General features: G+C 39.8%; 1 protein-coding gene across 2 annotated transcripts; it reads right to left on the reverse strand.

The window, feature by feature from the left end:
* Positions 1-5,221: 5,221 nt before the first annotated feature.
* On the reverse strand, positions 5,222-48,239 carry LOC306880335 (very-long-chain (3R)-3-hydroxyacyl-CoA dehydratase 1-like). 2 transcript variants are annotated; one of them, XM_079433814.1, is made up of 7 exons: positions 47,974-48,139; positions 46,613-46,730; positions 39,595-39,613; positions 39,419-39,507; positions 39,181-39,302; positions 12,791-12,969; positions 5,222-6,602 (listed from the first exon to the last, which is right to left on the reverse strand). In XM_079433814.1, exons 1-7 carry the CDS (start codon positions 48,090-48,092, stop codon positions 6,520-6,522), a joined length of 729 nt encoding a protein of 242 aa, XP_079289940.1. In that variant the 5' UTR covers positions 48,093-48,139; the 3' UTR covers positions 5,222-6,519. The 2 variants fall into 2 exon arrangements, with proteins under 2 accessions (XP_079289940.1, XP_079289941.1); XM_079433815.1 differs by lacking the exons at positions 5,222-6,602; positions 12,791-12,969; positions 39,181-39,302; positions 39,419-39,507 and adding exons at positions 23,416-23,828; positions 23,934-24,074; positions 24,399-24,659 and having other exon boundaries at positions 47,974-48,239.
* Positions 48,240-72,089: the final 23,850 nt, after the last annotated feature.

Below are 72,089 nucleotides of genomic sequence, written 5' to 3' on the forward strand. Positions count from 1 at the left end.
ATTTGGTAATACTATTAAGAAAGGTTTTACATTTATCCAAATCTACAGTATTATCAGAAGTGTATAAGCTTGTAAAAAATCATAAAATACCTGATTCATTTGTTTGGGTTCCATTACAGTATCACCCTCATTATTTCTTATGACATTTATAGAGCATTTTACCTCATTTTATTTCAATTTACATGCCACTAACTGACAAGGTCTGTCTCCCTGAAAATAATATTTTTGTCTGGCTCTATGCACAATAAACTCCGCTTTGTGCGAAGACAAAGAATTATATTCCCCCTTAAAGCTGATATAATATTATGTCTTTGCTCAGCGAACTATGGTTTTTGTTTCCAGGTGCAGTCTCCACCTCTTGTTCAATCCCTGACAGTCTCCTCATTCCTGATGCTTTAAATTTCGAAGAGAAAACTATGCAAAATCCTCTTATAAACACTTGCAAGTCTCCCATAATAGCTGTGGATTTTTACAATGGGATCTATTAATCTCCAAGAACGTCTTAATCTGTTGATTAAGTTGCGCCATAAATTCTGAATTTGTCAACAGACTGTCATTAAATCACCACCTATAAAACTTAGGAGTGAAGGTAGCGGGGATAATATTGCAAAGTATCGAAGAGCGATCAGAAATGAGAATGGGCAACATTGTTATATATAGAATACTGTTAATCAGAGAAGGTGAAACACATATGTATTCGATCCTAGAATATGCGTGATGCAGAGCTGAATAAAAAGAGAAATCTTTAAAATAGTTTTTTCTAAAGTGTCATAAACCAACTTAGTTTAAATTGGATTATAAAATTTTTGAATGTGAGCGATGAAACTGAGGGAGAGCATTGTCTCCCAAATGAGCGGTCTATCACTGGGTCTAGATAAGAGTTGAAGTCACCTCCTATAATAAGGGGCGTATCAGGAAAATTTGCTTAAACTTTTTTCCAGTGACACAAAAAATTATGGTTCAAATGTTTTTGGGGCGTAGACAGAGGCCAAGAGCAGATTAGTATTATTAATATTTGTTTAACAAGAGCACATACACATCTTCCATTTATCATATTCTCTGAATAGTCTTGATATCTGTAATTTCCTACATACTAAAATTAAAACTCCCTTTGTTTTACTGTCAACACAGGAGTGCACCACCACTTTGAATTGTCTGTCTTGAAAACGATGGGCATCGGCAGATTTTAAATGTGACTCTTGAATTAATGCTATGGATACAGATTTACGGTGAAAAAAATCCAAGCATCTACTACACTTGATAAGAGAGTTCAGCCTAATACAGTGCCCTCTGCTAATATTGGCACCCTTGGTAAATATGAACAAAGGCGGTTGGGAAAATAAATCTGCATTGCTTATCCTTTTTATCTTTCATAAAAATAAAAAAAAAAGACAAAATTCCAACCTATCATTGAAGTAAAACAATTCAAAGTGGGAGGAAAATCTCTTGTGAAATAAATGCTTTCTCTAGTTCATGTTGGCCGCATTTATTATTACAACATCCTTTTCCCAGGGTAACAGCTCTGAGTTTTCTCATAATGCCTGAAGAGTTTGGAGAACACCTGATAAAAGTTCAGAGACCATTTTCTTCATACAGAATCTCTCCAGATCCTTCAGATTCACAGCTCCATGTTAGTAGTACTTCTCTTCAGTTCACCCCACTCATTTTCTGTAGGCTTCAGGTCAAAGGACAGGGACAGCCATGGTAAAAGATTCATTTTGTGCTCAGTGACCCATTTTTGTGTTTATTTTGATGTTTGTTTTGGATTGTTGCCCTGGTGGAAGATCCAAACACGGCCCATTATAAGATTTCTAACAGAGGCAGTTAGGTTTTGATTTTATATCTGTTGGTATTTGATAGAATCCATGATGCCATGCATCTGAACAAGATATTCAGGGCATATGGAAGAAAAACAGGCCCACAACATTAAAGATCCAGCAGAATATTTAACCGTGGACATTAGGAATTTTTTTTATCCCTGTTTGTACTAAACTCATCTGGTGGGGTTTGCTGCCAAAAAGCTATTTCTTTCAGTTTCATCTGATCATAGACGCCAGTGCCATTTGAAGTTCCAGTCGTGACTGACAACTGAATTTGCTGGAGTTTGTTTTTGGATGAGTGAGGAGAATTTTCCTTGAAATCCTCCCGAACCACATGTGGTGATGTAGGGGATGTTTGATATATACGTTTTTTAGGTTTCTGACCCCAAGACTCAACTAATCTCTACAATTCTATAGCTGTGATCCTTGGAGAGTCTTTGGCCACTCAAACTCTCCTCCTCACCATGCATTAGGACGATATAGACACGTCCTCTTTCAGGCAGATTTTTAACATCTTTAGTTGATTGGAACCTCTTAATTATTACCCTGATGTTGGAAATGGGGATTTTCAATGCTTTAATTCTTTTCTTACTGCCACTTTCTATTTTGCTCAACAATCTTGTTCTGCACATCAGAACTCTATTCTTAGGTTTTACTCCTTGTGATGGATGATTAAGGGAATTTGGCCTTTGTGTTCCTCATATTTATAATTCTGTGGAACAGGAAGTCATGGCTGGAAAATTTCATGCTCCTAGTCACCCTGGTGTGCTAAAAAATGTATACTTCAGAGATAGAGTCAATGCAGATTTATTTTCACAGCTGCCTTTGCTCATATTTATCAATTTATCAATAGTGAATAAGTGTTCCCTATTCTAAAGTGTTACCGAAAAAAGAAAATAAACAATCACGAGCTGTGAATCTTTTAGATGACAATGCAATTAACCTAACTTCCTCATTCTCCAGAATTTCTCTGCTTCTTGTGGTGTTTTAAAGATGAAAGATTGACCTCGGTGTATCAATTTGAGCTCAGCTGGGTAAATGAGGAATGGCCTGAGACCAAGGGCGATAATCTTCTTTCGAACTTGGCTGAATTCCATCCACTTCCTCACCATCTTTTTACTGAAATCCGCATAGAAGGACAGGGTCCGTTCATTGTGTCTTACATGGTAAGCCTCCCTCGCACCTTTCAGAATTGCCTGACGATAAGCGTAATCCAAAACTTGAAAATCAAAGTACGAGAACACAAGGATTCAGTTTCCCTCCTGTTGTAAAGGCACTGTGCTCTCTCAATTTTGATCTCACAACCAGTTAGGGAGGGTATCCACAATGGTAAAAACTTCTTGAGAAACCCAATCAGGTCCGATCTCTCTTCGGATTCTGGTAAGCCCACTAACCTCAAATTCGAATGGCGGTTCCTGTCTTGGTTAGTTTTGCGGAGAGTGATACAATCTGTCGATCTTGGTCGCTAATATCTTGATTTTGAGCTCGTACAGTGGCTTGGAGGTAATCGAGAGTTCACTTTTTGGAAGAATTTACCCAAGTTTTCAACATCGCGTGCGAGACCACTGACAGATTAATTTGCCTGCTTGACTTGACATTTAAAATCTGTTAGTTGTGGTATTACCAAGTTGTCCACAGCCCCGTTGACTGATGCCTGAGCTGCCTTATCCAAGTGTTATTGTTGCTTTGTCAGGGCCTGTTTAACAGCTCTCAGGATGGCATCTTCGATTTCCTCAGTTGATATGCTTATATATTTCTTTCATTCTTTTCTTAACCGGAGAATTTGTACAATCCCTTTTTGTGGCAGATTTGCTAGACGACATTAGTAATCAAATGTGTAAGATTCTTAACATGGAATTCCTCAATATATTAACTTTATTTGGGGACGAGCCTAAAAACAGCCACATCGCTGGTCGAGGTTAGGCGACTCCATTTTGGAATCCATTGTAATAGAGGACACATCTTATAGGCTCGTTGTTAACCCACAGAAAGTCTGTTCATCCTCCAGTCGACTATGTGCCAAAAAGTCCTCAGGCCCTGATGGTGTTTCTGCTTATTGTTAAAATCTTGTTAAAATATTTTTTATATTTTGCATTTTTAGGGATTTTATGGTATTACGTTATGTTTATAGAGTAGTTATGATTAATTTATTACCTGTTAACCACATTTTGAGAATTAACCTGAAATGTAATTTCCAATTTAAAAGTTGGGTCTTTTTTTAAAGAAGACACATTACTGAAATGGAAAAAAAGTGTAAACTGTGTGTAAATCAAAGCCATGTCTAAACAAGATGTGTTCCAAACTCAACCTCATATCTCAAATATTAGCTTTCAGTAAGATTTTGTTTGGGCGCAGTACCAACCGTTTCCACTAAATGAAATTAGCTTCCCATTCATTTCCAATGTACAGAGAACAGTACAAGTGTGACATTTTTTTTCAGGACCCTTTATCCTTTTTGAATTATGTTCCCTCTGCTTTCATTTATGAAATGTCAATCAAGCAGGTGTGTTCCTACAAGTACCTGTATTCACATGGCTAATACACTTAACTGGGGGACTCAGTTTGTTCCCATTTGTTCCTGTGGGCAGCATACTTTTTTTTCCTGTGTAAACTTAGGATTTATGAAGTGGAACAGAAACTTGTTTTATTTTATTGGGCAATTACAGAGAGCATAATTAGATATTGCATTACGGAATGGTTTGAAAACCCTACAGTTCAAACAAAGTCTAAACTTGCAGCAAAGACCATGAGAAAAAAGAGAACATCAGTCCAGTGAGTCATTATATGAAGAGTAAGTTCTTAGGGAAGTACATACTATTTTAGATGACCCATTGCACATATTGCACACAGAGTATGAATTGTTGCCCTCTGGAATATGGATTACCAGTGTGCGGATACAATCGTTTAAAAAAAAACACACAAAAAAACACTTGCTACGTGTACTGCTAACCAAGACTTGTTAAAGCTCTTGAATATTGTTGCTCTTTTGTTGGTTTTGATTGCTTCTATTGTTCTCATTTTTAAGTCGCTTTGGACAAAAGCGTCTGCTAAATAACTAAATGTAAATAAAAATCAAATGTTACACAACAAATGAACGTTTACGAACGAAGTGCAGGTATAGGGACTATTTATTATTATGCATTGTTGTATTTATTGTTTTTGGATTCAACACATTGTTATTGTAAATGCTCTTTGAGTCCAAGACAAATTTCCTTTTCGGAATAATAACATTTATTTTCAATGCCTGACATTTTTATTCATTTAATATATGCTTTCAATATTATGAGCTTAACAAAAAAAAAAAAAAAAACTCTATTCTTTGAGAGTGCTTACAGTCTAAACATTTATCAATGAGAACAATGCCCAAGTTCATACAGTCAATTTTTTTTATTTGTTTCTTTCACTTTCTTTCTTACATTCATTTTTTTTTCACAAGATCTTTATTCATTCAGTTCAGTTTCCAGGTATTAAATTACATAACATGAAAACGTTGGTTTGAAGACTTCAAAATTCTATTTAATGATATCAATTCCTCCACTTCTCACTCCAAATTCTGTCCTTTTCTCTACTCAGCTGCACGGAAGAATTAAATATTGTAGCACCGTAGAGAGATAATCTACTCAAAAACAGAGCATGTGAACAAGTTTCTTACAAAAAAAAAAAAAATTATATATACATGTATTCTACAACACAGTAGGTCTGATAGTTAAGGTTAAGGCAACAAATATCTAACCAGTCTAAGATTATTGTTTCTCTAGTTTGGATTGTAAACACTGAAGCAACAAATATATTCATAGTGCATACTGAAATGTAAAAAATATATCCCAACAAAGAAAGTTACAAGCAATTTTCTGTCCAAACTTCTGTGAAACTTCTTCATGTTGGGACAAAGTCACATCCATATTTGATGTGTATTATGTAGGAGGAGTGGGATTTTGAACTAATGAGACGTCACGGTGGGTGGGGATACCCAGATTGACATCCCAAAACTAGAAACTGATCAATGGTCAAACTTTTCTGTTGCTTTTCACAGTCTCAGCTGGTTTGGACAAAAAATATATATTATCACTTGTTGCTTTATCACGTTTCACGTAGTTACATGTCTCCATAGCTAGTTTGCAATTTTGCTGTCAATTGTAACATGATCTTAGCCATTCAGATGGAGAAGGTAAAATATAGTAATATAAATCACTTAATCCCCAATCAGTCAAAGAATATAAATGAGAGAAAAAAAAAGTGAAGACCTAGAATTTGCAGAATGGTTTACCATAGTATCTCTGTAATTACACAAATCACAATTTAGTCCAAATCACCCTAGGTATAGTTGTTTGTAAAGCCAGATCCCAGTCGATGACTCTTTTTCAAAACAGATGGGGTATCTCCACTTGGTGTGAAAATTGTTATGGTGTGCAGACCTATGATTTCCTATAACACTGGGGTGTCCATTGGTTCATATCTCCTTTGATTATTGTAATCATTCCAACCCTTTGAAAAAAAAGACGGCTGGAAAGGGTAGTGAACCTTAAGAAACGTTCTACTAAGAACATATACTGCAACTAATAATTGTAGAATTGATTTGTATTGAATGTTTTCAGCTTCTTATTTTGACCATAAACTGATGCAGAAACTTTTCTTAAATAACTGATGGCTTCCTGTTTTTTTTTTTCTGTTGTTTTTTTTTTTTTTTAGTGTTGTCTTTCTACTCATCTTTCTCTACTACGATTTCTCCATGAAGTACCCTCCTCCTCTGACGTAGCATGTGGAAGTACAGCTGAGGAAACACTAAAAGAGAAAAAGACAAAAAATTAAGTAAAATATCTTTATCATACAATTGTAATCAGAGTTTCATCAGCCTCAATTTCCAAAGCTTTAACACCATCCCACAAGTTATTATACACTAAAATTAAACTATTGCAAAAAGCAATAATGACAGAAAAAAATTACATAGGAATTTACATCATCAGGGTTGAAAATTAATCTGGGCTTGGGGCAAAAAATCCAGAGAAAATGTATTTTGCAGTGCAGAAAGTTTCTTTGATTATAATAGGAGTTTTGTGTGTGTGTGTGTGTGTGTGTGAAACCAACTACGTTGGTCACTGGCCACTTTAAAGTGATAGGGAATGCTCGCTTTCTGTACAGTATATAATTTATTTTCAGGTCACTTAAAACAAGGTTCATAGGACTCTAAATTGGGGTAACTTTTAGATGACCTTTCAGATTTAATTAATTCTAAAAATCTTTATAATCTACAACAACATTAAACTTATTTCATGTTTGCTCTATACAATATGCTTTGTAGGTATCAAGCTCAAAGGCAACCTTTGTAATTATATTTATAAACTTTTCATTTGTTTTCTTTTTTAATTATAACAACACATTCAATTTGGAATAATAAAGCACAATTAGGATTTTGTTGATATTGATTTAATTTGATTGGCAAATTATGACCAATCAAATTAAATCAATATCAACAAAATTAATCTTTGCACTACAGTAATGAAATTAATGTTTTAAATATAAAGCATTGAATGTACAAATGTGACCCTTGACAACAAAACCAGTCATAAGGGTCAATTTTTAAAAATTAAGATTTATACATAAATCTTAAGATAAATAGCTGAATAAATAAGCTTTCCAGTGATGTATAGTTTATTAGGATAGGACAATATTTGGCTGAGATTGAAAACCTATTTGAAAACCTAGAATCTGAGGGTGCAAAAAAAATCCAAATATTGAGAAAATCGACTTCGGCTGTCTAAATGTGTCAGGTGTGAGTGAATGGATAGAGCGAGGACTCAATTGAGCTTGAGTGGAGCCGGCAGGGCAAGGAGCTTGAGCTTGGGTGGAGCCGACAGAGCAAGGAGCTTGAGCGGAGCCGATAGGGCAAGGAGCTTGGGTGGCGCTGGCATCATGGCAAGGAGCATGAGCTGGGGCGAGGAGCTTGAGCGGAGCCGGCAGGGCAAGGAGTTTGGACGGTGCCGGTATCAGGGCAAGGAGCTTGGGCGGCGCCGATAGGGCAAGGAGCTTGGGAGGCTCAGAGACAGCCTCATGGCCAGCAGAGGGCTCTGGAATAGCCTCCAGGCCTTGAAGGTTGGAAGAAGCCTTCCTCCTGTTCCTCCTCCTCCTCCTCCGTCTCAGAGAGTGGGGCACTGCAGCACCATCAGCCACCACTGGGGGCACTGCAGCTTCGTCAGCCGCCGTTGGGGGAGTTGCAGCTTCATCGGCCACCACCTGAGGCACACCAGCCTCCTTAGCCGGGGAACGTGCCAGGAACTCCACAAATCCTCCAAATGTCAGGTGGTCCAGCCCCCTCATCCTCCACCAGTTGAGGGGCTCATCAAGGTCACTATTGAAGAGGTCCTTGAGGGCCGCATCATTGAACCCCAACCCCTCTGTTGCACCACCGAACTCCAGGGCAAACCTACTGACATCTGTCCCCCACTGACGGAGGGAGCTCAGGGCCTTGAATTGGAGGATGCGTTGGTAGAGGGGGCTGGAGAGAGAGGAGGGTGGCGGACGGCGCAAGCCCTTCCTCCGCTGGGTCCTCATATTTGGCCAGTTCATTCTGTCAGGTGTGGGTGAAGGGATAGAACGAGGACTCAGTTGCAGGAGGCAAAAAGGGCTTTATTAATACAAAAAAATGAAATAAATAACAAAAACTACCCCGTAGGGGAAAACAGACTGGCAAGGCAGGACAAGGCTTGGCAAGGCAAGGCAAGGCTGGACAGGACTTCGAACAGGATAACATCGATGACGAACTGGCACAGGACTGCAAACACAAGGAGATTATAAAGGGAGCAAATGAGGAGGGTAACGAGAAAACACAGGTGGGGTAAATTAACCAATAATCAGGAAACAAAGTGGGTGGGATCAAGACAATTGACATGAGAGCACATGGCACATAGATCCAAACAAGACAAGCCATGTGCTCACACAAAACAAAAACACAAGCACATGGCCAGCAAAACAAAATCACTAGCCATGTGCAAAACAGGACACGAACATGCAGCTAATGAGGAGACTCATAAGCTGCGTGTTCACAAAACATGACAAACATGAAAGCACGCAGCCAGTGAAAAAAAACACAAGCTGTGTGCAACATTGAACAAGACAAAACAAGAGAAAGCATGCAGCCGTAGAACGAGCTGCATGCAACAACACAACGAAAAAGCAAAAAGGCAGAAACTGAACCGCATGCTGAACAAAACACACACACACTCACAGAGGAGCGCACGGCCTGAGCGAGACCTCGAGACCGCACACTCCTAAAACAAGAACAAACCTGGAGCCGACAGGAAATGCCAGGATCCGAACACCACGCCACAACATGAAACCAGGCACGCAGACGAGAGAGAGCAAAGACAAGAAGGGAGTGTCAGGGCTCGATCACAAAACCATGAATAAACTTGACCGAAGTGACAGAACCCTGACAAAATGAAGTCTTTAGCAGTGCATATTACTAATCAAAAATTAAGTTTTGATATATTTATGGTAGGAAATTTACAAAATATCTTCATGGAACATGATCTTTACTTAAAGGTGCCATAGAATGGAAAACTGTAAACTTACCTTGGCATAGTTGAATAATAAGAGTTCTGTACATGGAAATGACATACCGTGAGCCTCAAACACCATTGTTTCCTCCTCATGTAAATCTCGTGAATAAAAAATTAATTATAAATTGTTTTGTAAATTATGTTTTATTAACAAGGTTCGGGAGGAGCATGATCAGATAATCAGTCTGGCCCAGGTGGAGCTCGTCAGCTAATCACCTTAACAAGGTGTATATATATATATATATATATATATATATATATATATATATATATATATATATATATATATATATACACAGTATACAACCAACTCACCTCTGTTCTATGACAGTTTTCCAGCATTCAGTTTTGCTCCTTTGACTATTATATCACAGACACATCTTTTTTTAGACAATGACGAGACCTGGACTGGGGTTTTTTTCTTATCCTCCGTCGCAATCTGCCAGCCCTAGGCTCCTTCCTTTTCCACCAGTCTCCGCCGCCGAGCACCAGGCTACATGGCAGGCGGCGCTCTGCTCGACCAGCCACACGCTCTCCACAACGCCGAGGCTTAACCTCGCCTCCACCGGCGAGACTTCCAATTTCTTCCCCGACATCCTTGTATCATTCGGCCATGCCAATATATCCTCCAGTCGGAAGTGGACAGTATTTAAGCCTGAAGCAAACGCTGATTTTTTCCGAAGAACCATTCTCGCGGAGGGTAAACAAAGCGGATCTGTGCAATACATTCGTTACACTGCAAATTAGCCAACCTCACTCCTAAATCCACTCCAGCAGTCAAGGCGGCCAATAGATCGAGCAAAGCCCTGAACTCGCCTCGCTCGTCACCATCATCGTCCCACACAAGTAATTACACATTACTCAGATAGACAGATAAGATGAAAAGATTGATTTTTGAAAAAATAAACGGTGTACCTAAATAATTAACAATTATAGGTGCAAACTAACAACTAAGGTTTATCATAAAGAAACTATTAATATTATTGAACAAATGCAACTTGCAACCCAATTTGCATGTGTTGTGCATACTGCTAGGCACCCTTCTTCAAGTCTCTACCAGCCGATGTGCTGCTTTCAATACTTTCTTCTTTTTGTGTGGTTAAGAGGAAAAGCATGTATTTTCATGATTTTATCACCTCTTCCTTGTCAGTGGTCTCCTGCTCCCATAGCACATGCTAGCGTGAGTCTGCCTCCACTAGCTGCGCAGGCTGCACAGGCTCTCCAGCATTTTTTCCTCCGAATATCACAAGCCTCTGCGGCCTACAGCTACAGCAGCTGAAACGAGCACAAAGCTGCTTATACTTGCAACACATGCCCTCACATCTCAATCTTTTCCTCATGTTACTTCTAATCCTTTTCCTTTTCAGTGGCCTCCAGCTCCCATAGCAGACGCTAACGTGAGGCTGCCTCCGCTAGCTATGCAGAATGCACAGGCTTTTCAGGATGTCATAAATCCCACTCCCGTCCCGTGGCCTACAATAGCTGAAGGACGCGTGAGGCTGCCTCCGCTTGCAACTCAGGCCCACACATCTCGAGCTTTTCCTCTCATTTCTAATGACTCATTTTTCTTTTCAGTGGCCTCTAGCTCCCATAGCAGCCACTAGCTCAGAGGCCGAATTAAAAGTCATGCCCTGCACATTTTATACTGCCGAATCATCAGAAGTTCTGCAGGTGTTGTGAAGAAACAAGCAAGGACAACAGCGAAAATGGCAGATCAAATAAATGTTATGTTCCAGGCTGTGCAGGGGATGTGAAGTGCAGGGATGGGTTGGGTTGGTGTCTGTATTCAGAAAGGCACGGAAAGGAAATAACGTGTTCTACTAAAATAACGCGAGCCACTAAAGGGACATGGTTAGCTCCATGCTAGCGGTAGCCTGTTACATTACAATACATAAGATTTCACTTAACACATAAACAGAGAAAGGAGAGATGACGGAGGATGATGGCAAATGATTTATAGATCCTGAGCACCACCAACAAGCATCTGATCTAGTAAAATGTGTGGTAAGTACTGCCGCTCCATAGTATAAACAGAGTTCGTGCGATCGCAAATCTCGGAAGCGAAAGTGAAAGTAAAAAGTGATCGTGCATTTGAAAGAAGTTTCAGTGCCTCGCATATTAATAGCAGCTCCCAGATGCCCGCATATTATATAAAGTGTAATTACCCGACGATATAACTGCGATTTAAATATATAAATATTTAAATATATATTTTCCTCCCTGTGTTTCCTTCCTGCTCTGTGAGCTACTGAAATGAGCTGCACTGTGAAACATCCAATCACAGCAGAGCTCAACATTGAGCCGCACTGTGAAACAGCCAATCAGAGCAGAGCTCAACATTATTATTCATGACCCTTCCAAATAAGCCAATAAGAGACCATATCATTCTAGGGAGAAATCCTAGGGTTGTAAATGCACATGTACAACCGTTTCTGGAGATTTTACCTTTACCTAAGCCACATACCTTCTATGTAGATATCAGAGAACAATTTAAAATATTGTATCAATGCATTCAATGGCACCTTTAATATCCTAATGATTTTTGGCATAAAGGAAAAATCGATAATTTTGACCCATACAATGTACAGTATTTTTGCTATTGTTATGAATATACCCATGCTACTTAAGACTGGTTTTGCTGTCCAGGGTCACAAATAACAAATTATATAAATAACTAAAATGATACTTTAAAAATGAATCAAAAATGTCTCAAAAGTCACTGTCTTTGTCAATGAATCATTCAATCAGTTCGTTCAAGCTGATTTATTCAGGAACGAAGCAAGACTTGTAAAAAATTGCACATAATCATTCATAAATGAAACACTGTGCTTGCTTGGAGATGTGCAGTGGCTCAGCTGTGAATTATTTACATCGTCTCTACTCTTTATTGGTTATAATGAGAGGAATCGCGAGCTTGCACAACTCAGCACTGAACAAAAACTCGTGTTTTGAGCAGTGTGGCTTTGACTAACTTAAATGTTAACACAGCTTTCCCTATATCACATTTTTTTACCTAAGATGTTCAGATCTTCAGCAAAAATCATGGTTCATTCCAGATAATTTACTTGAAGCAGTCTAAAGCTTTCACAATCTGTGCTGTGAGAAGCAGGACGCACACCGATAGACAATGTCGACATGAGCTACAGAGTGGTGCACACAAATTTTATAGCAGTTATGTTTATTATTGAAAATTTCTAATAACTAACTAGACAAGACAGTTTGGGATGTCAGTGTGTTCATTTTATACTTACACCACTCTATTAGCAGTCAGTCATGGTCAATTTATTCCTTCCAACAGTAGCAGGGTTAACAAGATAAAAACTGATTCGGCTCATCTTGTGACAGAAACGTGGCAACCCCAATGAGGAAATAGTAGCATGCAAGTAGATGTTTTATTGTGAGTTCAGTTCTTACACGGGATGTAGGACAGCATGACGATGATCAAGAAGTAGTAATAGTCAAAGGACACATTGTATTTGTTGGGGAGCCTCAGGGAATACATGCCAGATCTCCGCACATACGATAAGGAGGCATGTATGGTCAGCAGTTCTCCAATTACTCCCAAGGGATACATGACAATAAACATGTTATACCTGAGGAAGACAGAAGAAAATAAAAAGACAAAGAAGGGAAATAAATGAGGCTCAACTTGACATGAGACATCACACATTATAAAATACATGCACCAACAATTATGATGTAGCACTAGGCGAACTTTAGTTATCACGCATTACTTCACAAGATATTACATAATAATCACGTGGATAATTACAGTATAATCAGGTTGAAGAGGTATAGTATGCAGGTTAAATTGTGAATTAGAGCAACTTAGTTTTGGTCATACCTCTTTTTTTGCAGAGTAGACAGTATAAAGTAATTACTAAAGCACTAAATAATTTTCCACTGCTAAAAGATTCACAACTATTTATCCAGGAATTAGAAAACAGGTAAATGAGACATACATGTCTCATTGTTCAGGGATTTCCCACCCTCCAGTCTACACATGCCTGCTACATATCCCTGTTCTGAATTATTTTTCATTGCTGGTGGGGTTAAAAGATATCCCCACTGGTTATGCAACTCCACCAACAAACTGTATGAATTTCCAAAAATAAAGATATTTTTTTTAAATATTGCCAAGTATAAAACTGCAATGTGATATTGACAAAACATTTGCAATGGGCTGAATTGGCAAGTCCTAAGCCCATTATCACTTGGAATCTGTTATGAGTTAATTTATCATTTACATATTTTTCCCTTACAAATTTGCTTGATGCAGCATTTTGTATGTATATAAGTATGTTGTGGGTGTTTTAAACATGATAAAATAATATATCATTGAGTTGTTTGAGGTGGAGGTAAATTAAACACAATCTGTGGTGATGTCATATTCATGTTGCATTGTGGTATATGGAGCTGCCTGAAGTGCACATATGAAGTAAACTTGCTCCCTTACTCAAAATCGAGGGGCTCCATCATAATAAACTTCCCTCATCCACTTGATGCTATCTAGGTGAGGGCATATGCGCGCAGGTGACTGCATATAATGAGCTCAGACACGGGAAAGACTGTACCTTGCTTTAGTTTCATACGGATTGCATAATCAGAAACATTAGTTTTTAATTTGAATTCGTTCAAGTGTCAAGTAGACACTTCAAGATTTTTAGATTCTATTGATTTTAGTCTTATATGTATCTGAGTCAGAGCCGGCGCCAGGGCACCTCCATCAGAGGGGCATTTGAATTCGGGGTGGGATGGGAAGCGTGCAATCTGTGATTGCGTGCAGTTTCTGACGCTCGCTAAAGCGTGCAATCGCTTTCTTATGTGCGTTGTTTTACCGGTTTCACTTTCGCTTTCGCGTTCGATCACGTTCAGCAAGAAGGGGAGAGGATGGAAAGTGGGGGGCACCGTAACTCTGCCCGCGAATGCCCCCTCTTGGTGCCGGCCCTGATTTGAGTATTTAAGGTTTCTCTGTGAATCAGGAAAATCTGAAAGTGAACGCACCCGCACGCGGAGGGTTAAAGCCGCTGCATTCAATATCTTTAGACGGTAAATAGATTTCAAATTCAATATTGCTTTTAGAACTGTTGAAATTATTTACTGTATGTAACGCAAGTACTTTATAAGTAACTGTAATAAAATTACCTAAAAATGAACAGTAATCCCTTACTTTACTTTTTCAGTGGATAAGTAATTTAATTACAGTAACGCGTTACTTAGTAACGCGTTACACCCAACACTGCTAGGAGTCACACAATACCAGGTCTATCGAAACGTCTTGCAAGCCTTCATTTTTCCAATGTACTGTGGCTTCTTTATTTCTTTATTCTTTATTTGTGAATACGCTAATTGTGCTTGGTATATTGCATTGGTCAATATGTATATGAGATGTTGCGTCTGTGTTCTTTAATTTGCTCATTGTTAGTAAATCACCCGCAGAAATTTTCACCATCGGCACTGTTTAGTAAAACTGGCCCCAATACTCTTCCCCTGTAGGACAACTGAGGTAGCAACCATTTCCACCTAGACAGTCGCCTGCACACTTTTTCGTCTATACCAGTGCCTCCCAAAGTCCGGACTCCGGTTTTGAAAATGGGCTTTAAGATTCATCCCCCAGCCACTATGAAGGAGCAGATGGCACAACATCGGACGCTGATGGCTCTGTGCCAGCAGGGGATGGAGGTAGGAGGCTTCGCCCAGTGGTTCAGGACTTTGTCGGTTGGGCTGCATCATAATGAGGCTGATCCTCTGTCCCAGTAGGAGATGGAGGGACTTGGCAACCTGGACTTTTGGGACTTCGTCAGGTCCCAGGTTCTGGAGCTTCATCAGCTCCACCATCGCAGTCACACAAGGTCAATCAGAACCCTTCTGCAGGGATCAGCCCTGGCCTTCTGACTCCTACTGAGAAGCGAAGGTTGAGAAGGAAGAGGGCCGCTAACTCCCCTCCATTCAATCCAGAGCCCACTCCAGAGGAAGCTGTTCCAAAGCCCCTTTGCAAGATGGCTGCCACGTCATGGATGCCACTCCTGTGTTCCCGGTGTGACGAGTCGGCTGCCTCGCCCCTGTCCATCATCACCACCCCGTCCCATATTCGCCGCCCTTCACCAGGCTCCCGACAGGAGTGGGTGTGTGAGAGAGGAGGGGCGCTGAAACAGCCAGGGCTGGCGGCGTGTGATGAGGCACACCTGACGTGAATAGAGCCTCATCACCGCCGCCGTTAAATGCCGAACGCGCCTCTCCTCGGGAGACCGGTCTCTTCCCCGTGCATGCACGCTGGTGTCCTCGTGGGTCCAGGAAGGGAGCGTCGAGGAGGACTGCCGCACCCGTTAGGCGGCTGACGGGCCAGGAGCGCCGGGATTTCCGGAGATGGACGAAGCCGCGCAAGAGACGCCGCCGCCACTCGCTCCCGGCCCCGAGAGGGGAGCGCGTGCGGCCACCAGACTCCGCCCCTTCCCTGGACCACTCCCTTCTGAACACTGCCCTCCTTCACTAGCCCCGCAGCACGACGAGGACACCAGATCCCTGTTTATTTTGGACACTTTTCCCCCTTTGAACACTTTATTTTAATATTTTGTTTAATAAAAAAAAAATAAAAATAAAAAAAAATAAAAAAATAAATAAACAGGGATCTGGTGTCCTCGTCGTGCTGGGGGAGTGGAGTGGTCCAGGGAAGGGGCGGAGTGGTCCAGGGAAGGGGCGGAGTCCGGTGGCCGCACACGCTCCCCTCTCGGGGCCGGGAGCGAGTGGCGGCGGCGTCTCTTGCGCGGCTTCGTCCATCTCCGGAAATCCCGGCGCTCCTGGCCCGTCAGCCGCCTAACGGGTGCGGCAGTCCTCCTCGACGCTCCCTTCCTGGACCCACGAGGACACCAGCGTGCATGCACGGGGAAGAGACCGGTCTCCCGAGGAGAGGCGCGTTTGGCATTTAACGGCGGCGGTGATGAGGCTATATTCACGTCAGGTGCGCCTCATCACATGCCGCCAGCCCTGGCTGTTTCAGCGCCCCTCCTCTCTCACACACCCACTCCTGTCGGGAGCCTGGTGAAGGGCGGCGAATATGGGACGGGGTGGTGATGATGGACAGGGGCGAGGCAGCCGACTCGTCACACCGGTCATCGTGAACGTTGCACTTGAAGACACAGGAATTTAAAAGACATCTGGGGCTGATCTCTATTTTGGTGGACCGACCACTGATTTCGGCCAGAGCAGCTGGTTTCTCAAGGGCCTCAGCACTGGTTGTCACAGAGAATGTTCCATTCCATGGGTCCACTCCAGATTGCGCTCCAGTCCGGGAGTCCTCAGAGTCCAGAGCCAATGCACTGTAAACTTTTGAACAGGGTCATTTTTATAAATTTAACTTTTTTCTTTTGTACTATACGTAAACATTTTATGTGAAATATCTTATTCAGGTCAGTACTAAATAAACATTAACATGCATTTTTATGATCCCTCTTATATTGGTAAAATAATTAAAGGGGTGGTTGACTTTTTTCCCCCCCTAGGATTGATTGTGGCAGTCTAATGTGTTAATGCTTAGTTTAAAAAAAAAAAAAAACATTTCACGTAATTTACCTATTCACTACCCCTTACACTTCGTAAGTTATCTTCTTTGTATACCTTCAAGACTCCGCTAAAAACGTATCTCTTTAATTTGCATTTTGGATAATGTGGCTTTATTTGGCCTTATGTGTTGTATTGTCTTTTTAGGTTTGTAAATGTTTTGTATAGCACTATGTAAAGTGACCTTGAGCAATGGAAAGGCGCTATATAAATAAAACTTCTTATTCTACACCACTCTGTCCCATCTCCAATGGACGCTCTGATGATTTCCTGGTTTTATGTAGCCCCTCCCTCAGAAATGGGCTCAGATTGGTTAGATGGCCCAGTGTGTTGCGATTTGGTAAAGCACCTAGCGCAGGTGCAGAAACGTCACGGCCCTCACCTCAGAATGCGCTCCAGTTGTATTGTAATTCAATATTGCTTATCAATTTCAGCCCGATTGAGACCTAGAGAATATTATTGAAGAGGATCGCCCCGAACCTGTGCAAGCACGGGTCTTACAGAACATTTCAGAATGGTATGTTTTTTTGTTGTTGTTGTCTCATACTTTTAGATATGCTGTTATTTTTAAATGCTATTGCTTATGTTAGCTCCTAATATACTGTTTCAAGCAGAATACATGATTGCGTTGTAGCATTTTTGTAACAGTAAGGAGTGTTTGCCAGCAAGTCTTGCTCGCTACCACGGCAACCCTGTGTGCGTCCAAGTTTAACGCTTCTTGTAGCTATGTGAAAAATATCTGTCTGTCTATACACAAAGTGTATAATTGGAACACATTTCATTGATAGAGCTGACAAGCTAATGATCTGAAAAAGAGAGAGAGATGCAGAGCAGAGCGTGCAGTGCTATGGAATGCCAAAGCTGCCGTAATTAGAAATATATAAATAAATGTACAAAGTAAAAAAAAATATTTATTTTATTTCCTTATGTTTTTGTTTTTTTCCACATTTATTTTTATTTATACATTTCATTTCCACTTATTTATTTTCACATTTCTTTGTCCGTAGGGTAGGGATGCAACGATACTACTTTTTCCAGTATTCGCCCGATACGATACATTTATTTTGGGTACTTGCCGGTACCGAGTACCGATACTGATATTTTCATTGCATTTGTACATTTTTAAATATTGGGTACAGAAACCAAAAGAGTATGCATAATGTTAGTTGGCTAACTTAATTCATCAAATACATAGTCAAACCAAAATTTATTCAGACACCTTCAACATTTCTCACATTACCACAGTTTATTCGCTATAGTTTAGAAAATGGGAATAAAATATGACAAGAACTCAGAGTTGAGTTAAACTGTCAGAAAAAATTTAGCTTGATAATGTCAGATAACTTTGATAGAAAGGTATATAATATATTACAATCAACGAAAAATTGTTCAGACAGCTGCTAGTATGACAATATTTGCACAACTCTCAATGCTTCATCGGGCAACCCTTAGTCTTAATGACAGCCTGTAGTCTCCTGGGCATGCTGTCAACAAGGTTCATTTGGTTATAATATGTCACAGTTTACTTTATTTTGCTGTCCTCACTTACTTGAACTATAGTGTCCTGCACCCACATGTAAAAAAAAAATTACATCTGGTTTCTGAATGTTATTTGGTTTGACTGTATATTATTTTCACACTTAATTATGCCCATTAAAATGTATTTTACATGTTTTTGTTACTTTCAATGTTCATTTTTTTTGCTCTATGGTACATCATCTTTAATTTAATAGCATTAGAGCTGCTCCTTTGCAGCAGCTTAGATCTGTAATCACGCGTTTTGCTGTAATAATGCAGGTAACCACTCGTTATAAACTTCCTAAATGTGATATTTTCAGAAATAAAAGTTGCGTTTTTTTCATCTGAAACGTGCTGTGATTTATATTCCAAAGCCACTCATATAATGCAGAATCACTCATGAAGCAAGCAAAACACGCAACGCGCGCACATATTTGTACTGGTGCAGAATGAGAGGGACAAGTACAGAACAGCCTAGCACATTTCACACAGGCTGTTAGTTTCACTTTCACCAGAAAGTCGTATATGCTTAAGGTTGAAAATAAATTATGTTTATAGCGAATGCCCCTATTGTTACATATTGATTTGTTTTAGTTGTGTTTTGCCATGTCTTCCGTTGACCTAGTTTTCCTTAGTTGCCCTGATTAGTTAATTAGCTCCTCACCTGTTTCTGTTTCCCCACTATTACCTTCAGTATTTAAAGCCTGTGTTCTCCCATGCTCCTTTGTCTGCTATTATTTTGGATTTACGTTTGGTTGTGCCCTCCTCAGTCATTGGATTATTAAAAGAAACTCTTTGATTTTGACTCCTTCGTCGTGCGCTTTGTTTTATACACACCAGACCCCTAACAGAATAGCAGACCCTCATTCGAGTAATTATTAGCTGCGTTTTTCTTTTGTTTGTGTTTATTTCTCTCATCCCTCTCCCTGTATGGACATGCCTGCAGTCCAACTCCTGTGCATGGAGCAACAGGACTGTTCGCTGGAGGAACACACCAGGGACTTTTTAGATCTGGCGTGCCTTATGCACTTCCCAGACCGCTTGCTCTGCATATTCTACCTCACCAACCTGAGCGAGCAGTGTAAGGCACGCCTGTCAGCGAACGGTCCCAAGGAGGATTTCGCCGCTTTCGTGGAGTGGGTGCTGGAGAACAACGGATCTCCAGTTACCATCTGCCCCTCTGAAGAGGATATCTCCAGTCCCACTTCCAAACCAGAGACCAGCCAGCCGTCATCCCACTGCAGACGGAGAGCCTGAGCCCACCGTGACTGAGCCAATCATCGCTACAGAGCCGGAGCCTCAAGCATCGTCTGACCAAGTGCGTGAGCCGGCAACATCGTCCGTCCCCGAGGGAGTTTTGGTGGTGATCGAGGGCTTGGAGGGAAGCCCCGCCCACACTCCCGCAATTGAGGGTGAGCTGCAACTGGTGTCTGGGAACTATTTTGAGGAACTTAAGGACATCTTCGAAGTGGATCTTATAGACTGGTTTGGGGAGGTATTATCCCGCCCTGAATCTCCTGTGTCTCCGCTGGTTCCGTCCAGCCCTGAATCTCCTGCATCTCCGCTGGTTCCGTCCAGTCCTGAATCTCCTGCGTCTCTGCTGGTTCCGCCCAGCTCAAATCCTCCTGTGTTCCCTCCCAGCCTCCCTCTCCTGCCTCCTCTCAAACCAGTCAGTTCCTCAGCCCAATCGGCTCCACCTTGGCTCATAGCTACCTCGTCTCCACCGTGGTCCGTCCTCCCACCAGCGCCACCGGGCTCCCTTGTCACTCCGCCCCTCCGGCTCTGTCAGGCTCCTCCTTCCCTTCAGCTCCATCTCCGTCCTCCGTCACTCCGGCTCCGCCACGGCATTCCGGATCCCTGCCTCCGCCTCAGTCGCCAGAGCCGCTGGCTCCGCCTAGGCCCTCCGGACCCTCGATGACTTTAATTTATTTCTAATTTGGCAGCTTTGGCATTCCATACAGTGCAGGGGGACACGAGGAACAGGATTAATAACAGCTGCTTTAGACCATTGATTTTGAAACTTTTGAATCCATTAGAATTGTTAGAAGACAGAATCGCAATTCATATATGAAAAGATTTTTTTTCGTACACCCCTAGTTTTGACGGCATGGCAACAACTCTTTCTCTTCTCTAAAGCAGCGCAATATGGTAAATCATCTTTACGATCACATCAAATGGGAGATGTTTCAAACGTGCTCTCCAACTTCACCTCAGAGCCAGGTCAAACGATATAAACTTATCTGGTTCAGATGGTGTCAAGATTGTGTGGCGGCAACCAGGTGAGGAGTACAAAGACAAGTGTATCTTGCCTACAGTCAAGCATAGTGGTGGGAGTGTCATGGTCTGGGGCTGCTTGAGTGCTGCCAGCACTGGGGAGCTACAGTTCATTGAGGGAACCATGAATGCCAACATGTACTGTGACATACTGAAGCAGAGACTGGGCCGCAGGGCAGTATTCCAACATGATAACGACCCTAAACACACCTCCAAAATGACCACTGCCTTGCTAAAGAAGCGGAGGTTAAGGTGATAAACTGGCCAAGCATGTCTCCAGACCTAAACCCTATTGAGCAATTGTGGGGACATTTTCACTTGGGGGTGTACTCACTTTTGTGGCCAGCGGTTTAGACGTTAATGGCTGTGTGTTGAGTTATTTTGAGGGGACAGCAAATTTACACTGTTATACAAGCTGTACGCTCACTACTTTACATTGTAGCAAAGTGTCATTTCTTCAGTGTTGTCACATGAAAATATATAAAATATTTACAAAAATGTGAGGGGTGTACTCACTTCTGTGAGATACTGTGTGTGTATGTATATATATATATATATATATATATATATATATATATATATATATATATATATATATATATATATATATATATATATATATATAAGTATTGGAACAGTAAAGACAAAATTGCTCTGTTGACTGTGGAGTCAAGACATTTGCAAATACCATTGTTAAGTTGCTGTTGTGGTGTGGAAACTTGCAACTAACGCGGAGTACAGAAGTGTTCAGAATCTGTTCAGAGTTGGCATTTCAACTGCCTGTGTTAAAGACTTCTGCTCCTCTGTAGAAACCATCCGGTTGCCTGAAGTCATTCAGATGCCAAATGCAGAAAACCTGAAAGAACTGTCCCTTTACTTCAAGCAAAGATGGGGGTTACCCCAATGTGTGCGGGCTATTGATGGCTCCCACATCCCGATTCTGGCTTCCCAGGAATACCACACAGAATATTTCAATCGAAAGTCAAGTCAAGTCAAGCCACCTTTATTTATATAGCGCTTTTTACAATGCAAATTGTGACAAAGCACTGCACAATATCAAAAAAGGAAAATAATGTGTCAATAAGTTTAAATAGTGTCTTTGCAATCAGGTCGACAATATCGCTGGAAATGAAGCGTCCCCAACTAAGCAAGCCAGAGGCGACAGCGGCAAGGAACCAAAACTCCATCGGTGACAGAATGGAGAAAAAACCCTGGGAGAAACCAGGCTCAGTCGGGGGGCCAATTCTCCTCTGGCCAAACAACCCAGCAGTTCAGTTCCAAACTGCAGCAAGTCAGATTGAATGGGCTCAGCTGGTTCCAGTGGTCTTTTCCGATGGCCGTCTAAGTGGCGGGGTCCCCAATGGGGATCCGTCTCCGGCACCCATCCAGGTGCCTGGCCTCCGCCTATTATCAGGGACACACACGTCATCTCCCGGCGCTGATCCTCCATCTCAGGTGTTCGGTCATCTCAGATCATGTAATGGTTGGATCCAGACTGAAGTTCTGTAATTCCTAGCTACCACGGGATGTTAATCCCGTGGCAGAAACGGAGAGACAAGCAGAGACATGATTAGCGTGGTGGTATTCCATTGTTTTGCAGGCAGTTGTTGATGGAAAACTTTTATTCTGGAATGTTTTTACTGGGCTACTCAGCAGTTTGCATGATACCAGGGTTCTGCGTCTGTCTGCAATATGGGAGCTGGCTGAAAGAGGAAAGTATCTCTCACAGCAACTTAGGAATGTCAGTGGACAAGAAGTTGGCCATTACATCCTTGGCAATGCAGCGTATCCACTGACAAGCAGGCTCATGAAGGCTCACCTTTTTGACAGTGGTGTCCTGACACAACAGCAAGAGGTATTTAACCACAGAACAAGCAAGAGTTGTGGTTGGAAATGCATTTGGCTGACTGAAAGGAAGGTGGAGATGTTTGTTGAAATGCAATGACTGCAACCTGGAACGGGTCAAGTCCATGCTGCTCACCTGCGGAGTACTTCACAACCTCTGTGAGATCCATGGCAAGGAGTTTCTATTTTTATTCTTCATATCTATTTTTATTCTCATATCTATTTTTATTTTATTTTATTGCTAGTTTATTTCTATATACATGTTTACTGTACTTTTTCTATTTGTATTTTTGTAAACTTGAGGTTTTTCTTAATTTTGTTGGACAATTTGTTGGACAGTCGTACAATACATTTCACTACATGTCGTACTATGTATGTACATGTATGTGACAAATAAAATTTGAATTTGAATTTGAGTTTAGAGAGGAGTGGGGTGTTCCTGTCCCTTTCCCCCAGCCAGATGTGCAACAACAGGAACCTGTTGCAGAGACTGAAGGGGTTAGAGTGCATGCTGCCTTGATGCAGCATCCCAACCAAATACAAATAAACATTAAACTTTTTTTTTTGTTTTGTTACTAGATATATTTTAACAGTAGTCTTTTCACGATGACGACAATAAGTTTTGCAACATATTTTGGCCTTTCTGTTGTTCTTTCATGACTTCTTTCATAACTATTTGGTCTGATAACTTTTGTTTATAATTTGTTCCTCTTAAGATGTTACTTGATTGCCTGTCCCCACTAACACAAGTAATTGGATGCTTTGTCGTGATAACCAATAATTTTTTGCGTAGGCTGCAGTTCTCACTGTTATGTTATATAAATAAATAAACCGTATAACAAACTTGTATTTAAGATACTTTATTTAAGAAAGAAAATGTAAAATACACATCTTCTGGAATAAAACAATGTCTTTGTCTCTACTCGCACAGACTTAAACGTGAAAGTGCAGATGCAAAACAATGTGCAAAGAGCAAAAGAAAAAGAGTTTAGGTTGGTTCAGTCCACATCAGGGTGACGCAGGCTTTGTGTCCCTGCTACAAGTCTGTTTATGGTGATCAGAAGGCCCTCCATGAAAGCAGCTGGTTGGCGCCTAGCCCGCAGCCGCTCATGCTCTTCCACCTCTCTCTGGGCCTGTTCCTTCAGCATATCAACAAAGCTTTGCATTTGTACGTGGCTTTGTCTGCAGTCCTCCTCCTCTAGTTCCATCATTTATTTTACAAGAGTCAGGATACTCATGTCACCCCTTTTTCTCTTTCCTGGCAGAAGAGAAGACTCTTAGTACATTGTTATACATTCTGTGAATATACTTCAACATATAATATACTTATACATACACTTCAACATGAATTCAATTTCATTACCTAGTCGGACAGGTGAAGGACATCTAGGGCGGCTGGACGAAGTGGGACAACTAGGGATGCATGGAGTAGCAGAGAGGTCCAATATATCGACATCTGCAGTGATATTTGCCTCAGCCACCAAAGAGGACTCTGGTGCGATCTCTTCCAAAAAGAAACAAAAAACGTGTTTGAATCAGAAATCAAAGGTTTTTTAAAAAAAAATCATACACAGGTTAATGTAATTGCTCAAAAGAATAAGCTCTGCACCTTGTTGGTACATAATGAATTTCCAGCTGGTATAAAGGGCTTTAACATTTGCTTTGCAAGTAATGTGATATGGGTTCACTTATTAGAAAGTAACACTAAATAGCATAGCTAATAGCACACTAAATAGTGCCCCCTCGTATAGTGCAGAAAACTACTATTTGTGCTCTTTCAAGTCTTAATTATATGAATCTAACTGTTAATTATACATGAACCACTAACCTTCAGCGATGGCTTCGGTCGGTAAAGTTGAGCTCGCCGTGTTGTGTCTCCTCAAGCCCCACAGCAGAATCTTTGGTCTCCGCATTACCAACACAAGCCGGTCTGTGGCCAAGGATACCATAAAGAAGCAGGTACCATTTGTTAGTTTTTCGGTCCAATCCACTCTGGTTGTTGTAGTCTTTAATTTTTGTAGTCCTGCTTTAGTTTCTTGATTTTTTCGCGGCACTGCTTTGCTGGGTAAAGGATGCCCAATGCCGCTAGCTGGGCAGAAATACAGGCACAAATTCTTGTTTATCTTTCAAAATCACGTTGAATTTCCTCAGTAGCATAAATCTTTAGAAGTGCTTGAACTTCGGCGTCAGTCCATTTATCGCTGTTTTCCATCTTGTAGCCTACTGCAAACTGCTCCGTGAATAATAAACTGTTGTGTGTTTATACGGCTTTTTAAAAATGTCGGGTGCCGGCATTTTCACACATGAGTTCGGCCAATCAACGTACACTGGTAGTTCCTATAGCGCAGGTTTAGACCCTATTCTGAAGTAGGAGCTAATTTAATTCCCGTAAAAGGAGTTCCTAGAACTAAAATCCTTCCTAGTTCCTGCAATGCAAACGTGCGAGCATCCGGGTCCTTTCGCAAATAGATCTAGGAACTATGAAAAGGTTCCCCCGGTGCGAAACGGGCTTATTGGGCAGACATTTCGGGCACCTGAGCAAAAAAATTAAATAAAGATTATACACTGTACAGTGCTGTAGCATTTGGACCAATCAGACACACAATTTTGCATTTGATTTAACAAATCAATTAGTTATTAGATTAACAAATAGTCACAGACCCCCCACCCAATACTGGGTGCAAGTCTGTCTGTCAATGAATTCAGGCCCCCAGTTCCATGGCAACCGATCTGATAACACTAGTTTTATTGCTCAAAGGAATGCGGGCACAGCAACACTCACTTTCATGTCCCCTTAGGAAAGAGACATTAGGCCCTAAAAATGGACTCTTCTCTAATTAATTGAAAAACCTTTCTTTGAATGAACACGCATATCTTTAGGTCATTGTGTATATTATTACTGTTCTTGTATATGTTCTTGTGTATTGTATCCTGTTTTATGCATGCTTATGATAGAACACAGTTAATATTAACTCACTTATACTATGTTTGGTCTTTAACAATTCGTCAGATGATCTAATTGAGAGTGTATATTATATGTTGATACCTATGCAACATATAAGTGTTCTAAGAATTTTTAATAGTTTGTATATCAACGTCCAATCCAGTTCATATGCAAATTACCATGCATGGAGACGAAGAGTCGTAAACTTTCCCTCCAAAAGTTGAAGTCCCCATAGGCGCTTTGACTCCCAGATGTGTGACCTCTATAGCAGATAAAGCTCTCATGTAAGTGACGCCCCGGCAGTCTACGGTTCTGTTAGATTCTGAGAAGATGAGGATGTGAGCAAAAACTCTTCTGAACACTAAGTTTTGTGCCAGGCCTTGCGGCCTTGACTTTCCATTCAACAAAGGATCCTCGGACCTCAGCAGATCTCTTTCTTCACTCTTTTCCACTTTCTACCTGGAAAGAACATTTCTACCTCAGAACATCTTTGGAATTCATCACTCTTCAACCCGGAAGAACGTGATCGGGAATCCAAAACCTTGAAACCATTAAGACTTTCATCTGAGACTGCATTCCGGACACTCGTCACGACCAAATGCATTGCAAGTATTGTACATTTAACTAAATAAAACAGAGGTTATTAATACAAGTTATAGACCCCGTTATAAACGGCGCTGTTGGTTTTACTCAGGTGGTTAAATGACTTTTTCCATAACTGCATTCTCTGGTTTTCCTGATGGTTTCATCCATCAACTCTCATTAGCCCTTTCTCCATGTATGAGTGATTGTATGTATGTTTGTTTGTTTGTTAGTTAGACTAGTTTGCGTTAGTGTTTAGTTAATAAAAGCTGTGTGCACAAATACCATTAGTTTCTGGTTCTGCCTTGCAAATTAAATGTCTCTTTACGATTTTGACCCTCGCTACATGCTCTAATGCACTAATAGGAAAGTATTTCCTGTGGCCAAGGAAATATCCTTTCTTACAGTTGATACGAACTTGCACTGAATGTTCGCTGGACGGACAGATCAGTTGATGGAAATTTAATTCTGCTACAGTTATTACTGTCAGCCGATATAAATAATTATAATTAATCATGAGATGCCATTTCTCTATTTGAATCATAATCCAAAATGCTGCTGCAAGATTAATCTTTAATGAGCCGAAAAGAACGCACGTCACGCCTCTGTTCATCAATTTGCACTGGCTACCAATAGCTGCTTGCATTAAATTTGAGGCATTAATGTTTGCCTACAGAACCACCACTGGCTCTGCCCCCCTTTACCTAAATTCATTACTTCAGACTTATATGCCCTCTAGAAGCTTGCGTTCTTCAAGTGAACGATGCATTGTGCCATCCCAAAGACGCACAAAAACACTTTCACTGACTTTTTCATTAACTGTTCCCATCTGGTGGAATGACCTGCCCAACTCAATCAGAGCAGCCGAATCCTTACTCATCTTCAAGAAACAGCTAAAAACTCATCTGTTCCACCTTTACTTGACCCTCTAAGTCTAGCACTCTCTATTCTAATTTAATTTTATCTATATGTCTCATTTAAAAAAAATAAAAAAAATAAATAATAATAATCTGTACTGCGTTAGGCTGACCAAGCCTTGTAATAGCACTTGCATGTTGTTGCTCTTTTGTTGGTTTTGATTGCTTCTTATGTCCTCATTTGTAAGTCGCTTTGGATAAAAGCGTCTGCTAAATGACTAAATAAATAAATATAATTATTTATATCCAATTCCTTTTTGAGCTTTATAAATTGTTACAGTACACACAAAAAAAGTGTGTAACTTAACATTAATGTGCTATTTATATTTGATTTGACCCTTGATGTAAATAAATGATGGGCATTTTAGGTTACCTGAGAAAACATGTTTTACATTATAATACACTGCCATTCAAAAGTTTGGGATCAGTAAAGTTTTTTTTTTTTAAATACGTTTATGCTCATCAAGGCTGTATCTATTTGATAAATACTAAATATTATTTCACAAAACAATATTGTAAAATATTGCGATTTAAAATAAAAGATGTATTTTAATATAATTTTAAATATAATTTATTCCTGTGAAACAAAGCTGAATTTTCAGTATCATTACTCCTGTCTTCAATGTCACATGATCCTTCAGAAATAATTCTAATATGCCGATTTATTATCAATGTTGGAAACAGTTGTACTGCTTAATATTTTTTGGGACCTGTGATATTTTTGATAAAAGAAAAAAAAAAATTAAAGAACAGTGCATATTGTAACAAAATATATATTTTGAATAAACACTATTCAAAAGTTTGGGGTCAGTAAATTCTCTTTTTAAAGAAACTTTATTCAGCAGCATGTGTTAAATGGATAAGATTGATAGTAAGACTTACAGTATATTGTTCGAAAAATTATATTTTGAATAAATGCTCTTCTTTTTAACTTTGTATTATTCAAAGAAATAAGTAAAAGGTTAAAAAAATATTAAGCAACAACAGTTTCACTTTAGAGGTTTAGCACTTTATACAGTTTTGCATATTAGATCAGAAACACTGAAAATATACATACATATTACATTTCTGAAGGATCATGTGACACTGAAGACTGGAGTAGTGATGCTGAAAATTCAGCTTTGCTTCACAGGAATTATATTTTAAAGTATAAGTATATATATATATATATATATATATATATATATATATATATATATATATATATATATATATATATATATATATATATATATATATACACACATAAAAATAGGAAACCAATATTAGAAATTGCAATAATGTTTCACAATATCACTTTTTTTTTTCTGTATTTTTTAAATAAATACAGCCTTGATGAGCAAGGTCAATTATTTATTAGGTTTATAATATAGGCCTAACATAATGTAATATAATATCAAAACAAACTAAAGCATTTCAACCGTTAGAATAGAAACTGAAGCAAAACGTAAACTGAAATCTTGAAGTAGGCTACAGTTTGCACAATACACCTGTGTGTGACTCATTTGTTACAGTTCTGTGCCCATCCTTCGCTATTTTCAGCACTTAATCAAGCCACTCTTCAACACGAGGACATTTTATTTCACATCATTGCGTTGGTTCTTGTGTTGAGCTCTTAAGTCTGCAAACATTGAAGTTTTCGGTTTCTACAGCGACTCCATTGGTGCACATCATTCTCTTTCTATGAAACCTGTAAACCGCATTCACTGGTTCTACCTCTATAGCGGCACCAGCTTTATAGCGGTTTGCTCGGGCATTGCAATTCTTTTGCTTTTACTGGAATTCAATCAAATGGCTTTCCCAACTAATTTTTGAGTGAGTGTGCGCGGCACATTATTTCTTCTGCGCATGCACGCACAGCTTAGAGGGAACATTGTTTAGGACTGAAGGTAACTTTATAAGGGACTCACCACAGAACACTGAGATTTGAGCAGACTCATTCCTGAACTCTGGGGCTGGAGCGGACTCGTGACTGAACTGTGGAACTGGACAGGGCTTTGGAGAAATTACAGGGACTGGATGGGACCTCAGATCAGACTCTAGCAGGGCAGCCATCTGGAATTCTGACTCGGAACAGGTGATGATTCAGTGACAGTGGCTATAATGGGTGATGACTGATGATCAGCGATCATGATGGGTGAGAAATGGAGATCAGCGGCCATGTTGTGTGCTGATCCGGGACTGGCGGCCCAGATGGCTAATGACCAACGATCAACAGCCATTATGGGTAATGACTGGAGATCGGTGGCCATGACAGGTGATGACTTGGACAAAGGACCGGATGGAGTGGACGCAACTCACGCTGCGTCAGAACGCTTTGGGAGCGCCTCTGCATGACCACGCTCTGAAGCACGTGTAAAATCATTCCAGTGGAATGGGGAGACATTATAGGCAGGATGTAGAGAACCAAGAAGCTTAAAAGCATGTGTTGTAGAAACAGTGACAGCTTCTGCTTCTTCAGTAAGTGTTCTGTGTCTGTTTGTCTTGCATGTTGTGTTGTGCAGGTGTAAAACTTTTCTTACTTTCATTGTGAGTAAAAAGAGTAGTAACAAGCAGCGTTTCATGCTTCATTATGGGTGGAGATACACACAGTATCTGCGTTGTTTATTTTGGAGCGAAGCACTCTCAGTCAGCTCTCAAGGTAGCTGACTGTTTGCATTGTGAGCAGCTCTCGCTGCGGCCGCTCCACTCCCACTGGGTGATCTTCGAGGTGGGTGCCCTCGCTAGTGTCATGGGGATTGCAAATGGATCTGGTGGAGGGGTTGGATACGGGCTTATTCTTTTCTTCGCCCTCACCCACCAGATCAAGTGCTCTCTTTCAGGGATCGGAAGCATGCTTGACTGTGCCTTTCCACCAGGGAGAGGGCTCAGCACTTTGCCTGTCTTCCTCCAAGGAGGTTGATGTGGAGGGCGCCGACGTGGATGAGACTGTTGACTCGCAACCCCAGTCCACCCAGTACGAGGAGCTGCTGGAGGTAGTGACTCAGGCGGTGATCAAACTTAACATTGGTTGGCCTGCCGAAAAGCAGGATGAGCATCCAAAAAGCAAGCTGGACGAATGTTTCCTGCATTATAAGTGGCTACTTCCACGCCGGGGCCTATCGTTTTCCCCTGATCTTTACACTGAGCTGTCTAGATCATGGGGGAAACCGTTTTCAGCCTATCTCTTCAGCCCTATAGTAAAAAAATCATGGGGCTGAGGGAGTACAGCTATGGGGCGATGCCTCAGTTAGAGCAGATGCTTGAGAGCTATCTGTCTCCCAGGTCTGCACCGTCCCTCAAAGCCCTGGCACTACTCACCAAGCCACTTCGAACTTCCTCGGCTTTGGTGGGTAAAGCGTACACAGCAGCAGGTCAGGTTGGGGCTTGCCTGCACACCATGGTGGTGTTGCAGGCTTACCAAGCCGACCTGATTAAAGAGCTTGATGAGGGTAAGAAAGTGAAAGCCTACGACATCAAAAAGCTGTGCTGGGCTGCAGACTTGTTTCTCCGTTCATCAAAGAGATCGCTAGAGCCATCGGGGGTCTATGGCGGCCTTGGTGGCTATGGAGAGACATCTGTGGCTGAACTTGTCTGAAATAAAGGAAAAGGACAGGTTCTTTCTGTTGGACTCCCCGCTTGTGCCTTCTGGCCTGTTTGGCGACACAGTGAATACTGAGGTTATTGAGACCATACTCCAGTCCAGAGCTCCCTCCATAAGGAAACTGTACTCCTTCAAGTGGAAACTTTTCACTATTTCTGCCCAATAGGTTCAGTGCTGGAAGTTACCCCCGACCTTGAAGGTGTACGTGGCAGATTTAGCTGCTTACCACGCCCCTCTTGGTGGTAAGTCATTGGGGAGAAACCCGTTGGTTACACATTTCCTCCGTGGTGCCCTGAAGCTGGGGCCTCTGGCATGCTCTAAGGTCCCATCCTGGGATTTGGCTTGTGCTGCAGGCAGTCTGTCGTTCTCCCTTTACGGACCCCGTATCAAGGGAAGCTTAATCTGGTGTGTCCAGTGTCCCAGTGAGAGCACTGGACACTTATGTCCACAGAGCTGCCCTGTGGAGGAAATCTGACTTATTTGTCTGCTTTGGTCCACCCAAAAAGGGTCTCTCTGTATTCTCGTTGCTTCATAACATTGCAGTTGAACTCCTGATGTCACATTAGGGGTGTTTATTTTGATTATTTCTCTTAACCAACAACTGACGCTTGTTAACCAATTATTCACCGTTAACCAACAATATTATTTTAAATTAGAACTGAATTAAATTAGAAACGAAAAGTGTCTGTGACCCATTAAAAATACCAAAATTTGTTTTCCAGGGATTAATTTTGCATGCGAAAAAAGCAACAATCATAACAGAACACAAAGATTCACATGGTCACATCACACACGTGCAGCGCTTCTGCATGAGAGAACATCATAAAAACACTAGGCTATATAATGAATAAATAGGCCTAAAGGAGAATAAATTAACACAAATAATGAAAAAATGCAGAGTATTCAGAGTTGCGGTTAATTTTTGTGCTGCGTGAAAGGAAACAGCAGAAAGTGGCATCCTATTTTTCTTTATTTTACAAAAGCGCAAAGATTATTTTTTTATTGTGAATGCACGCAAATAAAAGCAAACCATTTTATAGTTTCGATTATCTGTATGAATAGAAAATTACTGAAAATTAAAAATGATTTTAACCATTTAAATGATTGTATTAATCGGTCAAAATTCTTACTGTCAATGTAATGAGAATCCCTATGCCACATGGACTATTTTAACAATGTACTTACTACATTTCTTTGCCTTAGCCTCGGTAGCTCCCTTTCTGTCTATTCAGTCTTTCTCTTAGAAAGCTATTTGATTTCATCAAGAATATCTTAATTGGTGTTCCAAAGATGAACAAAGGTCTTACGGGTTTGGAACGACATGCGGGTGCAAAATTAATGACAGAGTTTTAATTTTTTAGTTAACTATCCCTTCAATAAGTGCAGGATCATATATAGTGATACCATCCAGCATCTTTAGATCTTTAGAGACTTAATTACTCTCTCAGATCGATTTAAAAAAAAAAAATCTGATATTCTAACAACCTACAAGATTTGTTTGTATAATAATTTAGCTTAGAAAGAAACAAAGTTTGGCCCTAGCATGGCATAATGCAGACTAGTTAGTTCGAGTGGGAGTTGTACTATGCAGATGTGCAGCAGTATAAGAAATAAGGAATCCCCAGATTGTAGCCTTAGCTGCATCCCACCTTACAGCAGGGCAGACAGGTGAGTTGGAGTGACAGGTGACAGGGCTTTCCTGTAGCTCAAATAGTAGAGCATGGCGCTAGCAACGCCAAGGTCATGGGTTCGATTCCCAGGGAAAGCAAGAGCTTATAAAACGAAAAAAAAAAAACAAAAAAAAAAAACTGTAACTTGAATGCAATGTAAGTCGCTTTGGATAAAAGTGTATGCTAAATGTAAAATGTAAATGAGTTTTTATTAACTAACCAGTAATTTTGTATTGAGTCTCCAAAAAAGTTGCAAAATTTTGGGTCAGACAGCAAAGACGGATTCAGTTTCCACACCTTACTTCTTATCTATCTGAACCTGCCCTAGTGAAAAATAAATATACTAAAATGTATTTGAAATACATTTATTTTATAAGTATACTACAAAAACATTTACATATTTATGTAAAAATTAGGGCTGCCCTCGACTAAAGATTTTTCTGGTCAACTATTAGTTGGTCATTTGCAGTAGTCAACTAATTGCATGTTTATTAAGTGCAAGCATAAATCTTGCCACAGCACATTGGCAGAAGTAATGATTATGAATATGTCAGGGAAAAATAATAAGGAGGATTACATTAACATTTTGCATTAACATTTTAATAATTTGATAAACTAGAGCTTTCTTTGTTTTCAGCTAAAGAGATGAAGTCGGCGACACTGACTCGTCAACTCCGCAGTAGTGGATGCGCCTGTATGCATGTTTCATACGGATTACATAATCTGAGAATATTTGTTTTAAATTTGAAATGGTTTATTTGAAAGTAGACGTTTCACTCTCTATAGATATATTTTTCATGTCTGTAAGGCAAATATACATGGAGTTTCACGCTCAAGTTCACAGATACGGCAGATACGACTGATACGGCAGAACGCACATCCTGTTTGCTTCCATTATTTTACAAAAGCGCAATATTTTGTTGTTATTATGAGTGCAAACAAATTACCGTAGAGTCTTTAAAGATTAGAAAGACACATTATTCTAAAAATTTGTATTTTAAGAGCAATTGACATCACTGGCGCCTCCGCCTCCAGCCGCACCACACGTATACGTATTCTACTTTTATTTACACTTTTTATTTGAAGGAAAACAGCGTATTCGTGTGGTGCAGCTGACACAGAACAGCAATCTCTGTTTGCATTCAGTGGATACTCTCCAGACAGCTCTCAAAATGCATAAAAAATATCTTAATTTGTGTTCCGAAGAAGAACGGAGGTCTTACGGCTTTGGAATGACATGAGGGTGAGTAATTAATGACAAAATTTTCATTTTGGGGTGGAGTAACCCTTTAATATGAAATGTGCATTGTGCACAAGTACTAGTACTCCAAATTAAGTTTAGTTATAATTTTTATATCACTAAGTCTCAAGCGATATGTCAGTACGTTAATAGATTTGAACGTACGTTGTATGAAATTAATTATTTTAAATATATTACTTTTTTACTAGGGTCTGCATAGGTTTTTAATAACCAAAGAGGATCTAGGATTGACTAGGGTGCCTGACGAGGATTCATCCAATCTGTCGTCCATCACGCAATTGAAGTCTCCATGTACAGTGTGGCGGGAGGAGCAAACGACAGACACAGTGGGTGTGGCGTCAGGCCTCGGAGAGGTTTTTATTAAACAATAATAATCAAAATAGTGTCCAAAAAAGGGGGAAAAAGTGTCCAAAATAAACAGGGGATCTGGTTTCCTCGTCGTGCTGCGGGGTACGTGAAGGAGGGCAGTGTTCAGAAAGGAAGGGTCCAGGGAAGGGGTGGCGAATACGGGACGGGGTGGTGATGATAATAAGTGGGGAGGCAGCCGACTCGTCACAACAGACTCCTAGACCTTTGCAGTGCTCATTGAATAACAAAATCATTTTGGATGTAAATTTGGGACAGTCTTTATTTGGTGCATAATCATTCAACATAGTAATATGCTGCCCAAATATGAGACCTGTGACCAAAATAAATCTACTTTTCTGGCTCTCCTATTTGCATAATAATAGAGTGTGACCAAGTAAGAGACTGTTAATGTCTGATGTGTCTGATGGGCAAATTTGAACTACCAAGAACAAATAACAAAAAAAAACTGACAGAACCAACCAAAAATCCCAGAACCTAGGTCTCTGTACCCTGTTGCACTCAAGCAAAAAGAGTTATACCTACTACCAACATAAGGTTCAGTATCATACCCAATGTGAGAAATGCTAAAGTTAATCCACTCCATTAAGGGGGGTCATCAGATGCGACATTTTACAAGTTGTTTGAACTGAAATATGTGTTGGCAGTGTGTGTACACAACCATGGTAATGATAAAGATCCACCCAGTGTTTTTTTTTGTTTGTTTGTTTTTAATCTCGTTAAATAATTTCCCCTTTCTCATTTCAAGCCATTCTCAGACACAGACCCAGGCCCCTCCCACGATTGTTGATTGACACTAGCATTTTACCTTAGACCTGCCCTGAGTGAGCTGTCATCAGTCCACCATTGTTTTAATGCCAGAGCAGGAGTAGACAATGGCTCCTAAGCGATTGAGGTGTTCTGTTGTTGGATGTAATAATGAACATAGCAGTCGTCATTTACTCCCGACATCAGAGCCACTGAAGACGCAGTGTATTACCTTTGTTTCTGAAGGGAATGCACCCCCGATCTACCTAAATGTGTTTATGTCCGCGCAAATCATTCGTGATCTAGCCTCACCTACAGAAGAAGTGAGTATAAGGTTCTTTTATGAATCTTTGCAAATCACCTTTCCTAATAACGTGCTAGTTAGCCAATTCTGCAGCTAAAGTAAACAGTCTCATGAGAACGGCTCGTCACCCACGGAAGAGAGGGGCAGGGTGATCAGAACTTACAGTATTAGCATTTAAAGAACATGCACTAAAACAGGTTGCTGAAAACAGAGCTGATTTTGACAAGGTAAAAAGGTGTTGTTTTACACTACCATTGAGAAATTTTTAACCAAAGTATGTTATAGACTTTTCCTTAAGACCCTAAAGAATCATATCAACTTGTGGAAAATGGGCATCCAATGATCCCTGTAAACATCATTATCTCGGAATACTCATATAGAAGAAAATGGTAGAATGTATATAAAGTCTTATTGGACTAACAGTCACATTTGCCATTCCAAACAGTTTAGAAACAAACTCAGAACCCAAGGAAAATTAAAGTCACTACACCTTTATCACTTATAATGCAGTCTCTATGAACCCCTCCACCGCAGCCAGAGTACTGAACATGCAAAGCTGAATCATGAACACAGCGCAAATTAGCCAGATGAGAAAACCACAGAACATTTTGAAATCGACTAGAATATTCTTTTCCATGTCGAATTTCCAAAGTTTCCTTATCACATCAACTGAGAGATCTTTAAAGAAGCGTATCTGCTTGCCCTGAATATTTTGCTGCTTTGTCAATCCTGCCTCTAGGATGCGTTGTCTGTCCACATAGCACAGAAATCGGACCAGTTTCCAGCTTCCATTAAGCTGGATTCACTCGAGGACATAGCATCTTGAAGATTTTCAATAGTTTGAAAACGACCATCAATGTTTCCCAATCGGGTAGTAAACACTCGTATTTCATTCAAATGTTTCCACTGAAGACGAGGACGAGGACCATTTATGCTGATGCAGTTTGCTCCTTATTTTTTCTGTGATCACGAAGTTGCAAAAAGGTTCCATAAAATTACTCAAAATGTTCAAGACTAGTGGTCCACCAATATCTTGCCAAGGCCGATATATCAGCCGATATTTGGCATTTTTTAAATATCAGCATCGGCCGATAAGTTTTCTGTTTGGCCCATGCATTCACAGCTTTTAATTTGACGGCGAGCCAGACGTTTATTTTGACACAGTGCTCACATTCTCCCTCTTGCTGTCGTCGTTAACAGTTCTGTCTTATAAGGATAGAAGTCTGTCTAATAATCAGATAGAACTGTTAAAGGAATTAAAATGTATACAAAAAAGTATTATAATGACTGCTTTTATATTATTAGTAATAGAAAGGAAAACATTATAATACTTTCTCTTTTGCCATCAGCATTCAGCAAATATGCATGTATTTCATTTAAACAAATCTTTGAATGACTAATGAACATTTAATTTCACAGACCTTGAAAACTTATTCGGATCCAGCTGTGAGATCTTATAAAGTGTGCATTTGTATCCTGCATAATCGCGGGTGCTCTGCGTGACGGTCGGTCCGTGTGAATAGAATGCGGACAGGAGAGTTCAGCTTCACTGGAGATGCGCGATCGACAATCTTACACTCGTGATTTCAAATTATGCTGCACTTTATGCATTTGCCCACTGTCATATTCATGTCATTTTCACTGTGTGCTGTATGTAAAATGAGTGTTACCTTGGCTTTAGTTGAAAAAATATGATTCCCAATGCAAACACACTTTCCAGAATACTGAGTGCCCTGTTGGTTACAGTGTTTACTTCCTTTTTAATTATATTTTTATTAAATACTTAATTATTTGTAAAAAAATAAAAATGAAACTTTTATTATTTAAAGCTTTATATCGGCCATCAGCCACCCTGCTTTCCAAGATATCGGCATCAGCATTGGCATCGGCTGTCAAAAAACAATATCGGTCGACCACTATTCAAGACATACTGTTATGCATGTATACAATTTTTTCTTAAATCAGCATCTCTACATGTGTGGCAACAATTCTATTCCAGTGTCTGTTGAATTCCAACCCTCCAACATTCTGCTTAATGAAGTACTGATTAGGTGATCACCTCAACCAAATCTTATTTAACAAGGAAAAGTATAAATATAGGGTTCAAGCACTTTAAGGCATTTAAGCACACACACACACACACACACACACACACACACACACACATATATATATATATAGAGAGAGAGAGAGAGAGAGAGAGAGATACGAAGAGTTCATTTGCAAAAACAGATAACTCCGTTTCTAACAATTCTCAGAAATCATGTTTTTTCCTTGTGCATTCCAATTAATTTCAATCAAACTGCAGTTGGGTTATTTTGACTGGGTCAAAATAACAAAAACAAAAAAACAAAAACGGCTAACTAACAAAATAAAACACAAAAACACGATTTTCAAAAATTTTCAAAAACGGAGTTATAACAGTCATGGCCAAAAATATCGGCACCCTTGCAATTCTGTCAGAAAATGCAACACTTCTCTCAGAAAATTGTTCCAATTGCAAATGTTTTGGTATTTACATGCTTATTGTTTTTGTTTGCACTGCAACAACACAAAAAAAGAGAAGAAAAGACAAACTTGATCAAATTTCACACAGAACTCAAAAATGGACTGGACAAAATTAGTAAGAAATATAGTATAGTAATCACACTTGCAACCAGATAAAATGGAGAAAAGTTGACTCAACCTTTGTGTTGTGTGTCACACTGAGCATGTAGAAATGAAAGAAGTGTAAAGAGTCTGTGGATTTGAGAGAAGAAATTGTGGAAAACCATGGACAATCTAAAGTCCATCTCCAGAGATCTTAATGTTCATGTGTCCACTGTGTGCAATATCGTCAAGAGGTTTACAGCCCATGGCACTGTAGCTACCCTACCTGGATTTTGACAGCAGTGGTTCTAGAGGCAAAGTTGTCCGGAATGAGGAGTTCTATCATATGATATGAATAGTGTGCATATGTGCAAAAAAACGCACAATGTACAATCGTTTATGGTCTTGAAAAATGTGATATCGCACACCCCAGTGGCCAATTTCTTTCAAATTTCTCACAGACCTGAGAGACAGGCCAACCAAGTTTTGTTTTTCCGATCGGCCTCCGTTAACCTTTGTCTAATAGGTACTCAAACTTCATCGGCCAAAGGCGGCCATATTTTTTGATATACGTCCTTATAGACACTTGTGGCACCTTGGACCAAGACAGTGCACACTGATTTTCATGTTGATAGGACAAATGGTTGCGCAGTTATAGCCAGTTTGATGTTTTATCCATCTTATAGTGCCATGGACTGGCCAAGCTCCATGTTTTTTTTTTGTTTTTGTTTTTTTTATAATTATTTATATTCACCCTCCAGAGAATCCTTCTGCACTGTTTTGATTCGTATCAGATGAAAAACCTAGGACTAGTTCGCAAAAGTATGTTTTTCAAAAACTTCAGAATACCTGAAGATCTGACATGTCCATTTTGTCTGGCGTGAGCCAAGGATTCTAACGGCATAAGACACTTGAGCCTGCGACTGAGTTATAAGCGATTTCATACTTTTGATCGCTGCAGTGCCCCGATCAGGCCGATTGGGATGAGCCTTTGTCACGTGGTAGGTAGTGTGAGTACTATCATCCCTCCAAGTTTCAAGTCTCTATGACTTATGGTTTGGTCAGCACAATCAGTTTTACAAGGAGATTGCTGATCTTTGGCCATTCTAACAATTACAATAGGGTTTCAGTGCTACGTGCTTGAAACCCTAAAATCCACTGCTCTGGTCATCACTATCCTCTTGCAATAGGACCAGCTGGGTGCCAAAAAAGTACTAGTAGTACCTGGAATCAAATAAAAACTATAAATTTAGCAATACTACTACTAATTTTACAGAAAACTGTAAAATTACAATACTGATACTGATTTATGGCTGGGTGAATCATAGGGCTGTTATATTGGTGAAAGGTTGCTGGTATGTTTTCAAATGCGCAGCACTTGTAGAGATGGATTTTAGGTCAAGAAATTTACTGCAAAACAATCCATACCTTGCCAGACCTTAATTTGCTACCACATTGTGAAAATAACTTAATGTCACCCCAAGGATCATTGAATACATGTCCAATTTATGTTCAGTAAAATAATTTTAAGACATCTTGAAAAAATAAGACATGTTGAAACCACACCATGCAGAGTAAACAAGTGAAACCAAGCCATGCAATTCTGCTGTTGGGAAAATTAAATTTAGTGACATGCCAGATTTGTACCTGGCCCACTTGATGAAGTATGGCAGATGATTGAGCAAGTTGAAAGTGTAGAAAGAGTAGCGAGTGATCTCTGTAATCGTCCAAACTACTACGAACAAGATCACACTCTCCTCATTCTGAATCTTAGCGCATGTTTCAAATGAAAGAAAAAAACAGTAAAATGTAAAAGCCAATTTAGAGATTGTACACAGGTTAACAGTGAATAGTTTACATAATTCACACTGACATGCACACTGACCTGTCTGATGCTGTTTGTAACAAACCAAACCATGAATATCCGAGAACATACTTGGACCCCAGTCACAATTACAGATGTCCGCACAATTGCTTTAGCACACCAAAAATTACACCTTGAAATCTCTGTATATATCTGGAATTAAATGCTTATATAACACTTTAAAATGCAATACATACCAATAGCACAGTGTCCAATCTGAAATAAAAACAGAAGTAATGAACTAAGGACATTTCCTTTATAAAAAGAATGAGCACAAGAAATTAAGACAGATTCAGAACACAGATGCAAGCATGCTAAAAGACACAACTCTTCACTGAACCCATTTTGATGCTGCATGCCTTTTTACCCAGTCCCATAAATTATTAAATATCATTGATAACATTTCAGTCACCATAATTTAGCCAATTTTTGGGTAATGTGCCTCATAATATTGCTTTCAGGTAACAGTTCCTCGGTTTTCACAAAATATTTTCTGAGAGTGAAAAGCAACAAAAATGCAGACCATACTACCTCACCAGCATGTATATGTAATATTGAATGTGCGGCTCAGATATTATGGTATGGAATTAACCTTATTCTTTATTCCATAGGTTTAGAACACACTAACAGTACAACTGGAAGTAAAAAACAGTCTGTCTTCTATATTTACTTATATATATGCCAAGGCTGACTTTCAGAGGTAAGGTTACAATGCTTGAATGACAAGCACCATCTAATGGTCACACTTAACATAACACTTACATTTACTGCAGTGAACTAGTGGCACTGCACAAACCACTGGATAGGCAATTCACTTGTCCAAGAATTTACAGTGAGTTGAGTGTTCATACACACAGCTTTATTTATTTAAAACTTCCACAGAGCTCATAATGAAGGGTGAATACCATTCAAATGTAAGCATTGCTATGCACTGCTCTCTTTAAATGGCAGAGGACTTAAAGTGAAAACTCTGAAGGGTGCATGGCATTACTGTCTGAAATATTCATTTAATATTTTGGCTATCAAGCTAACATTGTGTCTGTGAGAAAGATTCCTGACATAGTTGAGGAATTGTTTAATTTGAATGTTAGCTTGAGCTAAATAAAAATTCACCTAAATAAAAAAGATTTTAATATGCAGAGTGAGGAACTCCAACATTTAGGCTATAAAATAACTAAATAAATACAATGTTCTCACAACGATTAACCCAAGTGATCACTGGACTAAAGGACAGGCCAATAAGTTTGAGAAGATCACATGACTGATTATTATTATTATTATTTTTTAATTCAGGAATTAAAGGGATACTCCACCCCAAAATGAAAATTTTGTCAATATTCACGTACCCCCATGTCGATCTAAAAACCCGTAAAAGCTTTGTTTGTCCTCGGAACACAATTTAAGATATTTTGGATGAAAATATTGATGGACGCAAAGTGCGTACGCTTTTCTCTGTCATCAGTAACGTATGGATACGTATTGTACGTATTGTACGTTTATGTACGCTGATTTGAACGGTGTAGTGAGTGGGGCGGGGCCGAGAGCCCTGGGAGCAGAGCGAGGCCGGTGGAGTTAATGATAATGAGCGACACCTGCGCCACTCACAGGTCTCAAGTCCCACGAAGGAGCTCTGGAAGGATAAAAGGAGGAGTGATGACAGTGGAAGACGAGAGAGGACCAGGCCTGGACTTTATTTTGTGTGCGGCAGTCGTCCGCCGTCCACCGTTGGCGAGGGGCTTCCGCATTACTTTTGTGTTTATTTTATTTATTAAATTGTCTTTAAAGGTTTGTCGGTTCCCGCCTCCTTCTTCCCATTCTACGAACTGCGTTACAAACGGAAACAGCGTATCCATTTTACTGATGATAGAGAATACACTCAAAAAAATTACTCTTTGAATGAACATAAAAAAATCATGGAAAGGATTTCCACATGATTAACTTGCTTTATTTCAGCATTATGCAATTCTGTTATTCCAATTTAATGTACTTACGTTGGGTCAACTTAATTTATTAAGTTTGATTCAACTTATTTACTATGGTTGGGCACAGCTTAATTTAATAGTGTCAGCCCAACTAATTAGCAATGTTTTGGACCAACTAATTTATTTAAGTTAGCCTAACAAAAGTGCTTAATGCTGAAAGAAAGCCATTTAATCACATGGAAATCCTTTCCATGATTTAATTACATTACTTCAAAGAATAGCGTTTGAGTTGAATAAATTAAAACCTTTTTAACAAACTCTAATTGTGGAAACAACACACAATAAATGAGAAAAGGTGCAATCAAATTGTATTTCCAAAATTATAATGCACATTGTTTTACACAGTTGAGTTGCTTGTTGATAACACAAGGAAATATATCTCAAGTTTGTTATGAGAATACAGGGAAATGGGCCCTCTCACTCGCATCCCACTTAATCTACTCTTAACATTTGCACTTTGTACATCTTGCACCTGTGGTTTTATGTGATGGTGAACTCACACAGAAGTTAATAAAAAATATTTACCAAAGTTAGAACATGTTTTGTATAAATATATATTTAAATTTTTTACATTGAAACGTAGGGACATTTTTTAAACAAGTTTCAACAATGTCTACAGCATGGTTGGCATCAAGGGTAAAAACAAGACAAATGGAGATCTTACAATAAAGTTTAACTCCCGAAATTTGTAAATGTTTAAACTTAAAAAAAATTAAACATAGCTTAGTCTTAAAGGGATAGGCCGAACTATCCCTTTAATTTTTTATGAGAAACTGAAAAAATTATTCAGCATACAGCTTTCCTTAAGTGCCAATAGACTGGACCTTGCATCAGAGAGAACATTTTTTAATAAAAACAGAGCACAAAAACCCCCCAGATGAACTGAACACTGATATACAGGTCCTTTTCAAAAAATTAGCATATTGTGATAAAGTTCATTATTTTCTGTAATGTACTGATAAACATTAGACTTTCATATACTTTAGATTCATTACAACACAACTGAAGTAGTTCAAGCCTTTTATTGTTTTAATATTGATGATTTTGGCATACAGCTCATGAAAACCCCAAATTCCTATCTCAAAAAATTAGCATATTTCATCCGACCAATAAAAGAAAAGTGTTTTTAATACAAAAAAAGTCAACCTTCAAATAATTATGTTCAGTTATGCACTCAATACTTGGTCGGGAATCCTTTTGCAGAAATGACTGCTTCAATGCGGCGTGGCATGGAGGCAATCAGCCTGTGGCACTGCTGAGGTGTTATGGAGGCCCAGGATGCTTCGATAGCGGCCTTACGCTCATCCAGAGTGTTGGGTCTTGCGTCTCTCAACTTTCTCTTCACAATATCCCACAGATTCTCTATGGGGTTCAGGTCAGGAGAGTTGGCAGGCCAATTGAGCACAGTAATACCATGGTCAGTAAACCATTTACCAGTGGTTTTGGCACTGTGAGCAGGTGCCAGGTCGTGCTGAAAAATGAAATCTTCATCTCCATAAAGCTTTTCAGCAGATGGAAGCATGAAGTGCTCCAAAATCTCCTGATAGCTAGCTGCATTGACCCTGCCCTTGATAAAACACAGTGGACCAACACCAGCATCACTGACTGTGGGTACTTGACACTGGACTTCAGGCATTTTGGCATTTCCCTCTCCCCAGTCTTCCTCCAGACTCTGGCACCTTGATTTCCGAATGACATGCAAAATTTGCTTTCATCCGAAAAAAGTACTTTGGACCACTGAGCAACAGTCCAGTGCTGCTTCTCTGTAGCCCAGGTCAGGCGCTTCTGCCGCTGTTTCTGGTTCAAAAGTGGCTTGACCTGGGGAATGCGGCACCTGTAGCCCATTTCCTGCACACGCCTGTACACGGTGGCTCTGGATGTTTCTACTCCAGACTCAGTCCACTGCTTCCGCAGGTCCCCCAAGGTCTGGAATCGGTCCTTCTCCACAATCTTCCTCAGGGTCCGGTCACCTCTTCTCGTTGTGCTGCGTTTTCTGCCACACTTTTTCCTTCCCACAGACTTCCCACTGAGGTGCCTTGATACAGCACTCTGGGAACAGCCTATTCGTTCAGAAATGTCTTTGTGTGTCTTACCCTCTTGCTTGAGGGTGTCAATGATGGCCTTCTGGACAGCAGTCAGGTCGGCAGTCTTACCCATGATTGCGGTTTTGAGTAATGAACCAGGCTGGGAGTTTTTAAAAGCCTCAGGAATCTTTTGCAGGTGTTTAGAGTTAATTAGTTGATTCAGATGATTAGGTTAATAGCTCGTTTAGAGAACCTTTTCATGATATGCTAATTTTTTGAGATAGGAATTTGGGGTTTTCATGAGCTGTATGCCAAAATCATCAATATTAAAACAATAAAAGGCTTGAACTACTTCAGTTGTGTTGTAATGAATCTAAAATATATGAAAGTCTAATGTTTATCAGTACATTACAGAAAATAATGAACTTTATCACAATATGCTAATTTTTTGAAAAGGACCTGTACTGGGAAATGGGGCCCTGCCTTTATACTCACATTCCCCTTCAAGATTTGCACTTACACCTGTAGTTTAATGTGCTGGAGTACCTAAACAACAAAACAGAAGGTACAAGTTTTCTGGTGTAGCTTTTGCTATGGCGATGTTTCTTAACGGGAAAGCAGTGTTTTGAGAACTTGTCCTTTGTTGGATAGTTTGTTTCCATCCAATTCCTATAATGATCTTCTGCAGAACCTCAAAAGTGTACTTGAGCTCCTGGGGGTAGCTCAGGTTTAGCGCGTAGACAAGCCCCAGCAACATCACCACAGCAAAAGCTACATTGCCCAACTCACTCATCACTTCCACCCCCTCCAGGACAATACCAACATCCGCGGGGTCATCGCCAGGCTCTGCGCCTTCTTGTCGAATGACAAAGATTCCAAATACTGTCTCCGCTATGGCCATTTGAGTGTTTTCATCGACATCCTGTGACAAAAAATAAAATGAACAAGGACAAAGATTTTTTTACTGATGTGCATTACATGCATATTTATAACACAATCTTTACAGTATTACTGTAAAACAGCTATCACTAACTTGATCCATATTCATAATAATGCAAATGTAATCAAATAACCAATTGACATTAAAATTGTTTAGCTGAGTCGGTGAAATACTTCAACTAAGCCATACCAAGGGCCTGTCATTTGTAATCATGAGTTCAGTGTTAGTTATTCCATTCGAATAAAGGTATATTGTCTTATTAAAGGGAAAAAAAAGTATGGGGTGTGTGTGTGTGTGTTATTGTCTGAGAGAAAGACAAGGAGAGAGGCTCCCAAACCGGCCCGGTTATTTCCAAAAAGATCAGTAATAAGTTACTTTACCGCAAACAGACATTTGATACACTGTTTTTGTTCATGTATAGAAGAATTACATGATGAAAAAAAACAGGCCAAATAATTTGTATGTGGTAGTGAGTTTTTATTTAAAGGATAATTCTGGTATTTAGCACTTTGAGTCTCTTTTCTGGTTTATGGATGAACTAGAGTAGTGGACACAGAAATGTTGACGATGGGTCCTGTCTCGACTATTTGACTCGTTTAGATTCGCCTTTGACCGCTTCAGAGTGGCTGGCTACCGGCATTCACAAACATGTCCTTAAAACAACCCTTAACGTTCGTGTTCAAAACTGTGCAACTCACCGAGTGGTTAGTGGTGTTCGTTGATGATTAAAAACAAATAGCGTAGCGAAATGCAGTTTCTGTCGTGTTTTATTTGGCATTTTGTAAAATCCCATTGATTTCTGTTGGAGGACTCAGTGCTCGTTGATATTACTGCGCTTCAGACTCAAATTTCGAGCGGAAGTTTATACGCAGTTGTGAGGTATCTGAAAAAATAGTTCCACTATAGCAAATAACACGGATTGAAATCATACATTGCGCCGATATATTTGTTTTTAATCATCAACGAACACCACTAACCACTCGGTGAGTTGCACAGTTTTGAACACGAACGTTAAGGGTTGTTTTAAGGACATGTTTGTGAATGCTCGTAGCCAGCCACTCTGAAGCGGTCAAAGGCGAATCTAAACGAGTGAAATAGTCGAGACAGGACCCATCGTGAACATTTCTGTGTCCACTACTCTAGTTCATCCATAAACCAGAAAAGAGACTCAAAGTGCTAAATACCGGAATTATCCTTTAACTGCGAGCCAACTATCGTCACGTATGTAAGCATGAACGTGCCAGCATGACATTAACGGCCTGAGTACAAAAATAACAAACGAGCATGACCAAATATTGCTGAAAATGATGGACAGTCTTATACACATCGTTTTGTAGATGGATGAAAACAGATTTTATCTTACCTTTTCCAAATGAACTCCAGGCACGCCAGGCAAGTTCTTCATGTGATAATCTCGTTATTTTCCGAAGCACGCGGTTTGTCATCTCGCGTGATCTCGCTAATCCATTTTCGGTGCAAGATCAGTCTGACTATATTGAATCACGTTATCTCAACATGACTGAATTTAACAAATGTTAATTTGTTGAATTTCATGCTTATCCTACATTATTTTATCACGTTCACCTTTGAAACATGAAATAATTTTGTTAAAATTACACGTTACGCTTGTTTTAATGTAATAACCAGCTAATTTCCTTTTTTTGAGTGTATAGCGTACGCACTTTGCGTCCATCGGATGCTTTTCAAAATGGCGCTACGCTGACACAGAGAGAGAGAGTAGATGAATTGTTGAATAAATGTCATTATTTTTATTTTCTTTGCATACAAAAAGTATTCTCGTCACTTCATAAAATTCAGATTGAACCACTGATGGCAGATGGACTATTTTGACTAAGTTTTTTATACTTTTATGGACCTTGACAGTGCAGTTTACTATGCAGTCAATGGGACAATCACAAGCCTCCCGGTTTTCATCCAAAATATCTTAAATGTGTTCTGAGAACAAACGAAGCTTTTACGGGTTTGGAACAACATGGGGGTAAGTGAATATCGACAAAATTTTCATTTTGGGGTGGAGTATCCCTTTAAGCCCACATATTTTACCTATATATGTAACTCATTCAACAATTGTTAATACAAAGAGTAAAATAATAATAATAATAATAATAATAAAAAAAAAAATCATAGGAGAAGGTTTTTGTTTTCCTTTAAGGTGGTGTCCATTAACCAATACATACAATTATACTGCAAAATTGGAGTAAAATAAAGTGCATGTTATCACAATGGGGTTAAAGGCAGCTGATCTTACCTCTAATAGTGCAAATGTCTGGAAAAATTTAAGTGTCCTGGCTATATTTCTGTACAAGCCTTTATGGGTGCCTTTCTGAAGGTAATACCGGACCATGGCAACAGCCAATACAAGCCACCTGCAATAATAGACCAATAAAATAAAAATAAATAAAAATAAAGACTTTAACATCAAAACTAATTAAAAGGCCTATAATGTAAGGCTGTGCTTTTCACCTTATTTCCAGGAAAACATACAGTTCATACGCATTATAAAGTAGTTACTTAAACCACACTTTTAAGTCGTCACCTTTATTTATATAGCGCTTTTAACAATACAGATTGTGTCAAAGCACTTAACAGTATCAAATTGGAGGATAGAGTGACAGTAATGTATAAAAATAAGATTAAATACTCAATTTTCAGTTAAGGCATTTCATTATTGAATTCAGAGATGTCATTGTCTAGATCAGATCAATTGACGATAATCATTAGAAATTAAGTGTCCCCAACTGAGCAAGCCAGAGGCGACAGCGGCAAGGAACCAAAACTCCCTCTGTGACATAATGGAGAAAAAAAAAAACATTGGGAGAAAGCAGGCTCAGTTGGGGGGCCAGTTCTCCTCTAGCCAGGAGATAATTGTTTACTTGTTTACTTATTGTTTTAATTAAAATTTTAAATGTATAAATGTATTTATTTCTATTTTATATTGTTGCAATTTCTAACAATAATAGTATTATGTTGTTAGGTATTTTGTTATATATTTTAAGCATGAAAGTCATTGCACAGGATTATAATAATAAAAAAAATCAAAGTGAAGTTGCTATTCTGAACATTTAAAATGCATTAACTCTAAAGGTAAAATTCAAAAACACACTACACTGTGAGTACTTAAGTGTTTTAGTACGGTTGGTCGACACTTCTTTTTCACAAGAATATGCTGGTTTAAAGCACGTACGTTATGTTGAATTGAAAAACGGGTTCACTGCGCTTTCATTACAATTATCCCGTCTTTCACTTTTCCTAGTTGCAGTTTGTCTGTCTAGCATTTCGCCATGCCAGGCCAGAGTTTCAGTGTCAGCGCTAAACATATCACTGCGACAGTTGAGGAGACTGCACTGTGCAGTACAGTCAACCGTATTAGGAAAGGCTGAGCACGCTTCGGTAGCTGTGAAGAATATTCTTGTTACTTTGTAACAGCTGACCCTTTATAAAACAAAGCTAACAATTACGTACGCACACTGTGAGTGTTTAGCACAATAGTCTATCTTGAATATTTTAAAGTTGTCTTTAATGGTCACACACTATAAACAGACACACGGCTGCATTCAGCAAGTACATTAAATAAAAGCAGTTCAAACTTAAACTTTCACCAGCAAGTACCCAGCTGTCATGGCGATATTGTAGAACGTGAGCCATGCCGTTGCGATAGCGCGTTTCGTCCGCTTCTTGTTGTTGGTTTCTTTCTCCTCGACAGTTCCGTCCTCCTCGCCAGACGCCATGGTACCGGGTACAGACTGCGAAAGTCACAAAAACTTTGCGCCAGCACAGCTGTCGGCGGGGGCTGGTCATCCTTCCACTATTTTTCCCCTTTTGGAGGAGTCATTGGCTACTTCATGAGTGTCAATGGAGGAAAACAAGACTCGCTTGACAGATCATGAACATCGGTCAAATACACCTCCAAAATGTCATAAGGATGAATTTAATCACAATTAACCAAAATAAAATAAAAATAAAATAAATAAATAGTCTACATGCATATGTGGATGTTAATTATGCAGGCTACTCGAGAAAACTTCACCAAGGACACAGTGTGATCAAACTGTTCTATTAATAAATTAATTTCTTATGTTGTGTAGGCTACTTGTTAACTTAAAGGTTTGGTGTTTTTATTGCTCCTTAGATCAGTGCTGGATTGTATTATAGCGAACTCTTATCTTGCTAAAAAGACGGTTGAGTGGTCTGTAATTATATGTAATTAACGAATTTTAACTGCATCTAATTATTTTTTAATGTTTAAGATTGCTGAGTGGTAATTAGTGATGGGCTAACATCAATGTTAATGCTATGCAATGTTAAGTGCTAGCTTAAGCCTCTGGCAGACCCTTTATGCTGCATTTATTTGATCAAAAATTAAAAAAGTAATATTGTGAACAATTATTACAATGTGAAATAACTATTTTCTATTTTAATATATTTTAAAATTTATTCCTGTGATTTTTTTAAAATCATCATTACTCCAGTCTTCAGTGTTTTCCTTGATGAATAGCCTAAAAAGTTAAAAAGAACATAATTTATTTGAAATATAATTGTTTGCAATGTTATACTTTTTTTAAATTTTATTTATTTTTATCAATTTACAGTTTTTTACAATTGCTATGACAGATTTTTCAATACTTTTAACAATTTTCCAAAACTCTTAACGCACCAACTCACCTAAAACACACAATTGGCAAAACAGTTAATTCCATGCTCAAAATCACACATTGTAAACTCAACCCCAAAACTTATTTTCAAAATACAATAATACACTAACACAATACACTATGTCTAACAAAACACTGCAAACATGTTTCAAAATCAAATAATTATTCAAAACACTTAACACATGTTCTCTTCCAACAGGAACATTTAGTCAATCATAACACAATGACAAAAAAAAACACTATCATCAGCTGAAATTACAGAAACTGCATTATTTTATGTGTCAGGTCTGCCCTTATACAATAGACAGTATATTGTATTGATCATAGATTGTGTTTTGCACTGTAGTTTCTTTTGAAGCCTGTCTAAATTTTTGTTTTGTTGGGTTTAGTAAATGGATGCATTTTGTTTCTTTCGCTGCAGAAATTCAATACAAAAAATGAATGACCATCTCAGAGTAGCTTTATAGAATGTACAGTTTATGAAAAAAAAGACAGAGACAGAATTGCTGCAGTAAAGACTTTATTTGCAAAATGACATTACTGCAGATATACAAACAGAAAAAGCACCGGAATAATAATAAAAAAACAAAGTAATCTTCTAATCTGCCCAGTCTTCTGCATTTGGCCACATGTTCTCATTCACATCACACCTGATATCTTCTCTGGCAAGGCATCGTGGGAAGAATCTTTTTGCATGCCTTATCCACCCCCTGGCAGTGTTCAGCTGTGATGTCTTGGCATGCAGCATCCATTGCATCCAGGAGGGACATTTGGTCATGTGGACGATGGTCAAAAACCTTCCATCTCCAGGCTGAGAAAAACTCCTCAATGGGGTTGAGGAAAGGGGAGTAAGGGGCAAGGAAATGGGACATCATCCTTGGATGGGCGTCAAACCAGGCTGTGACTGCACCGGAATGGAGGAATGCCACATTGTCCCATGTGATCACATACATTGGCAAGTGGTCCCCCACCTGTCCCTTTCTACCTCTGGCACCAGTCTTTCGTGCAGGTCTTCTAAAAACAGGAGAAGGCGGTCGGTGTTGTAGGGGCCAATCTCACATTTATGCAGGAGTGCACCATTGTTGGAGATTGCGGCGCACATGGTGATGTTGGCTCCTCTCTGGCCCGGCACGGTAACTGTGGCCCTTTTGCCAATTATGTTTCTCCCACGGCGACGCCTTTTCGCCAAGTTGAAGCCAGCCTCATCAACATAGATAATTTCATGTGGGACTTGATTGGCCTCCAACTCCATGACTCTCTGAACATAATTAGACACAGTGCATGTAAATGCTGTGCTGTACTGTATATCTACTGTATGTCCTAATGTACTCCAGGTTTATAGAGCAGTTTACTGCAAAACACACTGTGTATAGTACAGTAATGACTGTATTGCGTAACCTTACCTGGACGTATTGGTGACGGAGTTCTTTGATACGCTCACTGTTCCTTTCAAAAGGAACTTTGTATAGTTGTTTCATTCATGAGAAATGGATGTTATGCTGATTGCTGCAATGTTCCCAAAGACAAGGTTGTCATCTACAACTCTGGACTGAATGTCCTTCAGTTTTATTTCATTGTCAGCAATCACCATGTTGACAATAGCAAGTTCCTGTTCTTCATTCAGGAGCTTCCCTCTGCCCCCTGAGGAAGGTAGACGTTGAATCCTTAGAGGGACAAAATACAGTTACATATTAGAGACTGGAGACATACAGTCACTCTAATACTGTAAATGGTAATATTACAGTATTTACACTGCTGTAGGAGAAGCAATTAGATTAGATTAGATTAGATTAGATTCAACTTTATTGTCATTTATGCAGAGTACAAGTACAGAGCTAATGAAATGCAGTTAGCATCTAACCAGAAGTGCAAGAATATAGTGTTTTATATACATATAAGTGCAGAGTAAGTGAAGATATGATTTACAGAATATACAGTGGAATTGCTATATACAGTATTGAGCAGAGTATATACAGAATATAAAATAGGAATGCAATGTAGGGATTGTATGTACATTATGAACAGAGCAATGTAGATTATATAGATTACAGATTATATATACACATTATGAACAGCAGAAACGTGAGAACAGTGGTAATAAATAAATACAGCTGGATGAGTGTGCAAAGTATTGATAGAACAATGTATTCTATGCAAAATAGCAGTAGTGCAATATTTTATAGAAATAGTTTACTGTGCTTGTACAGTAACAACTTTAAACAGTTTATAGTGTAATGACTTGAACGATGTGCAGTCTGTGCAAAATATGAGTAGTGCAAATGCATGTGTTTAAAGTACTGTGACCAGTGCAGTAATAAGCAGGTGCAGGTTAGATTGGTGGTGTGGCGTTCAGAAGTGTCACAGCCTCGGGGAAGAAGCTCTTCCTGAGCCTACTGGTGCGAGAGCGTAGGCACCTGTAACGCCTGCCGGATGGTAGGAGGGTGAAAAGTCCATGGTTAGGGTGAGAGGCATCCTTGATGATGTTTCTTGCCCTGCCCAGACAGCGCTTATAATAAATGTTCTCAATGGAAGTTAACTGGGTGCCGGTGATCCGTTGAGCAGTTTTCACCACCCGCTGGAGTGCTTTGCGGTCAGATGCGGAGCAATTGCTGTACCATACTGAGATGCAGTTCGTGAGTATGCTCTCAATGGTACAGCGGTAGAATTCCACAAGGATCCTGGGATTCAGGTGAACTTTCTTAAGGCTCCTTAAGAAGTAAAGGCGCTGCTGTGCCTTTTTGACCAGAGTAGAGGTGTTATGGGACCAGGTGAGGTCATCAGAGATGTGGATGCCAAGGAACTTGAAACTCGACACACGCTCCACTTCAGCTCCGTTGATGTAGATGGGTGTGTGTGCATGACTCCTAGTCCGCCTGAAGTCCACAATGATCTCCTTTGTCTTCTGGGTGTTTAGCTGTAGATTATTGGTGGCACACCATACAGCCAGGTGCTGCACCTCATCCCTGTAGGCTGATTCATCGTCATCCTTGATCAGACCTACCACCGTGGTGTCATCTGCAAATTTGATTATGGTGTTGGAGCCATAAACAGGAACACAGTCATGGGTGAAGAGGGAGTACAGGAGAGGGCTCAGTACGCAGCCCTGTGGCACGCCGGTGTTCAGGGTGATGATGGAGGAGGAGAGGTTATCTAACTTGACGGACTGAGGTCTGTTAGTCAGAAAATCTAGAATCCAATTACAGATGGGTGTGCTGATTCCAAGCTGGCTGAGCTTGGAGATCAGCTTGGAGGGGATTACTGTATTAAATGCAGAACTGAAGTCCATGAACAGCATTCTCACATGTGTGTTTTGACTGTCCAGGTGGGTGAGGGCAGAGTGAAGCGCTGTTGAGATGGCGTCCTCTGTTGACCTATTGTGGCGATAGGCAAATTGGAATGGGTCCAGTGTAGCAGGGAGACAGGATTTTAGGTGGGATGCAACCAGTTTCTCAAAACACTTGGCAATGATGGGGGTGAGTGCAACAGGACGGAAGTCGTTAGGGACCGAGGCAGTGGAATGTTTCGGTACTGGTACGATGGTGGAGGTTTTGAAGATAGTGGGGACAGTTGTTTGGGCCAGGGACAGATTGAAAATGTCCGTGAAGACCTCAGCTAGCTGCTCCGCACAGGCTTTAAGCACACGACCAGGTATTCCGTCAGGGCCAGCTGCCTTCCGTGCATTCACCTTACGCAAAGTGGAGTAAACGTCTGATGTGGAGAGAGTGAGAGGCAGTTCACTGGGTTGATGCTCAGCTTTGAGTGAGATCTCCTTATTATTTTGATCAAAACGAGCATAAAAGTGGTTGAGCTCGTTTGGGAGGGAGGCAGAGCTGGAGGGGGGCACAGAGTTAGGTGGTTTGTAATCCGTGATAGATTGTATGCCTTGCCACATACGCCGGGGGTCTGAAGAATTGAAGTGTTCTTCAATCTTCTGTTTGTGTGTGAGTTTGGCCTGGCAGATACCCTTCCTCAGGTTGGCTCTGGCTGAGCTGTAAGCCTCCTGGTCTCCAGACCTGAAGGCTGCATCTCTTGCTTTGAGCAGGAGGCGAACCTCTCTGTTCATCCAGGGCTTCTGATTGGGGAAGATTTTTATTTTTTTGTGTGTAGTCACTCTGCTCACACAGCTGTTGATGTGCTCCATGACAGAGTTGGTGTAAGTGTCAATGTTAATCTGAGAGTTTGTGGTGGCCTGGGCAGCAAACTCACTCCATTCTGTGAGCTGGAATTGATGTTGAAGAGTGGAGTCAGCACCTTCCAGCCAGATTTTAACAGTCCTTGTTGTAGGTTTCACACGTTTGATGACCGGGGTATACTTGGGGAGCAGGAACAAAGAGAGGTGATCAGACTGACCCAGGTGGGGGAGGGGTGTGACTTTGTAGGCATCACTCACATTAGTATAAACGTGGTCCAATGTTTTATGTCCTCTTGTAGTGCAGGAGACATTTTGATTAAATTTAGGGAGAACAGATCTAAGAGTGCAGTGATTGAAGTCCCCAGCAACAATAAAGGCTCCATCCGGGTGCAGGGTTTGTAGTTTGCTAATAGCAGCACAGAGTTCTTTCATAGCCACGTTAGCATTAGCGTCCGGAGGTACATAAACTGCAGCAGCAACAATGCAAGTAAACTCACGTGGTAGATAGAATGGCCTGCACTTGATAATCAGGAACTCCAGCTCAGCAGAGCAGTAGGTATCAACAATGACAGAGTCTTTGCACCATGATTTATTTACATAAATGCATACTCCACCACCCTTGTTTTTACCAGAGGTTGCTGCTACTCTGTCAGCCCTGAAGAGAGCACGTCCATCCATATGCACCACGCTGTTTGGGACATCGTTGCAGAGCCATGTTTCAGTGAAGAACATAACATTACAGTCCATAAGCCATTTCTGTGTGAGGGTCCAGATCTTTAGTTCGTCCATCTTGTTCATCAGAGACCGTACATTGGCAAGGAAGATGCTGGGCAGAGCTGGTCGATGTGGGTTTAGCCTTAGCTTAGCACGCAGCCCTCCACGCTTTCCCCGTCTTTGTTTACGGTCTCGACGCCGACGCCGAGCACTTCCGGTCGGTACGAGTGATCCGCTTGTCCGCGGTGATCTCAGTAGCTCCGGCGGGAGTTCGCTGAAGTCGAAAGGATGATCTAAAACTATGTTGGAACACTGTTTGTTGATGTCCAAAAGTGATTGTTTACTATAGCTGTAGTTCGCATAACTGGATCGCACGAACACGAGTGAAATAACCAGGTAAATTAACACTATTTTCCAAAATCTGGTAAGACGCTGAGCCTCGCGATGTGTTCGCGCCGCCATCTTGTCACTAATGTCCTACCTGTTGGTTTCTCTGAAAATACGGACAATGGATGCCACTGTGTCCCGGCTGAGATTTGGCTGTACTAGTTCACCAGCCTCTCTGTATGATAGCCCGTGGTTTATGACATGGTCAATGATAGTAGCTCTTATTTGATCAGTTACCCTAGCTCTGGTCCTTCTTTGAGCGCCACCACGCATTCTAACTCCTCTCCCTCTACCTTGCCCCACTCCTCTCCCTTGTCCTTGTCCCACTCCTCTCCCTTGTCCTTGTCCTTGTCCTTGCCCCACTCCTCTCCCTTGTCCTGGTACTCGTCTTCCTCTCCCTCATGCAGGCATTTCTTTCTTTCTTTCTTTCTTTCTTTCTTTCTTTCTTTCTTTCTTTCTTTCTTTCTTTCTTTCTTTCTTTCTTTCTTTCTTTCTTTCTTTCTTTCTTTCTTTCTTTCTTTCTTTCTTTCTTTGTGTTGCTCTATATTGTTCCTTTTCCACACAAGATCAGCCCAAAGAGTTCTCTTTTAGAACATATGATCATGTGATTGAAAGAACCTCAACACCTGAGTGTGCTTCCTAGATGGGAATCAGCTGTGATTTATATATTTGCATAACTTCAATAAGCTGTTTCTCATTATCAATGGAATAAAATACAGGGAATATATTTGTGTTTCAATTCACAATATGAACAGCTGTTCACTTTGACTTTAGCCTGTAAGGTTAGGTTTAGAACATGGTGTTATCTGTTCTGACATACAGTGTTAAAGCATTGGTAAATTTGGCAGTAAAAATCCATTGGTTTGGTCTTGTTTGAGCTTGTGTGTAAAAGAAGTTCAAGCATTTTAAATTTGTGTTAATTGTATGCATTTTGTGTTAAAGCAACAAGAAATGTGTTAATAGTATAGCTTACACAGGTGGATGTAGTGCTAACTGTGTTAAGAGTTTAGGAAACTTGTTAAATGTATTGAAAAAACTGCGATTGTAAAAAACTGTAATGCATATTTGCTGAATAAAAACAGTAATTTCTATCAAACATTTGAATGGTTTTATATCATGGTTTCTGCATATACACTCTAAAAATGCTGGGTTAAAAAATAACCCAACCTTAACCCAGCCGCTGGGTAACTATGGGACAGAACGCGCTGGGTTGTTTTGACCCAGAATGCTGGGTTGTTTATTTGACCCAACCAGTGGGTCAGGTTAACTCTGTTGCTGGGTTAAACATTACCTAAATATTGGGTTATTTGTTGTCTCATTGCCTTGCTACCTTTATATTTACCGATATTACCAATAATAATAAATAACAATCACAAAGGAATGTAAAATTATTATTTTTCTTTAATACAATTACACAACACAAAAAGTGCAACTGTAAATATCAATTTAATGAGTTTTCACATTTCTTTTTAAACATTATATTTTTTAAACATTACATCCAACCCCTACAGGCACAAATAAAACAACTGTTTTTGTAGATCAGTTTCTTTAAAACATAAAACTGTGTAAACAAGGTAGTAATTGGCGATTCTATTGTACAGAACTTGAAAATAGAGACACCAGCCACCATAGTCCATTGTTTACCGGGAGCCAGAGCGCCTGACATCTTGGCAAATTTAAAAGTGCTGGCTAATGCTAAACGTAAATTCAGTAAGATTGTTATTCACATCTGCGCTAATGATGTTCGACTTCGATGTTCGAAGATCACTAAAAATAATGTTAAAGAGGTGTGTGAACTTGCAAGTACGATGTCAGACACTGTAATATGGTCTGGCCCCCTCCCTGCTTACCGTGGCGATGAGATTCATAGCAGCCTGTCGTCACTCAATGGCTGGATGTCTAAGTGGTGCCCGCAGAATAACATAGGTTTTATAGACAATTGGACAAGTTTTTGGGGCAGACCTGACCTGTTGAAAAGAGATGGTGTTCATCCCTTCTGGGGTGGTGCCGCTCTTCTCTCTAGAAATATGGCACATAGTCTTAGAGTTCGTACTTGACTAACTGGGGCTCAGGTCATGAAGCAGACAGACTGGCTAAACCGACCATCTGCTAGCCGCCTCACGTCACAGAAGTCAGTTAATTCTCAGCACATAAAGACTCCTTCACCTAGATATCACACTATAGAGACTGTGTCTGTTCCCCGAACTAGAAAATACAGAAAACATCCAAACCAAATTAAGAGTAACAATTTAATTGTTCAACAAATAAAAAATGCTTACAATACAGAGAAACAATTGATAAAGCTTGGCTTACTGAATATCAGATCAGGTCCCTTTCTACAAAAGCACTTTTTGTAAATGATTTGATCAATGATAATAATCTAGATTTGCTCTGTTTTACAGAAACATGGCTAAAACCAGATGAATACACTACTTTAAATGAGTCCACCCCCCAAGATTACAGCTATAAAAATGAGCCAAGTCCAAAAGGTAAAGGGGGAGGTGTTGCTACAATTTATAGCAATATCCTCAGTATTTCCCGGAGGGCAGGCTTTAAGTATAACTCGTTTGAAGTTATGGTGCTGCGTATAACATTATCTAGAAAAACACGTGTTAGTGATAAATCCCCTGTGATGTTTGTACTGGCTACTGTATACAGGCCACCAGGGCACCACACAGACTTTATTAAAAATGTGCTGATTTTCTATCTGAGTTAGTACTGGCTGCAGATAAAGTCTTAATTGTTGGCGATTTTAATATCCATGTCGATAATGAAAAAGATGCATTAGGATCAGCATTCATAGACATTCTGAACTATTGGGGTTAGAAAACACGTTTCCGGACCTACTCATTGTTGAAATCATACTCTAGATTTAATACTGTCACATGGAATTGATGTTAGTGGTGTTGAAATTCTGCAGCAAAGAGATGATATCTCAGATCATTATCTAGTCTTGTGTAAACTCCATATAGCTAAGACTGTAAATTATACTCCTTGTTACAAGTATGGTAGAACCATCACCTCTACCACAAAAGACTGCTTTGTAAGTAATCTTCCTGATTTATCTCAATTCCTCAGCATACCCAACAGCGCAGAAAAACTTGATGATGTAACCGAAACTATGGACTCTCTCTTTTCTAGCACTTTAGATACAATTGCTCCTTTACGCTTAAGGAAGATCAAAGAAAACAGGCCGACTCTGTGCTATAATGAGCACACTCACACCTTAAAGAGAGCAGCCCGGAAAATGGAGCGCAGATGGAGGAAAACAAAACTAGAGGTATTTCGTACAGCTTGGCGGGAAAATACCCTATCCTACAGAAAAGCATTAAAACTGCTAGATCTGATTACTTTTCGTCTCTTCTAGAAGAAAACAAACATAACCCCCAGTATTTATTCAATACAGTCACTAAATTAACGAAAAATAAAGCATCAACAGGTGTTGGCATGAGCACAGCAGTAATGACTTTATGAACTACTTTACTTCCAAGATCGATTCTATCAGAGATAAAATTGTAACCATGCAGCCGTTAGCTACAGTATCGCATCAGATAGTGCACTATAGATCACCTGAGGAACAATTCCACTCATTCTCTACTATAGGAGAGGAAGAATTGTATAAATTTGATAAATCATCTAAACCAACAACATGTATGTTAGACCCTATTCCATCTAATCTACTAAAAGAGCTGCTTCCAGACATCATAGATCCTCTTTTGGCTATTATTAATTCATCACTGTCATTAGGATATGTCCCCAAAACCTTCAAATTGGCTGTTATTAAGCCTCTCATTAACCACAACTTGATCCCAAAGATCTAGTTAATTTCAGACCGATCTCAAATCTCCCTTTTCTGTCAAAGATACTAGAAAAGGTAGTATCCTCGCAATTATATTCCTTCTTAGAGAAAAATAGTATTTGTGAGGAATTCCAGTCAGGATTTAGACCGTATCATAGTACTGAGACTGCTCTCATTGGAGTTACAAATTACCTGCTTCTATCATCTGATCGTGGTTGTATCTCTTTATTAGTTCTACTGCATCTTAGTGCTGTGTTCGACACTATCGACCACAACATTCTTTTAAATCAGGGGTGGGCAAACTTTTTGACTTGAGGGCCACATCAAGTTTTCCACATTAAGTGAGGGGCCGCATAATATGAAGCTTTGATTTATTTGAATTTTTTTTCTAAATTGACACTCACTTACTACTGTACTATGTATACTTGTACCTACATGGCAGTTCTATTCTTGTACCATCTCTACCTATTTTTATGAGCACTTTATGACACACAGATTTCTAGAGTTCTACTCTGCCATCATCGAATCCATCCTCTGCACCTCAATAGCTGTCTGGTTCAGCTCAGCTACCAAATCTGACCTCAAAAGACTACGGAGGGTAGTCCGGACTGCTGAGCGAATCATTGGTACAACCCTCCCCACTCTCCAAGAACTGTACTTATCCAGAGTGAGCAAAAGGGCTGGCAAAATCACTCTGGACCCCTCACATCCAGCACACTCCCTCTTTGAACTGTTACCGTCTGGTCGACGCTACAGAGCTCTGAGCACCAGAACGACCAGACACAGGAACAGTTTCTTCCCTCAGTCAATACATCTCATGAACACTCAATAAATAAATGTGGAACACACAACTAATTCATTATCCATTCGCCACACTCACTTATTTTATTTTTATTTTTCTCATTTCTAATTTGCACATACTTGACCTGTACATACATAGTCGCCTATATTATATATTATATATTGTGTATTTTTTACTTTTTTTATTTTTTTGCTGCTTTGTACATTGGTTATTGGCTATTTCTTGTTATTTTGTTTTATTACCTGTGTCCTGTCCTGTTACTGTCTTTCTGTTGCACTGTGGAGCTTCTGTCACTACAACAAATTCCTTGTATGTGTAAACATACTTGGCCAATAAAGCTCATTCTGATTCTGATTCTGATTCTGAGATAAGTTGCATCAGTGTGTAAATCAATTAATGTATAAGACACATTTTATCATTTCATTCAGAAATAATGTAAAATAAACTAAACGTTTACAAACATTAGAAACATGTATTTATATTCCCAACACTCCACAAATAATCCTGTAAATTTAGCAGTGTTCAGAATAGAAAAAAGAACGAAAACATAAGTAAAAAACAAACACAAATTATAGTGGCATTCACTATAAACATATATTATAATCGCCCAGCCTAAATATTTAAAACGAAACTGAAACTAGCGGCGTGGCTGTTGGAAAATGCACAATACAAACTCAAAACAAACTCACTTGCCTTTTCCCATTCATCACCAATCCTGATGTGTGCGCTTTGCACTTGACCTTGATTGCTTTATATAAGTGGCCTTGGAAATCGCAGCTCATTTCAGATGAAAAAACGCAATTTATAATCCAGAAAGACAGAACTATATCCATTTTCATAAAAACGTGTGTGGAAAACAGAAGAAAGCATATCTTTGCAAGATAAAACGACAAATTATTTCCATGTTTTCCCCACAAAATGACAGCACCCGTGAGCAGGAGGATAACACTGCCATTTGTTCTGATACTGGAAAGCCTTTTAATCATTTTTAAAACAGTTCCAATACAAGGCATTTTTCAAAACAAATTAACACTTTCACATTTTTAAAACATGTAACTTATTTACAATGGTGCCAGTTTTGTAGTGTATAATTTATTTATTTTTATTTTATTTAGTCATTTAGCAGACGCTTTTATCCAAAGCGACTTACAAATGAGGACATAAGAAGCAATCAAAACCAACAAAAGAGCGACAACGTGCAAGTGCTATTACAAGTCTCAGTTAGCCTAACGCAGTACAGATAAATATTATTATTATTAATTTTTTATTTATTTTTAATAAAAAGACAGATAAAATAAAATTAGAATAGAGAGTGCTAGAGTTAGAGGGTCAAGTAAAGATGGAACAGATGAGTTTTTAGCCGTTTCTTGAAGATGGGTAAGGATTCGGCTACACGGATTGAATTGGGCAGGTCATTCCACCAGATGGGAACAGTTAATGAAAAAGTCAGTGAAAGTGTTTTTGTGTGTTTTTGGGATGGTACAATAATGCGTCGTTCACTTGAAGAACGCAAGCTTCTAGAGGGCATATAAGTCTGAATTAATGAATTTTGGTAAAGGGGTGCAGAGCCAGTGGTGGTTCTGTAGGCAAACATTAATGCCTTGAATTTAATGCGAGCAGCTATTGGTAGCCAGTGCAAATTGATGAACAGAGGCGTGACGTGCGTTCTTTTCGGCTGATTAAAGATTAATCTTGCAGCGGCATTTTAGATTAATTGTAGAGGTTTAATAGAATTGGCTGGAAGACCTGCCAAGAGATCATTACAATAGTCAAGTCTGGACAGAACAAGAGCCTGAACAAGGAGTTGTGTTGCATGTTCCGAGAGAAAAGGCCTGATCTTCTTAATATTGTATAATGCAAATCTGCAGGACCGGGCAGTTTTAGCAATGTGGTCTGATAAATTCAGCTTATCATCAATCACAACTCCAAGCTATTGTATATAGCTATTTTGACTTTTTATTTTTCTATTTTCTGTGCAGCTTGAACGCGGCGTCCGTCAAAAATAGACTAGGCGCCTCTCTTTATTGAAGCCGCGCAGAGAGCCGCTTCTGAAACGTGCCGCGGATCGTCTGGAGCGGCGGGACAGTGTAAATCAGGGGTTATATACTGCAATACAGGCTACAGCGCCTTTTATTGGATTGTACTGATATTGCATATTGGAACAACTGCCTCACGGGCTGGATGAAAACGCCCGTAGTTTGCCCACCTCTGCAGTATCGTATCATTTAAAAAAAAAAATCCCTCTAGTCCAAACCCCCCCCCCCCCCCCCCCCCCCCCCAGCCGTAGTTTGGACACCCCTGTTTTAAATAGACTAGAACACTTTGTTGGCATTAGTGGAAGTGCATTAGCATGGTTCAAATCGTACTTATCTGAACGGCATCAGTTCGTAGCAGTGAATGAAGAAGTATCATATCAATCACAAGTGCAGTACGGAGTACCTCAAGGCTCAGTACTAGGACCGTTACTTTTCACGCTTTACATGTTACCCTTGGGAGATATTATCAGGAGACATGGTGTTAGATTTCACTGTTATGCTGATGATACTCAGCTCTATATTTCTTCGCGGCCCAGTGAAACACACCAAATTGAGAAACTAATGGAATGCATTGTCGATATGTAACTTCTTACTGCTAAATTTTGAAAAAACAGAGGTGTTAATTATCAGACCTAAAAACCCCACATGTAATAACCTAGAACACTATCTAACACTTGACGGCTGCTCTGTCAATTCTTCTTCATCAGTTAAGAACCTAGGTGTGCTGTTTGATAGCAATTTTTCATTTGAAAGCCATATAGCATCTGTAAAACTGCATTTTTCCATCTCAAAAACATATCTAAATTGCGACCTATGCTCTCAACATCAAATGCAGAAATACTAATTAATGCGTTTATGACCTCAAGGTTAGACTATTGTAATGCTTTATTGGGTGGTTGTTCTGCATGTTTGATCAACAAACTAAAGCTGGTCCAAAATGCAGCAGCTAGAGTCCTTACTAGAACCAGGAAGTACGACCATATTAGCCCTGTTCTGTCAACACTGCATTGGCTCCCTATCAAACATCGTATAGATTTAAAAATCTTGTTAATTACTTATAATTTCTCAGTCCGTGTCCGGATCAGATGGTGGATCGACGCTGGGAGATGATGTATGTGGCCCTGATTGTCGGCGGAGGCCGGACACCTGGATGAGCCCCGGGGACATATCCCCAGTGAAAACCTTAAAATAAAACTTAAAATAAAACAAATGACTAAAAATATAATAAAATACCGAACTACATAATACTATTATTGTTAGAAATTGGAACAATATAAAAATAGAAATATAATACATTTATACATTTAAAATTTTAATTAAAACAATAAGTAATCCTGGCCAGAGGAGAACTGGCCCCCCAACTGAGCCTGGTTTCTCCCAAGGTTTTTTTTTTTCTCCATTCTGTCACAGAGGGAGATTTGGTTCCTTGCCGCTGTCGCCTTTGGTTTGCTCAGTTGGGGACACTTATTTTCTAGAGATTATCGTCAATTTGATTTCACAGATACTATTTAAACTAAACTGAGCTAGACAATGACATTTCTGAATTCAATAATGAACTTAAACTTTAACTTAAAATTGAGTGTTTAATCTTATTATTATACATTACTGACACTCTATCCGCCATATTTGATACTGTTAAGTGCTTTGACACAATCTGTATTGTTAAAAGCACTATATAAATAAAGGTGACTTACTGTAGATTCCTATTCTTTGTCAACATTGCAGCATCATAACACTATGAAATTGATTATTGCCATATGAGAATCAGTCCAAACATTGTAGTTGACATCATTTAAGTTGACTTAAATAAATAACGTTTAAGTGTATTTTTATGGAATCAGCCAAACCATCAGGGTTTTCCTGTGAACTGGGTCTGGCAAAGGTTGCTCAAACTAAATATTTATTGTGTTACTGATTTAGGTTTCTTTCTGCTTACTGGCACTTCTTGGTTGTGCTACCTAAATTTCATTCAACCAACATGGCATAATTTAAAGCCCCCAATATATATATATATATATATATATATATATACAGCATTGTGAAAAAGTTTTAGGCTACTAGTGTTTTAGCCAGCTAAAAAAAAATGGTTTTAAGTCAGTTATTTCGATCTTTTGCTGTAATGTGTCTGTAGGAAATATCAGTTTTCATTTCCAAACATTCATTTAGCCATTAATTGTAATAATCCAGTGACATTTTTGTTTGCACAAAGAGTCTGAAAACAGCCAGTGCTCCACACAGAGATCTGATCTTATCATCCAGTCTGTCTGGAAGAAACAGAACAAACTGAGACAGACTAAATCCAGAAGAACTGTGGCAACATCTCCAAAATGCTTCAAGACACCTCCCTGCAAAGCTAACTGAAAAACTCTACTCAAGTGCACCGAGGGCAAAAGCTGCTTTAAATGCAAAGGATGCTCACACTAAATGTTGATTTAATTTACTTCATAGAAGTTAATTGATAAAGGAAATCTTTTTATGACATTATTTTTGAGAGCATCCTCATTTAACAGCATTTTTTCACAAGTGTCTAAAACTGTACTGTAGCTTTGCAGGTAGCTTTCATGAAGCATCTTGGAGATGTTGCCACAGTTCTTCTGGATTCAGTCTGTCTCAGTTTTTTCATGTCATTCCAGACAGACTGGATGATGATCAGATCAGATCTCTGTGTGGAGCACTGGTTGTTGTCAGACATTCACTGGATTATTACAACTGATGGCAAAATGAATATTTGGAAATGTAAACTGATATTTCCTATTGACACTCTACAGCAAAAGATAAAAATAACTGACTTAAAAACATTTTTAACTGTTGAAAATATTAGTGGCCTAAAACTTTTGCACAGTACTGTGTATAACAAGTAAAAAAAAACTTACAGGTTGTACATCAAATGAATGACTTCCAGGATTCTGTGGTTGTGGGTCTGAAGACCTTTCCTCCGTTCTTGAATATTGATTGGGGAAGCAGAGTGGGCAGGACTTTGAAAGCACTCTCCTTTTTATCATCTAAACCATAAGAAACAACATATTGAAACACTTTTCCTGTGAAAATGTCTTCATTCCTTTAAATAGCTTGGATCGGATTGGATTGGATTTAAATAGATTGGATCAGAAACAAATGACACAGGCAGACCATGTGACAATGGCATGGATGAAGTGTGACTTAGTCAGCCTACATTAATGATTCCTGAGACAAACATGCATTTTATTAGGAATATGTAGATTTGAGTGACTTTCTGGGAGAGGTGCTGCTTCTGTGTACACTCACAGAAAACAATGTGCTCAAATTTTAAAGATGTGGGGCAGCTCCTGTAATATCGCCTTGACTATCGACAAAGACATCAGCTCTCAGCAATATCTCTGACTATCTTGAATACACTATACTATCGTCTATCTGCACAACCCCACTAACAATTTAACCATTTCAAATTTGTTAACCAAACCATAAAATCAAAATGATTTCTTACCATGCCAAGTTTTCCTAGAAGTCTGGGGAACTCCTTTAAGATTTCTGGGAGGCTTGTAGACCCGTTGCTGCAAATTCACCATTTTTTTTTTTTTTTTGGGAGGCAAAAAAATTAAAAACGGGGTTAAAAGCTAGCAATGGATGAAAAACTGGGTTAACAGCTAGCAAAACCATACAGTATGCCAGCCTGGAAATCCAGTGATCTGCCTATTATACAGATGATAATACAAATGATTATTTCTAACAGTAACCTATAAAGAACACTTTAAATGGCCTCTCTAGCTTACTGTTAACCTGGATAAACCTCTTGTGTTCTGATTAAAGCAACAAAAGCATTCACTAAAACAGAGGAAGAAAGGACCTCATACACCATGAGAGATTAAGTCTAACTTTACATACTGTAGACAACATTGCATTTAACAATATTTAAGAATAATATTACATACCAGTAATATTGTGGTTTAACGTTAAGGGTAATGCAGCTAACGTTACCTGAGGAAAAAAAGAGTAAGAGTATGGAAGTTATTGTTGGATTCGGCACGTCGCAGAGATTTACTTGGAAAAAAAAGACCTTAAAAGATCAATTTTAGTATGAAATTATCCAATTCTTAGAAAACATTACAAAGCCATACAGAAACGTTACACAGACAGTAAATTAACTGAACTCACCCCTTGTATTTCTGACCTAACTATTGTTCATGTCCATGATGCGTTAAAATAAGTATATAAAACTTTGCAGACGCACGCACACACACACACACACACACACACACACACACAAATATATAACTTTTATAACAATAAAGAGATTGTTGAGGCTTTTTTGTCAACAAAAAAATGTAGGCTACTACTTGATTCACAGAATAACGCTAACGTTTACCCGCATAGCGACAGATCAAATAACACATTAACCTTGAAATCAGTGTGCTCTTAAGAGTAATTACCACAGCTTATTAAAAATAGAGGTACATCATATCATCATATTAATTTACCTTATAATCCTGCTTGCTGCGAGTTGTTTGACCGTCTGACGACGAGACGAGTGAAGAATCCAGAAAATACGATGAAGAGGAAAAAATAAACAAACCGGTTTGGTCAAAATAACCCAACCCAGGTGTTCAGTGGTGAAAGAACCCCTTGCAGTCCATTTGACCCAGCATGAACAACCCAACTGTGTGTCTACAGTACCTCAAACAACTCAGAATTATGACCCAGCACAATTAACCCAACAATGTGTTTACAGAAATAACCCAGAACTTTTAAGATTTTACAGTTTAAGTCAGTTTATACACCTTGCAGAATCTGCAAAATGTTATTTATTTTACCAAAATAAGAGGGATCACACAAAATGCATGTTAGTTTTTATTATTTATTACTTTTTTTTATTATTTAGTACTGACCTGAATAAGATATTTAATAAGTTTCAGGTTCCACCTGAGAGCCGGGACTGTCAAATAGTAAGGTGAGTCCTTTTTTTGTTGTTGTATTTTTTTTTTTTTAGTGTTAAGTGGAGTTTGAGTTATTCAAGCTATTTGAATGCCACAATGAATAATTGAGTATTGATAATATTGAGTGCCTGATAATGTTCCAACTAGTGCTGTTCAAAACATACTGTTTGTTAGGGCCGATTGTGGCTTGCAGCTTTCTGGAGAAACAATCATTCAAATAAGTTCACACTCAGCATCCTGAACAATATATCTGTCAATAGTCATAGTCATCTAGCAATGCTATAGTCTGTGTGTCATTAACAATTTTTCCTCTCAAGTCAGTGATTAAAGGAAGTACACCCGCTTTGGATGGAAGTATGTGTGACACTGTTGTCACGTACACTAATTTCCACAGTGGAGCATGTTAATGCAAATGTATTCCTCACTGTGACTCTTAAGTATAAGACATTTGCCTACCTTGCTTTGCAATATTAAATGAAACAAATACATTCATGACATATCTGTGTGATATGCAATTAGTTTTGTACCCCCTTCCCCTTTATGTTCTTCTCTGTTATATCAGTTATTTTACTTCACACCTATGGGCATTAAGCAGATATTATTTAAGAATGAACATTATCATCGTTACACAAAAGGAGGACAAAATTACTTTGATTACAGGAAAATCAAAAATGCTAACCATGGATAACATTTATGATGTGCAAAAACTTATAAGTCGTGACGTATTGTCAAGTATGGTGACCCATACTCGAAATTGGTGCTCTGCGTTTAACCCATCCAAGTGCACACACACAGCAGTGAGTAGTGAACAAATGCACACACACACACACGGAGCAGTGGGCAGCCATGCTGCGGCGCCCGGGGAGCAATTGGGGGTTCGGTGCCTTGCTCAAGGGCACCTCAGTCGTGGTATTGAGGGTGGAGAGAGCGTTGTACATTCACTCCCCCCACCTACAATCCCTGCCGGCCGGGGACTCGAACCCGCAACCTTTCGATTACGAGTCCGACTCTCTAACCATTAGGCCACGACTTATACAGCGCGTGCATAATTATTGGGCGCGTCTTTTTTTTTTTCCAAGCTTTTTACCAATTCCAAACCACATCAATCTTAATAACTACTATTAATTTTGTTTACAATCATATATTGTATTTAGTAAGTATATAATTAACAAGGGCTGGAAGTGAAAAACACCTTATATTCAGATGTGCAAAATTATTAAGCAGGTTTTCTTTTACATGTAAAATGGTCCAAAAAGATTTAACTTGCATCGAAAAGACAAAAATTATTAAATGCCCACGAAAAGGATACAGTACTAATGCAATACTAGAAATGGCACATTTAAAGCATGACCATTGGACAAGAAATGTTCATTGGGGAAGCAGGATAATAATAAAATACTAATATTACTACTAATAAAATAAAAAGTTGATATAAAAAGATATTAACTGCAAAAAACTTGGTGCCACCATTTTCCAGAACTGCAACCTGGAATCCCCAGAAGTTGCCTGAAGTGTTGTGAAATAAAATAAAGACTGATTTTTTTCATCAGATGCCCATTCTCCACAAGTTGATATGATTCTTTAGGGTCTTAATGAAAAGTCTATAACATACTTTGGTTACCCTCTTCACATCATTCACAAAACATTCACATCACTTCATAAATTGAGGTTAAACAACTGGGGCCTGTACCATGATGGTGGCTAAACAACCTCAGGGTTACAGGATTAGTTTTGAGTTGACAAAACCAAACCAGTCCAATCCAGCTTTGTTGGTACCATGAAGCTGATCAACTTTCTCTGTCAACTCAGGCTTGATCCTGAGTTAATGGAGCGTGTGTACGTGAATGTGTGACATCAGTAATGAGCAGCCAATCACATGCCTTGAAACTGTGATTCACTTCTCGTGAGAGAGTCAGTGCGATTCACTAAAAGATTAAAAGATTGAACAATTTGAAGAATTTAAACACATTTACGCAGCAAGATGAAACGATCGATCCATGAAAGAGGAAAACTTATCTTACCATTTAAGTGCAAATAAAATTTGTAAAGTTTATAATATTTATAGATATAACAACACTTAAAAATCTAAGCTCATATGTAGTTGTCAGTCCTTGTCTTGTGTTTCCCCTCCTCCCGTGCCCATATTTGGCCTTCCTGTTCCTGTCCTCGTTTGTCATCATTGTTTAGTTAGTCCCTAGCCCTGTGTTTGATTAGTCCACACCTGTTCCTCGTTAATTTCCCAGTGTTCTTAAACCCTGTGTTTCCCTGCCTCTGTGTCCAGTCTGACCGTCAAACCCCTCTCTTCAGTAGATGTCTCCACGGTTCCTGTGATTCCTAAGTTTGCTTAATTAAAGTCTGTGTTGAAGAGAAGTTGCTCGCCTCTGCCTTTCCCTGCTCCCAGAGGGAGCGTGACAGAAGACTGGACCTATACAACTCAACTATGGCTGAAGACAGGCTTTGGTGTCTGCGGCAGGATGGTCGGGAGTTGGTAAGGTATGTTGAGGAGTTTCTTGAGCTTTCCAACGAGGTGAGCTGGATTGACGCCTCTCTCGGTGTGTGTTTTCGGTTTGGGTTGGATGAAGATGTCATCAGCTGCGATCTCCCCACGTCCAGTTTTTCCCTGATCGGGCTGATAAATTATGTCCTCAATGTACATGGCATTGATTTCGAAGTCGAAGAATGTCAAACCGATCTTCGTCCAACCCAACCCGAGAACAACCCGGCCTCACCAGCTCACCGCTCGCCAGGACCCTCCACATGCCCTGCCAAATGTTCCGGCCACCCAACTCTTCCCAGCACTGCTGCTGTCCTCAGCCCAGAGCACCCCCGCAACCCCGCGCTTCAAGAGCGCCCTCCTGTACCTGCTCCTCGCAAGTGCCCTCCTGAGTTCCCGCTGGTTCCGTCCAGCCCTCCTGAGTTCCCGCTGGTTCCGTCCAGCCCTCCTGAGTTCCCGCTGGTTCCGTCCAGCCCTCCTGAGTTCCCGCTGGTTCCGTCCAGCCCTCCTGAGTTCCCGCTGGTTCCGTCCAGCCCCGCACTGCAAGAGCGCCCCCAAGTGTCCGCGCTTCCCGAGCGCCCCCAAGTGCCGGCTCCGCGCACGTGCCCTCCCGTGCCGGCTCCACGCACGTGCCCTCCTGAGTTCCCGCTGGTTCCATCCAGCCCTCCTGAGTTCCCGCTGGTTCTGTCCGGCCCCGCGCTGCAAGAGCGCCCCCAAGTGTCCGCGCTTCCCGAGCGCCCCCAAGTGCCGGCTCCACGCACGTGCCCTCCCGTGCCGGCTCCACGCACGTGCCCTCCCGTGCCGGCTCCACGCACGTGCCCTCCCGTGCCAGCTCCACGCACGTGCCCTCCCGTGCCGGCTCCACGCACGTGCCCTCCTGAGTTCCTGCTGGTTCCGAGCCCGACAGAGTCCGCGCTGCAAGAGCGCCCGACAGAGCCCGCTCCTCTGTGGCTCCCAGGGGGGAGCTTCCCCAAGAAAATTTTGGGGGGGGGGTAAGAGGGTCACAGCCAAGGGCCAAGGCCACAGAACCCCTCGGGCCCGAAAAAAATAGGCCCTGGCCTCCCGAGTCCCCTGACCCGCCCTGGCCTCCCGAGTCCCCTGACCCGCCCTGGCCTCCCGAGTCCCCTGACCCGCCCTGGCCTCCCGAGTCCCCTGACCCGCCATGGCCCCTGGAACGGGCACCGCCCTGGAGGCCTCCAGAGCGCCCACCCCCCCCCCCCCTCCCCATTGGATGGTGTTAGGCGTGAGGACACGCCTTCCGGAGGGGGGCGTAATGTCAGTCCTTGTCTTGTGTTTCCCCTCCTCCCGTGCCCATATTTGGCCTTCCTGTTCCTGTCCTCGTTTGTCATCATTGTTTAATTAGTCCCTAGCCCTGTGTTTGATTAGTCCACACCTGTTCCTCGTTAATTTCCCAGTGTTCTTAAACCCTGTGTTTCCCTGCCTCTGTGTCCAGTCTGACCGTCAAACCCCTCTCTTCAGTAGATGTCTCCACGGTTCCTGTGATTCCTAAGTTTGCTTAATTAAAGTCTGTGTTGAAGAGAAGTTGCTCGCCTCTGCCTTTCCCTGCTCCCAGAGGGAGCGTGACAGTAGTCATGTTTACAGCTATTGATTCTAAAACGTATTTATATTGCATAATATCTATATGTTTATATTAATTTAAAATAAAAGTTTAATAATTACTATTAAATTAAGCTGGCTTGTGTAATGGATTAAGGGTATAATAATTAGATAATTTTATCTTTAATTTTTTTTTTTTATTAATTTGGAGTAAGAGAAACTGGAGGAGTGGCTTTATTGCATCAGAGATTTACATTTACATTTAGTCATTTAGCTGACGCTTTTATCCAAAGCGACTTACAACTGCTATATATGTCAGAGGTCGCACGCCTCTGGAGCAACTAGGGGTTAAGTGTCTTGCTCAGGGACACATTGGTGTCTCACAGTGGATTCGAACCCGGGTCTCTCACACCAAAGGCATGGGTCTTATCCACTGCGCCATCACCACCCCCATCAGATGCATGTCACTTTGCTTAGAAATTTGATTGGTCAAATTTCGGTTTGAGATCTCTAAACCAGGGCCACGTTCAGCCCCGAAGAAACGGTGAATACCTTGTTCTGATGACACAAGAGTTGCAACTATGGCAGCTGAGAAGGCCACTCTGTGTTCTTTTTGAATAATTTTCGGAGCCTGATAAAATCGGTATAAATAAATTTTTAATGCTGCAAAATACGCTCGATGTTACAGTCACTGCCCTTGCCATCCAGAATAAAAGAGAACATCCCAATCTAGTGAAGGGATTTGTGGAAACTGTGGTTCCTAATTATTGGGATCCAACATTTGCCTCGCATTTCAGGATGAAAAGACTAACATTTCAGGTGAAGGATAATCCACTTCTTACCTCCGAGACTGTGTTATGATCTATATGACCTTATTATTTTTATTGTGAGTATTAGGCTTATCATTATTGCTGATCACTGTTGTTGTGTTATGATATTGTAATATTTACCATTATATAATCAGAGGAGTATAGAAAAGTTTATGAATCTCCACAATACAATAGCAAAATATATACATATGTATAGTATTTTATGTTACATTAATCAGTGTCTAGCACACCTTCCTGAGGAAAGGATATGGACCAGAAGACATTGCAATTACTCCATATTTAGACAGACTTAAAGAAGATCCAGATCTATACTTGTGCTCTTATTATTTCAGTTATTTTGCCTTTAATTTAAATAAACATGTGCAAACAATATACTTGCTCTTGTGAATTTATTTTTATGTAAATTACATTTACTTACAAATTCATCATCATCATGTTGATATGTTATGTTACTATAAAACTCTGACGACAAACATGTCTTCTAATATCTTCCAATTGTTGCCCATACTGAGCTACAGCGGACACATATTAAATGACTTCACTTGGACTCATTGTGCGAGCTGTCTCTTTAATACCGCATGGTTTATAGTTAGCTGCAAACATGGCTTGACCCCAAAAAAATTCTAACAAAAGGTTTCTCAGTGGTTTACAGTAGTATCAAATGTACTTAAAAACATACTAAAAGTTTACCAAAGTTTGACTCCAAGAAAGGCCCCATTTTCAAAATGGCGGCTGTCAGGTCCTTAAAATGACCATTACTCCTTTGTATTCCTCCTAGACCAGGAATACTGGTGCCTGATACATGTTTTGGCCATGTAATATTCTAATTTGTATTATAGATAAGTGATTACAAGTACAATTAAATATTAAATCAATTGGTTACAAGCATATTTATGCGAAAAATAAGTACAATTCCCCTTAAGTAATTGCATATTTCTCCTTTCTCATATTGTTTTGCCTAGTGTTGGTGGTTTCTGTGGTTCATAACAATTCTTTAGATTCCAATAAAGAATAAATTCATTAAAACTGTGTGGTACTGTAAAATTAGTCAAAACAGGGCTGCCACGTGAAGGCTCAGTACCGCTACCCCTTTTATTTATTAGTGTTTTATTTTTTTTTATATTTTTTAATATTTTTTATAATGCGTTTTTTTTTTTTTTTTTGCCTTTTGTTTTTTATATATATATATATTTTATACTTTTCTATTTTCTTCAGTTGTTTCCTCTTATTCTGGTTTATATTTTATACTTTTTTGCACTGTGACCTTCACTAGATTTACCATTATTCGTCACACTCTTCCTCCCATAGAGGTTGATTATAGTGATTCTCACAATTCCCAACTTGACATGGTCAACAAGTACCCCTTTTCCACCAAAGCAGTTCCAGGTGCTAGTTCAGAGCCAGTGCTATAG

The sequence above is a fragment of the Barbus barbus genome (genome assembly GCF_936440315.1).
Source record: "Barbus barbus genome assembly, chromosome: 1".
Classification (NCBI taxonomy): Eukaryota; Metazoa; Chordata; class Actinopteri; order Cypriniformes; family Cyprinidae; genus Barbus; species Barbus barbus.

Bases quoted from the DNA above. Each gene is read 5' to 3' on its own strand.
- LOC306880335 (XM_079433814.1), bottom strand. From the start codon at position 48,092: ATGGCGTCTGGCGAGGAGGACGGAACTGTCGAGGAGAAAGAAACCAAC. The intron at 39,303-39,418 runs GTCAGTGTGCAT...ACATGCGCTAAG, and splicing joins TTACAAACAGCATCAGACAG to ATTCAGAATGAGGAGAGTGT. The intron at 12,970-39,180 runs GTACAAATCTGG...TGTCTTCCTCAG, and splicing joins TACTTCATCAAGTGGGCCAG to GTATAACATGTTTATTGTCA.